General features: G+C 46.8%; 1 protein-coding gene across 1 annotated transcript; it reads right to left on the reverse strand.

Moving 5' to 3' along the window:
* Positions 1-639: 639 nt before the first annotated feature.
* Positions 640-41601, reverse strand: LOC148524855 (vitamin D3 hydroxylase-associated protein-like). The gene is made up of 16 exons (XM_088471589.1): positions 41587-41601; positions 38720-38863; positions 35768-35901; positions 34216-34422; positions 29971-30011; positions 25782-25906; positions 25413-25538; positions 23631-23725; positions 16115-16214; positions 13016-13059; positions 11166-11324; positions 9079-9434; positions 8717-8724; positions 4312-4420; positions 1796-1941; positions 640-768 (listed from the first exon to the last, which is right to left on the reverse strand). The coding sequence occupies exons 1-16, from the start codon at positions 41599-41601 to the stop codon at positions 640-642; spliced, it is 1938 nt and encodes a 645-aa protein (XP_088327715.1).
* Positions 41602-72089: the final 30488 nt, after the last annotated feature.

Raw genomic sequence — 72089 nt, forward strand, 5'->3', positions numbered from 1 at the left:
TTATTTATTATTATTATTATTATTATTATTAGTATTATTATGTTAGTATATTCTACAGAGAGTAAACAAGAATCGGATTGTTTCCAGCATCCAGGATCCAAATACAGACTCTGTGCTGGATTATTTCCACACAAAGAACGTTGCAATGTCAGAAAGATTTCAAATACAATGGAGTGAATATGTGTTTAACAAACGTAAATATGTTTATTATAGCTGAACATTCATAGTTATATTACACACGATACAGATGAAAATAACTGCTTTCCTATAAGAATCCTCATTGCTCAGTCTACCTATGGCTGTCACTTGCTGCTGTCCCTGAAGAGGATCAGTCAACGACTAGTAACCCTCTACAGATAACAGAGTAATAAAGAGTAGCGATATAGGTTTCTCTAATGAAATAACAACTAATAATATATGTTTATAGTAGGGATGTGCAGGCTCGGATAGGTTTGAGTTTGGACAAAAGTCCAGGAATGATGATGTTCGTCCATGTAAGATGATGTTTTGCCTCTTCCTGAGTTCCGTTTTTTTGGAGGGAAAAATCCGAACTCCACGTGCAAACTCGAACCTATCCGAGCCTGCACATCCCTAGTTTATAGTCATCTCTAATGAGTTGCCCAAGAGCCAAGCAGGGGCTTATCGCCTCTTTTGGTGATGGCCGCTAAGGGTCTCGACTTCTTTCATGAGACGCAGGCAGAGCTCATCCTGGTGGGTAAGCGCCACACACCGAACAGACAGCGGGAGACCCACCCCTCCTTCCACAGCCTGCAGAGATAGTGATAGAGAAGCAGTTACACAGAGTAAACAGTAGGGGGAGGAAGAGAGACATGGCACATAACCACTGAGCCCCAGCAATGTTTAGACACCTGTCCAGGCTTTGGGCCTGATTCAGAGCCGGACGCAATTAGCGCTCGCTCATTCAGAAAAAGGGGGTGGCTATTCAAATGAACCGTTCGCTCCTTGCGGTCTGTTGACGCCTCCATGTCTGAACAAGCGAACAAAACATGCGTACGTTTATTTGAAAAATACGCCCCCTGGCCGCTCGCATCATACGTCATGTCCGCTATTTATTAGATTAATCGAGTACATCGAACAGCGTATAAACTGCTCGCTATTCTTGTGGTTGGTTTTTCCTACCACAATTTTGCGAGCAGTTCTGGCTATAAAATAACCCAGTGACGTGGTCAATGACGCTGCAGTTTAAATTATGCACACCCATAAAACGCCCACTTTGACCTTTAAGCACGCCTGCGTTCTGATCTCCACTCCCCGTTTTCAAGCACCTTCCCCTGTTACCACCCACATACGCCTCATTCTGTCAATCAAAATAGCAGGCCTTCGATATAGAGCGAACAAACGATTTTCGGCCGCACTGACTGGTTCGCGCATGCGTATTAAAAACCGTACGCATGCGCAGATGGGCGAACATCGCTCGGAACGAGCGTACTGCCGCTTACGAGCTGCTCTGAATCAGGCCCTTTGTACTCATATATATAAATAAACACAATCCTGGAGATTAGACACTTTATAACAATAGTATTATGGGCTCTATTTAATACAATCCGCATTTTGAATGCAGATTGTAGTGTGATATTACCGACTGAATTCGTATTGCGAATTCAGGAAATATCACAGGGAATTTTACTAATTCTACTCCAATTGCCCTTTAGTAACTTTGGGTGAAACTAAAATAATGTGAAAAGGGTGTGAAAATAATGATAATAAATAGAGCCCTATGAGAGATAGCACAAATAAACCTCACCTATATCTTAAAAACCACTATAATAATTACCTTCTTATACAGTTTGTCCCAGGGATCATTACAGTAACCTTTGTAATTTTTTAGCTCTTCCTCGTCCTCCGCAGTGACGGAACCAACAGGAACGACTCCAGCCGGATAATTTAATATATTGTACAGCATTGTGCAGGCAATGGAAGCTGAGAGACATAAGAGAGATTGGTGACTTATGTAAGCTTCTAAGTGGTGCCCTCTTATCGCTTTGTCTAATACCCAAACCCAAACTTATAGCTGTATTGCTTCATAATTGAACAGCGCTGTGGACTATGCTGGTGCTATTTACATACATGTTAATAATAATAATAAATCATTTAGGAAGGCTTTTGTGACATCATGTGCCTAACCCTAATCCTCCCCCAAGTGCCTAACCTTAACCCCTAACCCTCCCCCTAACCCCGCTACTCACCTTCAGAATGCCGGTGGTCGGGATTCCAGCGCCAGGACCTTGACCGGTGTCGGCATGCCGGCACTGGTATTTTAAGCACCGGCATCCCCTTCGCTAGGATATTAACTATATCCCCTGTGAGCTTCACATCATACGTCTTATTTTGTCACTGTTGCACACTAATTGCCATTGTGTACAAAATGAGGTTACAGTATTACTGAGCACTTCTCCTTTGTATAAGACCAATGCTCTGTATATGTACTGTCCCCAAACACCTGCTCATTACAGACCAATCACTCAGTGCCAGAGCCGTAACTAGACTTTTTGGTGCCCTGTGCCAGAAAGAGCATTGGCGCCCCCTCATTTTTCAAATAGGGACATAATGAACCCAAAAAAGGGCCATGGCTTCATGGGGAAGGGCCAGGGAAGTGATAGAAGAGGCCAGGAGATGCTGGGGATGAAATAAGAGGAAGCTACAAGCAAGAATGATAATAAACAGAAATTTGACAGGCCCAAACAGTGCCCTCTGACCTGTGGTGCCCTGTGCCATGGCACAAGCCACACTACCTTAGTTACAGCCCTGCTCAGTGTATTTTGATGTGTGCTTCTATACGTAACGTTTTGTAGTATAAATCATAAATGAGGATGGATCTTTGATCAGTGTCTGTCGCTTGTGGTATACTGTATTTGTGTCTTTGATTTGATCCCCATAATTATGGTGCTTAAAACTATTCCATATACCAAAGTTTCACAAACTCCACCATTTACAGTCCAGGTTTTATGGATAGCCATACCGAAATCCAGATGGTTAAATCGAATTGACTGAGGTACTAATTAAGTCATCTGTGCTCAAGTATGGATATTCTTTAAAACCTGGACTGTAATGGCAGAGTTTGGGAACCACTGCCATATACTTCTGGTATATGAAGCTCTGTGAGTATGACTATATGGGGCATATTTGGCTGGTTGCCTATGGGTATACTGACCATACGGGGCACATTAGATTGATGGAATACAATGCTCTATGGGTATACTGGCCATTAGAGGCACATTAGGTTGGTGGCATACAAAGCTCTATGGGTATACTGGCCATACGGGACACATTAGGTTGGTGGCATACAAAGATATATATCGGTATAGTGGCCATACAGGGCACATTAGGTTGCTGGAATACAAAGCTCTATGGGTATACTGGCCATTAGAGGCACATTAGGTTGGTAACATACAAAGATCTATATCGGTATAGTGGCTATACAGGGCACATTAGGTTGATGGAATAGAAAGCTCTATGGGTATACTGGCCATAAGGGGCACATTAGGTTGTTGGCATACAAAGCTCTATGGGTATACTGGCCATATGGGGCACATTAGGTTGGTGACATACAAAGCTCTATGAGTATACTGGCCACAAGGGGCACATTAGGTTGGTGGCATACAAAGCTCTATGGGTATACTGGCCATAAGAGGCACATTAGGTTGGTGACATACAAAGCTCTATGGGTATACTGGCCATATGGGGCACATTAGATTGGTGGCATACAAAGCTCTATGGGTATACTGGCCATATGGGGCACATTAGATTGGTGGCATACAAAGCTCTATGGGTATACTGGCCATATGGAAGTAAGTTAGACAATTGAGTCTGATAATTCTTTTGTCATGAGCATTGAATATATATTTTTTCTCTGTACTGAAATAAATATATCCTTATGTACCATAGCGCACATGCTGAGATCTCCCTTTTATTCTGCAATAAGAACTTCTTATATCTTACATGAAGTACACCAGTTATATCATTATCATTACATTATGCACATTCTATATCTCATGTTGTTGTATTGGCTGCTAATAATTAGTGAGTGTTGCATGTGCCACTGTCATTATACACTGCAGGACCCCATCGGGGGACCTAAGGTGGTCCTACTGTAGTGAGAGGGGGTGCAGCTACAAGGACCCGACAGCTGAGAATGGTTTTCTATTAAACCTAAGCCACACCATTTCCAGCGGACAAAATGTACAAAAGGGCTCGTAATAAATGTTGCTGTGGGGCCCATAAATCTCCAGTTACACCCTGTATAATAATATATATAAATTAGTGACGAAACACTGTGACTTATAGAAATACCGTAAAGTCTCCCCGGATAACCGATGTTGAAGGCCGGGCCCAACATGGGACATAGGACCACATCTAGATTCAGCTTTCTCCACTCAGTGAGGAATTCTGTCTGGTATTCCTAAAAGAAAAGACTTATCATAAGAGCTGACAATCACAGACAGACCTCCGAGAACAGACTGGGGTACATGAATTATAGGTATTTAATATGTGAATAAAATTTAACAGTGTCATTAAAGAGACATTACTGAGAAATTATTTGAAATTAGAATTACATATATTAATTAAATATGAACACACTTGCCACATATACCATGTTTACCAGATATATATCCAATCCTCTCCTATTTACATCTCTGACCTTATCTCCGTGCACACTCCTGCCCGGGTTGGGTACGGGATGCCGGTGGTCAGAGTCCCGACACTTTCCTCCCGACAGGGTTAGGATACCGACACCTGTCAGTCGGTATCCTAACGCTTCCCCTAACCCTCCCTCCCCTATGCCTAAACTTAACCTCCCTCCTAGTGCCTAAACCTAACCTCCCTCTCCCTGCACCCTAAACCTCCCCCTAGTGTCTATCCCTAACCCCTAACTCTCCTCCTAACAGGATTCTGACAGGTGTCTGGATTACGGCGCCGGTATTCTAATTGCCGGGATATTGACTGTATCCCCTCCCGCCCATCCACTTCGCTCCACAAATTAATGCTCACCAACTAATTACTTCATCCCACTCCCTCCTGCAAGATTTTGCCCGTGCTGCTCCCTACCACTGGAACTCTCTTGCTCTCCCTTTCCCTATCAGACTCCACATCTCTACAAAGTTTAAAACAGGCTCTCAAGACCCACTCCTTTATCAAAGCTTTCCAGCTCTTATCCTAACCTACCTTCCATGCTCCTTACTCACTGTCTCTCCCCTCTGTGTCACCCCCATCTGTCTCCCACTCCCCTTTAGATTGTAAGCTCTAACGAGCAGGACCCTCTTCCCTCATGTGCTTCTCCTTTTCTCACTTATACAATCATCTCTTCCCCATGCCCAACAATGGCACCAAATGTTCTGTACTGTAATTATTTTTTTCTTGTTTTGTTCATACTGTTTCTGTTTGCGTACTCTGTAAGGCCCTAATGAACCCTTGTGGGCGTCCTGTGGATCCTAAGGACTTTGAAGAAATAGGTATACTTCTGAAGAAGCTGGATATCGATTTACCAACGAAACGCGTTAAGCCTCTCCACCATCTATATCCATTCATCTTGGACACTTTGACACATTTTCCTGCTTTTGGGACATTTGCATCAACTCCACAGGATAACAGCTACAAGTGGATCCCACCCAGTCTATACTCTGTGATAATACCAACAGGATTTGGACACATGATAATTTCTTTGGACTGAGATTAAGGATACGCCACCTGGTAAATATTTGCTGTACCTAATTACACGGAACCAACAATTGTCCCACAGCTAGTGTCTTTATCGAATATGGATTAACCAGCCTCCCCTAATAGCGATTACATATGACTACAACTATTTTTAATACAGCACTTATTTTGTGCATTTTATTATTTTCCATATAACAAATTTTATTATATTGTAATGTATTAAATGCGATATTAATTGACTACACATCCGTATCTGAGTTTTTATATACAACAACTATATATAGCGCTGGTATCAACTATTTGTATATTTGAAGAAATATAGTTAACAAAGATAAGTCTACCATAACTAAATTTCTTCTTCAGGGTCCATAGGTGATCCACAGGGATACCATGGGGATGTCCCATAGCAGTTTCCCCTAAGGCCAGGGACGCTCTTGAGCAGAAAGGAGAAGGTGTAGAACCTGAGAAAGGTGTGGACGGAAGACCACGTGGCTGCCTTGCACAATTGTTCAGCAGAAGCGCTTATGATGGCCATACAAATTTGCCATACAATACAGAATCTGATTTCCTAAAGGAAATAGTACGATCCACATAGATCCGAAAAGCACGAACCACATCCAAGGAGGCTTCACCTGCAGAAATATCCGAGGACTGGAAGGCCTGAACCACAATCTATTAATTCAAATGGAATCGGGATACCACTTTAGGGAGGTTACCAGCCCTGGTACAGAAGACAGCTCTGTCTGGATGAAAGATCAAGAATGGGGAGTGACAGGAGAGCGTTGTCAAATTATATACCCTGCTCACAGAGGAGATAGCGAAGAGAAAGAGCGTCTTCACTGTCAGCCATTTGAGGTCTACTGAGTCCAGAGGTTCAAACGGAGGAGCCTGTACAGCCCGGAGAACCAAGGACAAATCCCACGGAGCCACCGGATGGACAAAAAGGAGGTTGAAGGCGGAGAGCACCTTGAAAGACTGTTCTAACATTAGACAGGGGAGTGATCCTTCACTGGAACCAGATTGACAGAGCAGAAACTTGAACTCTAAGGAAGGCCAGATGGAGGTCGAGGTCTAACCCCGCCTGGAGAAAGGCAAGCCCCCGGGAGACCCTAAAAAGTATATGGTCCCCCTGGGCTCTTAAAGGGATCTCTCAAGAGTCATGCCGTGAAAGACAGATGAGGTAGGTATGGGTACAGGCAAGGACTCTGCTAGTAGATCCTGCCATAGAGGCAGTGGGAATGGAGTGTCTATGGAGAGACTTCGTAGGTCGATGAACCAATGTCGCCTGGGCAAGGCTGGGGCTATTAGTATCACCATCCCGACTTCTTGCTTGAACTTTCGGAGAACTCTCAGGAGGAGAGAGATTGGAGGAAAGAGGTATGCAAGATTTAAGTCCCACCTCACTGCCAGAGCGTCCACGAAGGCAGCTGAGGGATCTCTGGTCCTGGACCCATACCTGAGGACCTTGTGGTTGTGACGTGAAGCCATCAGGTCTATGTCTGGCAGGCCCCATTGTCCACCAGGAGTTGAAAGCCATCCAGATTTAGAGCCCACTCTCTGGCGTGTATGTCCTGATGGCAGTCCGCTTCCCAGTTGAGCACTCTGGGGATGAACACTGTTGAGATTGCCGGGAGATGACATTCGGCCCAGACCAGAATGTGTGCTTCTTCCCGCATGGCTGCCCGACTTCGCGTGCTTTCCTGATGGTTGAGGTAGGCTACCACAGTCAAGTTTTATACTGAATTTAGACCGGCCTGTCCCGAAGCAGATCTTGTGCCAGAGAGAGCGCTCTGTACACTGTTTGCCCCTCCAGAATGTTTATGGGCAGGCGACTTTCCTCGGTTGTCCACCATCCCTGAAAGGTATGATGACCGATTACCACATCCCATCCGCGAAGGCTGGCATCTGTAGTGAGAAGTCCCCAATTTGGAATCTAGAAGGGGCGACTCTTGTCCGGATTGGACGTCTGTAGCCACCATGAGAGGGAAAACCGAACCTCCGGAGAGATGAGGATCATCTGGGAGCAGATCAGATGATACTGTCCGTTCCACCGGGAGAGAATCAATTGTTGAAGGGGCCTGGAACTGGGCATATTCTACCATATCAAAGGAGATACCATGGACCCCAGGACCTGCATTGCTAAGTAAATGGATACCCCCTGATTGTAGAGCAAGTTGCGCAAGTGTAGTATAAAAAGTTTGTCCGCTGGCAGAACAATCCTCTGTATTCGAGAATCCAGGAGTGCCCAAAGATGTACAATCCGCTATGTCGGAGATAGGTAGGACTTTATCCAATTGATGAGCCAGCCGTGTGTTTGCAGGCAGTCAACGGTCAGGTGGAGATGTCGTTGTAACACAACTGGTGAATGTGCCAAGATTAAGTGGTCATCTAGGTATGGCAGGATTCTGATTCCATGGCACCTGAGGTGGGCCACCATAACTTCCATTATTATGGTAAATAACTGAGGGGCTGTTGACAGACCAAAGGGCAGCACCCGAAACTGGTAATGTTGCTGCAGAACATCAAACTGTAGGAACTGCTGGTGGGTTGGAGTAAATCCCCAGGCTCCAATGCCAGGACAATTTATCACACATTTTCCATGTGGAACTTGGGTACTCGGATAAATCTGTTGAGGGGATGGAGATTCAGAATAGGCTGGTGAGACGCATTCGGCTTCTGAATCAAAAAGAGAGTGGAATAAAAACCTAGTTCCTCGTTGAGCCGAAGGAACCGGTATTTTCACACATGAACGCAGCAGGGAGTGAATAGCTTCCTGGAGGGCCAGGGCCTTGATAGGGTCTGATGGGGGACATGTGCAAAAAAAATAGCTGTGGAGGACACCTGAGGAAGGTGAGGGCGTACTCCTGAGAGATCACTTCTCGGACCCAAGCATCTGTTGTTGCTTAATGCCAAGATCAGACGGAGAGTTTGTCGTCAAACTTGGAACCTGGACGTCTGGCCAACCAAGACTGCTTGGATCGCGGCTTAGTAGTCTTGTGAGAACTAGACTGCCTGGGAAAGGACTGCTCACTTGCCTTACCATGAGGGCTAAAGAACAGAGAAGAGGACAGCCTAGGCTTAGGGACAGCTTCTTCCTAAATATGGGAGATGTAGGTCAGTTTTACCCTGGTAGGGTCTTATGGCAGGCTCTCTTCCAGTGCCTCTGCCCATCCTTCGATAGCCTTAGCCACACAGGCCACGGCCATACTGTAGCTGGCCTGCTGATAGCGCCAGAAAGCAAGCAGACTGACTTGAGACAAGTAAAAGCAGAGTAGAACTTCTGACAAAGCTGCCACATGCGAATCAACAGTAGGAGGGATTTCTGACTTAGCACACTCACTATTAGGGAGAGGGTAAAAAGACACTAGTCTTTTTGGGACCTGGAACCGTTGCCAGGAGTACCCCAAGCTTCCCCCATGAGCTCAGTTTGCTGTTCTGATAGAGGGAATTCAGCCTTAACCACCTTTTGACGTTTAAACATCTGGGTTTTTGGCTTAGGGGCCGGCTCATCATCCTCTACATTCAGGATCGATATAACCGCCCTCACTAAAGGAGGGACATCCACTGTTGAATGACAGTTCTCCTTGCCCGAGGGAGACCCAGAGAGAGAACCCTGTGCATCATTTGCCTCCACAGATGATGCATTAGAATCCGAAAGCGGGGTGGACTGAGAGGATGATACAGTCCGCCTAAGTGTTTTAGTGGCTGTCTGTCCGCCTTTTGCTGATAGGCGGCAGACGATTGAGCCATATTCTGCACTGAGTGGACATAAACATCCATCCAAGGAGGATGCATAGGGGTTACTGACATAGTAGGCTGTAATAGCTGTGGGTACCCCATGGTGGAAGGCAGCATGAGGGCTGATAAGAGGTCCACTAGCTGCGTCATAACCTATGATAAGGAGGACGCCAAAGGTGGCTCCTGGACAGGGGCTGGTACGGTGGACTGAGGAGGTGGTACATAACAAATAACACACAGACCATTCTGCATGAAATCCTAAGGGGACAAGCCCGCTGAATAGGATCTGCAAGTAACCAGCACAGGGGCCTCAGGCTCCTGTTTACCCTTAGAAGACATAGTAATAACCAGCTAGCAGCACACAATCAGTGTATGACTAGTAATGCAGAGTGACACATTTCACAAATACAAGTAAATGTGAAGTAATAATGAACCCCTACACGCCTGGTAGTTGAGGGTTTAAATAAGAGCAGCAGGGATAGATATAACTGACGGAACGTTTTAAGACAGTATAATGCACATAAATAAATCTACTTATAATGGGCACTAAATCAACTACTCAAGCCTCAAAGGGCTGGCAGAGTTATAAAGGAAGACTGGACCCAAATCTCCTGAGACCTGTAGCTTCAGAATTAATGGCTGCTGAGTGTCTCCTATAGGCAGGGCCGGATTAAAGGGGGGGCGACAGGGACGATTGTCCCTGGGCCCCCACACCTGAAGGGCCCCCACACCCAGCCATCGGGGTTAAAGTGAACCAGAGGAGACGGAACCAGTTCCGCCTCCTCCGGACACCTAACCCCGGTGCCGCACGGAGACACCAAACGCCCGCTGAGATTGTAACCAGCAGGCGCCCGGCTCCCTCCCCGCAGCGGCAGCCAGAGCCGGTGACTAGAGCTCACACGTGAGTTCCGGCTCAGGCAGTGAACTATGGGAGAGACGTCATGCGTCTCTCTCATAGTGCAGAGGAGCAGTGCCAGCCGAGCGGATCAGAAGGCAGCGGGAGCGGGGCTTAAGGTAAGTATGATTTTATTTTTTTCTCTTTTTAGCGCAAGCGGCTTTTCCACTGCTGTGGGGGACATTACTGGGGGGGGGGACTACTGGGGGCATTACTACAGGGGACATTACTCGGGGGGGGACATTACTACTGTGGGCATTACTCGGGGGGGATTGCTACTGGGGGCAATACTCTGGGGGCATTACTACTGGGGGCAATACTCGAGGGGGACATTACTACAGGGGACATTACTCGGGGGGGACATTACTACAGGGGACATTACTACTGGTGCCACTACCACAGGGGGCATTACTACTGGTGCTACTACCACAGGGGGCACAACTACAGGGGTATTACTACTGAGGGCATTACTATTGGTCACACACAGGAGGCATGACTACTGGGGGCACAAATACAGGGGTATTACTACTGGGGGTATAACTACAGGGGGCATTACTATTGGGAACACTACTACTGTGGGTATAACTACAGGGGGCATTGCATAGGGGGCACTGCATAAGGGGCAACACTCCTGGGGGCACTACTACTGGGTGCACTGCATAAAGGGCACGTAATGGGGGCCCCCACATGTTTGTTGCCCAGGGGCCCCCACAGACCTTAATCCGGCCCTGCCTATAGGGAAGAGGGTGAGGAGGAGGAACAGCTCAGAAGCGGGAAATCTCAAAGTGAGGGATCGTGCTCTGGGCTGGGGGAGAGGATGCCGGGGGAGAGCCTACCTCCCCGCTGCTACACCAACCGCCAGGTGCCGCTGGCCTCTTCATGGTCCCCGATGCCAGCTTTTAACTGCACCTTTGGTCTAGAGGGGGAGCGGATGAAGCAGTCACCCCACTGCAGCGTCCTCTGGCAGATCTCCACCGCCGGAGGTAAGGACGTGATATCACCATCACTCTTTTTTCTTCAGAAACACAAAAGGACTATTTCATTTTGTTGTGGTTTTACGTTTTGATATTACTTCACATATGGTCTTTTATGTTTGTGTTTAAATTTCATATTGTATTCCACAGAGTGGATCATCTCTAGAAAAGGAAAAACCTCCATATCAACGACCTCCACGATTTAAGTATAATTTTATCTGTATCGCCTTAGATCTTTTTTCCCATTGCTTTTTAATTCTCCCCCTGTAAGTGCCTAAACCTACCCCCCCTCCCCGCTCCCTAAACCTAACCCTCCCGGGGGGGTGACTAGCCCTAACCTACCCCTGGGGTTGCCTAACCCTAAACCAACCTTCCCCTAGCCTGACCCTAACCCTCCCAGGGGGGTGTCTAATCCTAAATCCCCCCCAGGAGTCCCTAACATAACCCCCTCCCTGCGGCTGTCCGCACCCTGCGCCCGGCTTACCTTCGTTCGGTGTGCCAGGCGTCAGGATCCCAACGTAGGGATAATGATAGGCGGCAGGATTTTGACGCCTATCATTAGTCCCTTGGCGGGATATGACAGTCGGGAAGCCGGCGGTCGGCATTTCGCCCGCCGGCTTCCTGACTACATGCATTTTAGACTGGTCTTAAAAATATCCGCATGTTTACACCATGTATTCTCCAATTCTTTTACTGTGTAAGCCCCAACCACAATGGTCAGTAGACAATTCCTCATACCACCCAACATTTGCAAGGGTCGCACGTAAATTTGGGGGCCTTGTCATACGTCACGCCCCCAATCTTAATCATGCTGGGGGCCTCCTTCCACCGCTGCTCTGCTATTTCTTCCATAGCTGTATCCATAGATTTATCACTCCCTCTGTATCATACATGCCTACTCTCCCGGAAGTCGTGGGAGGCTCACGATTTTTCGGGTAACTCCCCGCACACCCCGTAGAGTAGGCACTTCTCCTGCATTCCTGCCCACTTCCTAGTGAAGTAGGCAGAATGGGGGAGAATTTCTAGAGCAAACGTGGATTCCCGTGTAGGGGGCGAGGCTTAATGACGCTATTCTGCAATAATCAAGTAATTTGGTCCCGCCCCTATTTAAATTTGCACCAAGGACACAGAGTGTGAGCGGGTGGGAATTTATGTGGAATAATCCACCAGGGTAATATATCTATGTAGAGAAAAGTGATTGGACACTGACAGGACATAGATAAACAATATTTTATTGACGTCAGTACTTTGTAGGTCCACCACGTGCAGTGATTACTGCAGACACCCTTCTTGGCAAACTGTCTGTCCACAAGTTACTGGATAACAGCAGGGGGTATGTTTTGCCATTCCGCCTTATGTACACTGACCAACTGTGACACTGAAGAAGGTCGAGTCAGCCTAGAACGCACCCATCGTTCTAATTCGTCCCAGAGGTTCTCACTGGGGTTAAGATCTGGAGTCAGAGGTGGCCAGTACATCCAGGTTACCACATTTTCTGTATACTAGTCCAGCGTCACCCTGGAAACATGGCAGGTGGCATTGTCATCCTGATAAAAACATTCATTGCTTCTGTAGAACTGCCACAATGAACATCTTTATACTTCTCAGAGTTAATGTGACCATGCACGGACCCATGCTAAACCAGCTGCAATGCAGAGGTGTCCAATCACTTTTGTCTACATAGTGTACATTGTATATGAGAGATAATCTGGAAGAGCACACAGGGTCTTACCTTGCACCAACACTGGAATTTAGAAACCTGGAAATCCTCGGATACTGGAAATATTTAAAATAAGATTTACGTACAGGGAAAAAATATCAGCATCACTATAAATTTTAAAATATTTTATCTTCAAGTTAATATTAGATGCCGCATTGCAACACTGAGTTCTATGTACTATACAGATGGTTCAGGATCTGCTCTGAATGCTGAAGTTTTATAATCAGTGGCTATGTAGCTAACCAACAGCGGCCAAATATCTGGAGACGGAACCAGTTACGCCTCCTCCGGCCCACCTCAGCCCAGCGCCGCAGGTAGGCTCCATTTGCTGGGCGCCCACTGATATTCTGTTACCAGCGGGCGCCCAGATCTTTCCCCACAACAACACTGGCAGGTGGAGGCTGGAGCTCACTCCAGAGCTCCGGCTTCCAGCTCCTGAAGTGTGCACTATGGGTGAGATGTCATGAGGTCTCTCCCATAGTTCCGAGGAGCAGCCTGTTGAACGGCCGGGGATTCAGGTGCGGTTCTTATGGTAAGTATTGTGTTGGGGGTTTTTTGTGTGTAAGCAGCATTACTACTGGGGGCATTACTATTGGTATCACTACTACAGGGAGCATTACTATTGTGGGAACTACTACAGGGGGCATTATTATTGATGGCATTACTATTGGGTGCATTACTATTGCAGGCATTAATATTGGGGGCACTACTACAGGGGGCATTACAGCTAGGGGCATTATTATTTGGGAATTACTATTGGGGGTACTACTACAGAGAACATTACTACTGGGAGGCATTACTACTGGGGGCATTACTACTGGGGGCACTACTACATGGGGCACTGCATAGGGGGCACTGCATAGGGGGCACTGTATAAGGGGCACTACCACTATGGACACTGCATAAGGGCCACTGCCACTACTGGGGGCACTGCATAAGGGGCACCACTACTGCAGGAACTGCATAAGGGGCACTACTACTGTCGGCATTATGTGTATTAGGGGCACTACTACTGTGGGTATTGTGTATACGGGACATTACTTTGGGTTAAAAAGTTAAAATGCCCATTGGTCACAACTTAATGTACCTGCTGCTTACACACCGCTAATTTCTTCTCATGGACTCAAGGTCTAAGGATTACTATTGGGGCTAGGAAACCCATGTCAGGGGCATTATCAAAGTGTCACTTAGGATTTTAGCGAGTATTAAGTGAAGCAATAAAACATAACATATTCACTTATGTAACCATTGTGTAAACCATTGTGTCTGCCGGAGCAATGACAGATTTTCGGAATTATGCTGTAGAGTGAGAAAGTTACTAATCAGTGTTAGGGCACCTGGGCGCACTTACCAAACACAGGGACAGGGGTTGGGGGACAGGAGCAGTCTGTTTCTTTACAGTAGTATTCAGGTTATGGGCTTTTGCTAGATATGTTATATATTCTCATATAGAAAAATCATTTATTAATTAGTGGGATAAAAGTATAGCTACAATATGGGGCCTGTTTATTTATTATCAGGTTTTAGACCCAATAATTAGAAAATGATTATTGCCAATAAGGAATGATGTACCGCATGCATGTATTTAAATGCACTCGCAGGAATCTGTCCTTGCTGATTGTAAAAGTAAAGTGATCACTAATGTGACCACTTTGCTTTCAGTTTTCGGGACGTTAGCTACCAGGGCCAAGCTCTGGAATGAATTGCTCGTTTCCGCATTATTTAAGGAGAAATTTGATTGATGAATAGAGTTCTAAGGAACCTATTCATCATCACTTAATTTTTACAAAAGTTGTAAAAATTAAGTTATTGGGCCATTCATTAAGGAGGTAAAGTAGGAGATATCACAGATATCTCCTACTTACCTTCCTCTGGCGGAATGGCCCGCTGTCCCCATACACTAGTAACACAGATATCTCCTACTTACCTTCCTCTGGCGGAATGGCCCGCTGTCCCCATACACTAGTATCACAGATATCTCCTACTTACCTTCCTTTGGCGGAATGGCCCGCTGTCCCCATATACTAGTATCACATATATCTCCTGCTTGCCGTCCTCTGCCGGAATGGCCCACTGTCCCCATATACTAGTATCACAGATATATCCTGCTTACCTTCCTCTGGCAGAATGGCCCGCTGTCCCCATACACTAGTAACACAGATATCTCCTACTTACCTTCCTCTGGCGGAATGGCCCGCTGTCCCCATACACTAGTATAACAGATATCTCCTGCTTACCTTCCTTTGGCGGAATGGCCCGCTGTCCCCATATACTAGTATCACATATATCTCCTGCTTGCCGTCCTCTGCCGGAATGGCCCGCTGTCCCCATACACTAGTATCACAGATATCTCCTGCTTACCTTCCTTTGGCGGAATGGCCCGCTGTCCCCATACACTAGTATCACAGATATCTCCTGCTTACCTTCCTTTGGCGGAATGGCCCGCTGTCCCCATACACTAGTATCACAGATATCTCCTGCTTAAATTCCTTTGGCGGAATGACCCGCTGTCCCCATACACTAGTATCACAGATATCTCCTGCTTATCTTCCTCTCGCGGAGTGGCCCGCTGTCCCATACACTAGTATCACAGATATCTCCTGCTTAAATTCCTTTGGCGGAATGGCCCGCTATCCCCATACACTAGTATCACAGATATCTCCTGCGCGGAATGGCCCGCTGTCCCCATACACTAGTATGGGGACAGAATTCATCAAGCACCATAAATACAATATTTTCAGAGCTTGATTGCTGGAGCATTCGCCATCTTCCGTATGGGAAGGAGTCCTGGGTCGTGAAAAGGGATCCTTTCGGATGTCGGAGCTCTTGTGTGCATGCGTGACCTGCTCCGAGAGGAGCAATGAAAGTGTTCGGGAAGACAGCTGATTTGATGAATTCCTCCGGCGCTCTCGTCGAGAAGAAACGTTAACTGTCGAAGTCCGTTCGGACAATGATAATTAACATATTGAATAGACCAATTAGTGTTTATAATTATGTTGTGTTTTTTTCATTTTTGTTTATATTGAAATTGTCCGTGTTAAATTTAATTAAGTTCACAAATTTACTTACAGTAAGAATTGTTTTTTTTTTTTGTTTTTCGTATCTACATACTATCGGCCGGAAAATGAAGCCCAGGATCCTCTTCACCACGTCGGGCATCTTACAGAGTTGTGCGCATTCCCCCAGGTTGGGGTCTATGAAGTTGTTCTTACTAATAGAAATAAAATACAAGGTGGTTATTTAAAGTGGTCCCATTTATTCACTACCCCTGAAATGCATGAGTTTTCCGAACATTCCAGGAGAGTGGGCAACTTACGGACAAAGGTTTTTAGTTTCCCCTGCCTATACATACTATGCCAGGTTATCAGCCCCCGCCATCTTTATTAGCCCCCCTGCATTTCCTGATCACAGAGGTCATGGCATCAGAGACTGCCCCACAAACGCTGGCCAGGATTTTATTATGGATCCGTTAGAGTGCTGCCTCATGTGCACAGCACTCTAGAGCTTCAGCAGTCCCACAGCTGAACATTTAGTTCCCTGCTGACTATAGGCCGCATAGGGGAGCAAGGCCAGAAAGCATCACAGGTGGCCACATGGTGCCTGCAGACAGTTGAGGCCCCCCGTTGATAGTTACACCGATTGTCATAAGATATTCTTTAAGAGCTCTGCTAGGGGGGAGATGCTGAGCAAAGATCCTTATGCACATCAACTCATCGTAACATAAAGGGATTCTCTCCCGCTTTCCTAAGTGCCCTCCAGTCTGCTTACTGCAATGTTATCTATATATAACTAGAGAATTATCCTCATCCCTGTGCTCTGATCCATTGGAGATTCCATTCCACAGCTGGCAATATTCTCATATTATTGGCTCTGTCTGAGGTAAAAAAAACACCAAATAAATAAAAAATACTTAATTTCTATATATACTGTATATTGTTAGAGGTGTCCAGCATGGAATCTGGTATCCAGAACATTAGGTAAATCCAGAAAAAGTTCCTGTGACTGAGGACAAATTATGTGATAATTAGGGATGCAATCGGGAAGCCAGCTGACATTAAACTGACAGCTGGCTCCCGACTGTCATATCCCGGCGAGGGTGAAATTCCCGGCGTCTAGATGTATACGCTGCTCATTTCCCCGATGCCGGGAGACCGGCGTCCGGCATCCCGATCGAAGGGATGCTGGGCGCCGCGAGCGGACAGCCGTGGGGGGGAAGGGTTAGGTTTAGTGCACCCGGGCGGGACTTAGGGTTAGGCACCCCCCCGTGAGGGTTAGGGTCAGGCTAGGGGGAGGGAGGGTTAGGCACCCCCCCGGGTGACTTAAGTTTAGGCAGTGGGGAAGGGCTGGTTAGGGTTAGGCACTTACGGGAGGATTAGGGTTAGGCACTTGGGGGGAGGTTAGGGTTAGGCACCCCTAAGGAGAGATCCTGTCAAGGTGTATGACTTCCCCTTATTCCCTTGTAGAGCAGTGCTCCTCACAGTGACTGTAGGAAGATGTGATAATTAATCCTGTCAAGGTGTATAACTTCCCCTTATTCCCTTGTGTAGCAGTGCTCCTCACAGTGACTGTAGGTGGATGTGATCATTAGTCATATCTGGGTGTACAACTTCCTCTCATTCCCTTGTATAGCAGTGCTCCTCACAGTGACTGTAGGAAGATGTGATCATTAGTCCTGTCTGGGTGTACAACTTCCCCTCATTCCCTTGTAGAGCAGTGCTCCTCACAGTGACTGTAAGAAGATGTGATAATTGATCCTGTCAAGGTGTATGACTTCCCCTTATTCCCTTGTAGAGCAGTGCTCCTCACAGTGATTGTAGGAAGATGTGATCATTGGTCATGGCTGTGTTTATGACTTTCCTCTCATATTTTTATGTTTTCTCTTGGTTTTTCCATACTTTTGTCATATTATAATTATAAATATGACAAAACCCTTTTTATTTTTTCTGTTCTTTTTCACTTCAATATGAAAAGGGGGTCTATTTACTAAGCTTTGTTAGGAGATAAAGTGAACGGTACCTTACCACCGTTCACTTTGGCCCGTAATCAATTTGAGCCGAGCTACGGCCCGGACTTAACGCTGCCTTCGCCTGTTTTGTAGGCGTTAAAGTATCGCGCGCGTGCCCGCGTATCCCCGTATTCAATTTGAAAGTAGGCGAAAACGGGACCTGGCGATACTTGGATCGGCGTTAAAAAAACTGGAATTTTCGGGAAATAATCCTAGGACCCCCCCAAAAGATGTCCAGACATGGGGGATCACTATGGGTACCCCCGTTTTTGACTGCAAAAGAAAAATCGGGTTTTAAATAGCCGCTGCAGGTGTTTTTTTTCTTGACTTTGAAGAAGTGATGCAGAAGAGCACTTAGCTAATTTTTTTCGTTTTTAAAAATGGTCCCATCAAATTTGGGGTACATGAAAATGGGTACTAGCATATTTTTAAGTCCCAAAACGCATTTTTATAAATTCTGCAAAAATGCACCTGCCACGGCTATTTGAAACCCCGACTTCCTTCAGGAGTTAAAAATGGGGGTACCCATAGTGATCCCCCATGTCTACACATGTTTGGGCGATTCACACCACGTAGGAACTGTCAGTAGCCGGAGCCAATCAGCGGCCGCTCTACAGTCAGTGCAGCCGCTGATTGGCTCTCGGGAAGTGCCAGCTCCATGCATGTTCCGTCAGCTGGCATTCGGGAGCTATCAGTATGTGTGGCAACACACATACTGATAGCTGTTGTGTGGGTCGTGTAAACTCGTTTTTTTGTTTTGCTAAGTTCCTGGATTACTGCGGAGACCGGCGCCAGAATATAGGTGAGTATGAATTTTTGCAGACCCATTCATTGAGGACAATCTACTGGACAAGGGGACAGACACATCTGGTATAGGTAAGTATGTGTGAATGGGTAGGTGTGTGTAATAAAGTTATACTGTCACGGTGTGTGTGTTTTGTCTTTTTTTAACTATTTATTTTACAGTGAAGTTACAGGTGCCGCATGTCTGCTGGCACTTGTTGTTCCTCAAGTGCAAAATGGCAGGCATGCTGTCACTTGTAGTTCCACTGTAAAACACAATAGTTTTACATTATTTGCCCCCCCCATTACATCCATACCCACCAAACCAGAGGTATGGGGAAGAGCCCCAGGCTTCAGCGTAAGCCTGTGGTGCTCGGGAAGGGGGGACCCAGAGATCACCGGCTTGCGCTGACCGATTTGGGATGCTAATGCTTTGGACCTGGAGCCCCGGTGATTGGGTCTCCTGGCTGTGGCATTACACCCCAGTCGGTTGGGTCTGGTGCAGGTCTTAACTATAGGGGGATCCCCACGTTTTTTTTCCAACTATATTTAAAACCAGAACTGGTCCCTGCAGCCTTGGGTTGGTTTCTAAAATACGGTGGAACCATACACAATTTGTTCCCCATATTTTTAGAAACCAGCACTGCCTGGCAAGCCTGGGGCTGGTTTGGCTTTTGGGGGGGAACCTTATGTAATTTTTTTTGTAAATTTTTACCCCGTTTTTTTACAGGTTAAACAAAAGGGGAATTTTCAGGAAATATTCTAGGGAACCCCCTAAAGATGTGCAGATATGGGGGATCACTATGGGTACCCCCATTTTTAACTCCTGAAGGAAGTCGGGGTTTCTAATAGCCGCAGCAGGTGCATAAATGCGGCTTTGAATAAGGTGATGCAGAAGAGCATTTAGAAGTTTTTTTAGGGCAAAACAACTATGCCCATCAAATTTGGGGTACTTGAAAATGGGGTTCAGCATATTTTAAACTTGCTAAAGTGACTTAAACAAATCGTGAAAAATCCACCTGGCGCAAACACCTGCAATCAAAAAACACATGGGGCATACTTGGGGACCCCCCAGAGTCAAGTTCTCTAGTTTTTAAGTTTGTGCCCCAACTTTTTTTTTTTCGCCCCCTTTTTCAAAGTAAATTTTTGGGGTGTCCTTAAGTTTTGTTTTTTTTACACAGATTACCTTTGGGGGACTGACTGAAGGCTGCACGGCGTTTCTCGAAACGTTGCACCCCAAAACCCCAATTCTGCACTTTTTACCGCCTGTCATTCATAGGCGATACTTTACCGCCTAGGCGGAAAGTCTTTGAAGTTGAATACGGGGTAAAACCAAAACAGGCGATAATGACGTCATCATCAGTAAATTACTGCGGATCCGGACTTAACGCCTCAAATTGAATACGGCCCTTTATCTCCTAACAAAGCTTAGTAAATAAACCCCTATATAACACAGAGCAGCATTTTCATGTACCATACCCTGACAGTGATTGTTACCAGCCAATTGTGCAGACATCACATAAATGTACTTCATACACAGTCTAATTAATGTTCGCATTTCACTTTTTCAGATAATTGCTGACTACAATACTTAAATACCTGGACATGGCTTAACTGTGTATAGTGTGCATGTTCTCTTCATGTTTGCATGGTTATCTCCCACAGGCCACAAACATACTGAAAGGTTAATTGGATTCCTTCTAAATTAACACTAGTCTCCATGTGTGTATGTTAGGGAATTTAGGGGGAGATGTTTCAAGCCGCAGAGTGGGATAAAGTTACGCAACGCAACCGGTCAGCTCCTGTCATTTATCTAGTGCAGCATTTGAAATGTTAGATGCTGATTGGTTGCATTGGGCAATTACACCACTTTATCTACAGTGGTGCTTGGAAGTTTGTGAACCCTTCAATATTTTCTATATTTCTACTGAAATTTGGCCTAAAGCTACCTCAGATTTTCACACAAGTCCTAAAACTAGATAAAGACTAAAGCAAATGAGGCAAATAAATTAAACATGCTAATTTTTAAATTTTTTTGAGGACAATGATCCAATATCACAGTTGCAAAAGTATGTGAACCTTTAAGCTTAGCAGACAGGGCCGCCTTCAGATATCATGGGGCCTGGGACGGGCCAAATAGGCAGAGCCCCCCCAGCCCCCATTATACAGAGCCTCACCCTTCCCCGAGTAATCTCCCTCCCTCCTCACAACGAGGGCCCCGGGGCCTTCCCACCCACTACTTTTTCCCTGTTAAATTTACATTTACTGACAGGCGCCACCTGCGCCCAGTACTATATCCTCTCCCTACCTCTCCAACCGCCCGCTGCTGTTGCAGTGTTTATGGATGCTCCCGTCTGCTCGATTGTGTTATTGGTTAGCAGCACAGAGCAGGCTGGGAGCATCCACTCTGCCTGCCTCCAACAGCCAGCCACATACATAGCAGCAGCGACGGGCGTTTGGAAAGATAGTGAGAGGGTATATTGTAGTAGTGGGCACGGGCGGCCGCGGACCACCAGCCGAGCCTGTCAGTGAACGTAAGTTTAGCAGGGTGGAAATAGTGGACAGGCGGTAGGAGGAGCGGTCGGGCCCCCAGAGTATCCGGGCCCGGGACTCCAGGCCCGGCCGTCCCCCTTGATGGCGGCCCTGTTAGCAGATACTGTATTTTGAAGGTGAAATTAGAGTCAGGTATTTTCAATCTATTGGATGGCAATCAGGTGTGAGTGGACAACTTATCTTTTTAAAAGAACAGGGATCTATCAAAATCTGATGATCACAACACATGTTTGTGGAAGTGTATCAGGCCATGAACATAGGAGATTTCTAAGGACCTCAGAAGAAGAGTTGTTGATGTTCATCAGGCTGGAAAATGTTACAAAACTATCTCTAAAGATTTTGGACTCCATCAATCAACAGTCAGACAGATTGTGTACAAATGGAGAAAATTCCAGATCATTATTACCCTCCCCAGGAGTGGTCGGCCAAAAAAGATCACACCAAGAGCAAAGCCTCAAATAGTTTGCAAGGTCACAAAGGAACCCATTGTAACCTCTAAACAACTGAAGGCCTTTCTCACGATGGGCTAATGTCAATGTTCATGAGTCCACCATCAGGAGGACACTGAACAACAATGGTATGCATGGCTGAAAAAGCAAAAAAAATGAACATTGCTGCCCATCTGCAATTTGCTAAAGATCACCTGGACAAGCCTGAAAACTATAGGAACAATGGCCCTCATTCAGAGCCACTCGCTATTTGCGGTCGTTCGTTCTAAAACAAGGGGTGGCTATTCAAATGATCCGTTCGCAAATTGCAGTCTGTTCACACCTCTAAGTCTGAACGAACGAGCAAAACATACGCTCGTTTATTTGTTAAAAACGCCCCCTGGCCGCTCGCACCATACGTCATGTCTGCTATTTATTAGACTAATTGAGTACATCGTACAGCGTATGAACTGCTCGCTATTCTTGTGGTTGGTTTTTTCAACCACTATTTTGCGAGCAGTTCTGAGTTAAAAAAAACCAAGTGACGTGGTCAATGACGCTGCTGTATTAATTATGCACACCGTTAAAACGCCCGTTTTGACCTTTAAGCACGTCTGCGTTCTGATCTCCACTCCCCGTTTACAAGCACCTTCCCCTGTTACCACCCACATATGCCTCATTCTGTCACTCAAAATAGCAGGCACTCGCTATATAGCGTACAAACGATTTTCAGCCGCACTGACTGGTTCGCGCATGCGTACTAAAAACCGTACGCATGCTCAGATGTGCGAACATCGCTCGGAACGAGCGTACGGCCGCTAGCGAGCGGCTCTGAATGAGGGCCAATGTTTTGTGGACAGATGAGTCCAAAATAGAGCTTTTTGGTTTAAATGAGAAGCATTATGTTTGGAGAAAGGAGAACACTGCATTCCAGCATAAAAACCTCATACCATCTGTGAAACACGGTGGTGGTGGTGTTATCATGGTTCGGGCCTGTTTTGCTGCATCTGGCCCAGGACGACTTGTCATCATTGATGAGACAATGTATTCTGAATTATACCAGAATATTCTAAGGAAAATGTCAGGACATCTGTCCATGAGCTGCGTCTCAATAGAACGTGGGTCATGCAGCAAGACAACGACCCAAAGAACACAAGTCATTCACCAAAAAATGGTTAAAGAAGAATACATTTTAAGTTTTGGAATGGTCAAGTCAAAATCCTGACCTTAATCCAATCGAAACGTTGTGGAAAGACCTGAAGCGAACAGTTCATGGGAGGAAACCCACCAACATAACAGAGTTGAAGCTGTTTTGTACGGGGAAATGGGGTAAAATTCCTCCAAACCGATGTTCAGGACTAATCAACAAGTATTGGAAACATTTAGAAGCAGTTATTGCTGCACAAGGGGGGTCACACCAGATACTGAAAGCAAAGGTTCACATACTGTTGGCACTCACAGATATGTGATATTGGATAATGTTCCTCAATAAACAAATGAGCACGTCTGTTTTTTTTCTCATTTGTTTGATTTGCTTCTCTTTCTCTACTTTTAGGACTAGTGTGAAAATCTGAGGTAGTTTTAGGCCAAATTTCAGCATAAATATAGAAAATTCTGAAGGGTTCACAAACTTTCAAACACCACTGTATCTCCAAGGCTTGGTACATCCCCCTTTAGACTGTAAGCTACAACAGGGCAGGGACTGATATGAAACCCAAATATTCTCTGAACAGTGCTGAGTAAATTGGTGGTGTTATATAAATAAATGATTATTCTTCCAGGGTGCTATGTTTAAATGTATTTACCCCTCACCCTAATATCCAGCTTTCACTACTTGTACTCAGCACATGCCACTTACAACTTATCTGCTACGGTTTTCCCTTTGTCTCCAAGAAACGCCTTCCAGAGCAGCTCATATGCATAACCCACTCGTGGAGGCCTGAACAAGATGAGCTGAAAAGAAAAATTTTATTTTAATAATTTTATATAATCTAAAATTGGTGAAATATAAGTAATGTAAGCAGTAAATGTAGAAGTGAAGAGGAAATTGTTGTTGGAATACTACAACAATTCTAGTCTTAACATTGCTTAAGTAGTTACACTGGAGGTACTACAGGTGGTGCTGTTACCAACATGTTACTAGATGGTCTTTCAGTCTAGTGCAAATCGACTCCATGTTAGTTACTAGTTATGCTGTGTCTGTATGGTGAGAAACCGGCACTGTTCATACTACAGTTTTGCTTCATAAACCTTCTATGTTTGTTTGATGACTGATCAAAGAAGCAAGGTTATAGGACCAGGCACCATGCATCCCAGTCACCATACCTGGCACGAGAATACTGCAAAGGGCATGTGGGATGCACTACAGAAGCTGCATGAATGATCCAGTTTAAACAGAAAATTATTCCTAAGAAAACTTTACCAAATGAGACTTTGCAAAGCAAAGGACACTCAGAAGCATGTAAATGCAATACAGGAGACAGTCTATAGGTGAGGATAGAAAGTGCAATAATGTAGTACAGGTTGAGTCTCCCATATCCAAATATTCTGAAATACGGAATATTACGAAATATTGAATTTGTTTCACATGACTGAGATATTGAAACCTATACTTTTTGATGGTTCAATGTACACAAAGTATGTTTAAGGCACAACATTATTACAATTATTGTATAAAATTACCTTCAGGCTTTGTGTATAAGGTATATATAAAACATAAATTAATTTTACATATGTTCACAAACTTTGTTTGAGCCACAAAATTATTGAAAATATTGTATAAAACTACCTGCAGGCTGTGTGTATAAGGTGTATATAAAACATAAATGAGGTCTGTTTAGATTTGGGTCTCATTCCCAAGATATTTCATTATGGTATGCAATTATTCCAAAATACGGAATATTCTAGTAAGGACATTTATGTGCTTACCTGTTAAATCCTTTTCTTCAATTCCATAGGACACAGGCTTTACGCTTGGTATAGGTTGGTGAGTAGTTGTCTAGGCACCAAATAGTTAAAACTCTTTACCCATGAGCCCCTGCTCCCTCACCCCCATGACCCTCTCCCAGCCACAGGCAACTCAGTTAAGTTAACATGCCTAAAGCAAGAAGGAGGAGAAGGAAGAACGAGTCACATACAGGTCCAAAAAATCTCCTTTTCTTCTTTCTCCATAGGGGACACAGGCTTTACCCTGGGATATCCCAAAGGTAATCTCCTAAGGGAGGGAATGCTCCTGAGCTGCACTGAGAACTCTTCTCACAAAAGTCCCAACAGAAGAGGCGAAGGTATCAAAGGAATAGAACTTCACAAAGGTATGGGCAGAGGACCACTTGACAGTTTACAAAGTTGCTTCGCAGAGGCACCATGTCGAACTGCCCAAAAATATATATATATAGTAAATACTGCTAGTGCATGCATGATAATGTACCAGATTAAGAACAGCTATGCATTATAGAAAATACATCATAGTCCTGTGAATTATAACATATGTATAATGTATAATTCAAGTTCACAGCTTGGAACCTGATCCCTAGAGGAGAGATTGGCCCCCAGGCAGTAGGGCCTACCAGGGGTTTGCTCTGTGGGCCAGTCTTAACCTTGACATGTACCAGAAAGGGCCCCATCTGCGTGCTCCTCTCACCTTGTGTCCAGCATCCTCTAGAAGATGTTTGGTTTCTAGAAGAACTCGTCTCATACCGGGGTTCGCCTGGAAATATCCGTCCTCTTCATAATATCCAATTCGGAGAGGTTTGGTAGAGGAGTAAATCTATAGAACAAAGATCAGCGAGATGAGGGTGTGTCGTAGTGTTGGTCACTAAGTGAATTATAAATTCTGTACTAAGCTCCCGAAAGATATACCCCGTTTTCTGCTGTAAACATGATATTATTATGGTTTTCTGTGGAAATCGGTATAAATCTCACTCCTCCCATGGGAACATCAGAGTTAGGGAGCCCTTCCCCTATCCCCATACACTCCTCACCTATTATATATGTGTGTGTGTCTCATTACCTCCTCATTGAAATGAAGGGGTAGCAAATTTGGGTCCAGGCGAAAAAACTCATCACACCATAGAGCCCTCATGGAAAGTACCAGATCGTCCACATCTCTCGCCATAGGTCCTGTGCATAGTGACACTGAAATAACAGATACATAATAAATGTTCACCCTTTTTACACTCCATCGCAGTCTGGGCAATAGGAGATACCAAAAAAACGTCCAACCCCAATATAATGTATTACTATCTGTGCAACAGACATGCAACAAATGCGTACCTCTTATATCCTATTACTATCATAGAAATAACACACATGCAACACATGTACACAGTACCTGTTACATCCTATTACTGTCATAGATATAACACACACATTGTACAAATATGCACCCTCTCTTACACGTTTTTAATGTCACCATTGACTCCCATTAAAAGTGTACCTCTCTTGTACCCCATTACCCTCACTGAAGTAACAGACATATAATACTCTGTGCTGTGTACCGGTATCTCAGATTACAGCACAAAGGAGCATCTGACTGGGGTCACAGAGCATGAGCCCAGCGATCAGCTGACAGGAGTCCCGAAGGAGCTCACTGATCACCAGCCCCTGGTGCAGGTGAGTGTTATTTATTTATTTTATTCTGATTATTTTTCTATGTAATCAGCCTGTGGTCTATCAGACACACATGGCTGATTACAGAAGCCTGCTCCAGGCCCTGCTTTTCCTGTCAGCAGGCAGGGAAGGCTGAGCTGGAGATGGGAAAATGGGGGAAAAGCCTGCATAACGCCATCTCTAAATAGCGTTATTATAGCAGGACTCCATCCCCTGCATCTTTTCACAATTTCTTTTAGTAATCTGAAACAGATCACATTTTCCCTTCCAGGTATGGGTAAGGCGATATGCCTACTAAAACAGTGCAAATTTAAGGGCCGTGGAGTAGTTTTTATGAAAACTGCTCCAAAAGCTCTTTAATACATTTAAGTTATACTAAAATCAGTGCTCGAAGTGGGAATTTAGAGGTGGGGGTATGGAAATTTGAATAGCCCCCCAGCAGCACACTACACACCCCTTCTTCCCCACTGAGCTGTGGAGTGATCTCCAGGGTTCCCTTAATTGGGAGCTTGTCTAGGCTGTATTATGGCTGATGCTCCTGAACAGGAGAGTCATAGCAGCTGAGCTGCGTCTTCTTGTTTCTGCATCCAAGAGTACCGACAGCAGAGCAGCAGTTGTCCCACCCCTGAACCAGCTCATCAGGTGAACAACTGCCTGTCAAGGATCCGCGACGCTGGTAACTTTGGATGACAGGGGTACAGGGGCGGATCCAGGAAAAAATTACAGGGGGGGGGCACCATGATTGACATGTGTGGTGTGGGGGGGGTGCCAACTGTGTGAGGGAGTGTGGCCCATGTGCTCACTGTGAATATAGGGTCCGTATATATAGATAATTGTATCATATACAACAATATATATGGTATATAGTTCTACTTTTACTTTGAGCAGCTCAGTGGATTAATGGGCATATTCAATTAGCGGCGAAAAGTCAGTTTCTGCGGAAAAGTATTGCGAGTGACGTCATTTCGCCATGTGAAAAGTTTCCTCCGTATTCAGGGCCTGATTCAGAGCCGGACGCTCTTTGAGAGCGCTCGCTCTGAATCAGGGCGTCCCTTTTTTTTTTTTAAAGACAGCCTCCTGGCCGCTCGCATAGCTGTGGAAGACCACCCACAGCTTATGCGAGCGGCCAGGTGATGGTCGCGATGGTCAAGACCATCGTGCTTGCGACGAGACCCTTGTGGTAGGGTCTCGTGGCCGCAAGCCCCAGTGGACTTCCTACTCTAATAGAGCAGGAAGTACACCTACTGACATCACGAGTGATGTCAGTAGGGCCGCCCACAAACGGCAGGCATTCCTGCAGGAACGCCTCCGTTTGCCCAGCCAACCCCCCCTGCCCGCCTCCAAAACAGGGCAAGCTGCCCCGCTTTGGTGCGAGACCCGTAACGACGGAGCGCCCGTCGCTGGCCGGGTCTCACGCATGCGCACGCCGGAGCCGGCTCCAGCGTGCACAGGGGGGGACCATTGACCTGCTTGCGAGTGCTGTGCACTCACGAGCAGGTCTGAATCAGGCCCAGAATTCCATAGACTTTTCGCCGCTGCGGAAAGTCAATGTATTGGAATAGGCGAAAAAGTTCCGCCTATTAATAGGTGTTTTGGGGTGCAAAGTAGCGAGAACCCCCCTGCAAGCTTGGGACAGATCCGCAAAGGTAAACTGCATCAAAAAAAGTTTAAAAAAATACTTTAGATCACCCCAAAAATTTACTTTAATTTTGGGGGCGAAAAATTCGAAATTTGGGGGACAAACTTAAAAACTAGCGAAATAGACTCCAAGGGGGTCCCCAAGTATGTCCCAGGTGTTTTTAAGATTGCGGCAGGTGGATATTTTACGTTTTTTAAAACTTCACTTTAGCAACTTTAAAATATGCTAGCACCCATTTTCATGTACCCCAAATTGCTGGGACTAGTTATTTTCACCAAAAAAAACCTGTTAACTTGTACCCGCTCCACCCCCCTCTTGATGCCCCTGTGTACGGCGCACGTGATGTATTGTTACATCGCTTGACACATCGTTTGGTCACACCGTCGTATGGTGTGTACCCAGCTTTAGAGGCCATTTTCTGCTCCTGTTAAAATATATCATTGATTACAATCTGTCACATGACCTCAATAACAGCACTAATATAGATATGTTTTATTAATACAGAATACTAACAATTTATTAATATATTGTTTTAAGAAACAAGTGGCCCTGTGTGCAATACCCGCTAGTACCCTCCCCCTTTTTGTTGTGTCTCCATTTCCCCTCGCCTCCCCAAAAAAACAATCAATCAATCAGTAGTTTATAATAAAATAAAAATCTGAATTTACTTAAAAGTTCACGTTAGCATTAGCAGCACAAACCTTTATCAGTGAGGGTCCGAGGGACAGGAGCCAGGAGATGCAAGAATAAACTATATTAATAAGTAGGCTATGAGCTGTCAATCACTGACAGTCAATGCACATCATTTCTGCACTGATTGTCAACAAGTGACAGCTCTGTATCAGTATATGTATACAGTAGTTTCTTCTTGCTGCAGTGGCTGTCATCTCTGTCAGGCTGACCTTGGACCCCAGCCCTGCTGTGCTGTGTTGTGTGTGGGTGCGGAGCCGTGGTGCTGTGTGAGGGGGCGGAGCCGTGGTGCTGTGTGTTCTACAACAGAAGCAGCACTTGCCGGGGCTTCTCCTGAGTGTTTGCTGCTCTCTGTGCCTGTCGCAGACAGCAGTTCCAGTGGCTGCGCCGTGGCTCCTCCTCTACTCATGACAGGCGGCTCCTAATCTCATCAAGGGTGCGCGGCATAATGTCACATAAAAGTCAGGAAGGCAGCTGTTGCCAAGCCGACAGACTCAGTACTATGCTGTAGTCCTGTAAAGTAATTTTTAAAAAAAGTGCCCAAGAATGACAGGGGAGGTGCCTCAGTGCCACCCTCCTGAGTCCGCCACTGCAGGGGTATGACTCACTCGGTATCACTCACTCAAATCCGGCGCCGGGCGTGAGCCAATGAGAAGCTGACACTTGGTAGCTTCTCATTGGCTGGAAAGCAGCGTCTGGCTCGCAGCCGAGCCAGTCTTAAGAAGCTTCCCATTCTTGATTGGCAGCTGGTCTACGAGCCAGGATTGGCTGGCGACCAGTGCCAACTTTGAACTGCAGTGCGGGACCCGATGCTAGTCCCAGCTCAGTCCCAGCACTGACTGCCGCTTGTTGAGATGTGTCCCCAGCGGGACACATCTTACACAATGCTGCTGCTGTTCCTGCGCTATGGGATCCCATACTCGATCCCAGCGCTGGGGTGCGATCGCTGGGCCGGCGGGTCCCCACAGCAGTCGCACCCTCCGTAGTTAGGGCGGACTCAGAAGCGCCCTCCAGTGGCCGGCGCCCCTAGGCAGCTGCCTAAGCTTGCCTAGTGGAAGAGCCGGCCCTGGCCGCAGCAGTGCATGTTGGAAGATTTATTGGTCACAATACTCTATGCAATTATCGGCCTATTCCACCGATAATCTACATATTGGGCTCATAATTGCATAATTTATGCCCGCCATAACATACAATATTAAATTAAACCAACCAGATACAATTTCCAACATCTATTCATCCACAAATAATATGCAAATTTTACCTGCAGTCATTCCATCAATGCACGCACGGACTCCACGAAGGCTGCAAAATGAAATATTATATATTATATAGGGCTAACAATTATTATTTAACTTTAAATCCTGACTACATGTCTTTAGTGCATATTGATGTTATTTCATCTACCATGATTGAATATTGTGCTAGAAATTAATATAATCCCATCCATCTTGACCAAATATTGTTCTAGAAACTGATATTACCGTACCTACAATTCTCTGACCATGCATTCTGCTAGAAATTCATATTCTCATATACTGTACGAATCGGTCCAGTTGTAAATAGTTTATGCACCATTATTTGTGCTGGGTTACCTGGGGAATTGGGTCTAACGGGAACCTTGGAATTCACTAGGAATCCCCTGCAAAAGAAGTGATGGACATTAGCCCAGGGAACTCTGCTCATGGCTGCTACTGATGAAGAGGAGGAGGATCAGAAACTGGTGAGGGGCTGGCAGCACTTTGTCATAGTCCATATAGATTGGCCCATTTCTACCCACTGTACATTCTTGGGAATTGCTCCAGGATCTGCTCAACGATTTCAGTTTGTGGATTGTGTACTTAAAAAAAAAAAGTTGCTACCTACAGCATAAAATTAAATGTTTTGTTTTGGAATATATTGGTCAAGAATGATTCACTACAGTTTGTGGGCCGCACCATAAGACCATTGCACACCCGTTTTATGCTACATAGAAGAATTTTAAATAAATATCCAGACAAATTACATTATATCAGAATGGTTCTCTAAAAAATGCTTCCATCAAAGGAATTGAGGGCATGATTCACTACCTTAAGCAATTACATATGCAATAGCAATTACGCACGCAGTTCAACTACGATAGTATGCTAATACATTGCGATCACCATGCCCTCGCAGCACTTCCCAAGGAGGCCCACTATACTCAGCACACATCCGTAATGTTTAGCAAGCCTTCAAAACCATCGGTACAATCGAGTACCATCGCAGCCTCACGCACATCAGAAATTGCTAACAATGCACACTATGAGATCTCAGACTGCGTAGGCCATCGCAGTGGATAATTTATGCACGCCCCAGCAACGGCGTTCAAATGCACTGGCACACCACCGTTCGCCTCCCCACAGTCCCGATAATAATTGGCCGATTGGGTGCATAATCGCAGTTGCGTAAGGTAGTGAATCAGCCCCCGGGAACATTAAAGTGACCAATAGGGGAGGAGATCGCTGTAGCCTTTTCTGTAAGAGAGAAGCCTATTGGATTTTTTGGCTACAGATCCTCACCCGTTTGGGACTGAATGACACTATAGAATTAAACAATCTCTAGGAATTTTAATTACTAGGATATTGCTTGATGTCTGGAATTAATTTTATGTTTTTGTTGAATTTTCTTCTCTCGACTACTAATTATATATATATATCGCTGAACATCAAAACAAATTATATTTTCATTGAACACTGAAACATATCTTCTCCACTATTTTATTAATGACCAGCCCCATGGAATGGGCAGGTTCTCCATCTGAATATGAGTATGCGAGCAGTCAGGGGCGTTTCTAGAGAGGAGGGGGCCCGTGTGCAGTCTCCGACACGGGCCCTCTCCTCTCTCTCCGGTGAGTTGTGCGCGGCCAGCGCCGAAGTTATAGACTCTGGGCACTAGGGTGTGCCCAGAGTCTATAGAGTTTGCACAGGTCACCAGGAAAATGGGTGTGCAGTGCGGGGCCCCCCTGGACCCAGGGGCCCGTGTACCCCGCACACCCTGCACCCATTGTAGATACGCCCCTGCGAGCGGTTCAGCGTCTTTGCACTTAACCCCATGCAACGACACTCCCAGACAGGCCCGGCATGGATGGTGGACTCGAGTTCATTCCTGAGTGGGTGGTGAGCAGTATTGCAGATGGAAATTTTGCATGGAATCATGTGGTAACCAGCCTACACTGTCCTATACTTGGTACTACACCTGTAACTGAGGGTCCTTTTAATGTTTTTATGCAATTAAAACATTTATGCACTATGGAGCGCCCCCTATCTTTCTTTTTAATTTAGTGATATATATTTATTATATTAACAAGTATATTGGCCCCGGCATATGCTATCACCTCCCCAGCTTTGCTCCACCCTGCCCCAGCAGTGTTGCAGCTGCTCGTACTGTTCTCACCCGCCTCCCTCTGATACTAGGCAGGGGAATAGCGAGGGTGGTTCCAGTGGAGCATGAGCTCTGGGCGCCAAAATGGACAGAGGGCGCCATTCAGGTTTCCCGGGAATTCTTGGGGCGCTGCACAGTATGACGGCCGCCTGTTAGTTTTATCTCGGTTTCTTTGCTCTATATCCTAAATAAGTTACAGATTGGAGATCCGTTTCTAGATTTCATGCTCCCTCAAGCTGCCCAGATTGTCTCCCCTCCGGCCCCCCCTCCTCTGTGATCATCTTCTGTCACCTCTCCTTTACTGTCAGATTAATTACATTCACTTCTCACCTCTTTAATTCCCTCCCCTATCTACCATGGGATCGGCTCTTTGCCCCTCCCCTCTCCGTTCTTATTGGCTTCTGTCACCACCCCTCTCCTTTTCTTATTGGCAGGTATGAGTTTTAAAAAAAACTCACTGCTTTGCTATGTAAAGTAATGAGGTGTTCCTAGGCATGACCACAAAATGTTATTTAAAAGATCTTTTAAAAGATACTGGGCTCTATTTATTAACATTATTTTTACTAAAATAAAGTGAAAAAGGGTGTTTTCACACCCTTTTCACATTATTTTAGTTTCACCTGAATTTATTACAGGGCAATTGGAGTAGAATTAGTAAAATTCTACTCCAACCCCCAGTATCACTTATTTTTAGTAAAGCAGATCGCATTTCCCATAATTGTAATGGGAAATGTGATCTGTGTGAAAGTTACTAAAAATAAATTGTAAAAAAATACCGGGGGAAGCCCTGTGATAATAACGCCACCTGGAGGTGGCGTTATCCAGGGTCTCCCCCGGTTACCGGGCTCCCACTCTGCTCTAACAGGGAGAGTAGAGGCGGGAGCCGGTACCAGTATTCAGCTATGTGGTCTAAATAGACCGCAAGCTGATTGCTGTAAAAAAAAGAAAAAAAAAATTAAACATTTTTTTTTTTACTTACCTGAATCCAGGGACCGGTGATCGGGCCTCCGGTGATGGCTCCTCTCCGGTCAGCTGGTCTCCCACAGTGCACTGGGGCCCGGTCATCAGGTGATCGGGCCCCAGTGCAGTATGGGAGATCACTTGATCGGGAAGCCCGGAGAAGACCACTGGAGGCCAGGAGGATGCAGGTAAGTGTAATGAAGGGAGGGGGGGTCGCGGGGGGGGGGGGGAGGGGGGGTCGCGGGGGATGGGTCTTAGCGCCGGGGGGCGGGGCTTAGCGTCGGTGGGGGGTAGTAGCGGTGGTCGGTCGGCGCATGCGCGGGCTCTTAGTTGCGGTATTTTTTCCGAAAATACCGCGACTAGAGTGCGGATGGGATCCGCAGGGACAGAGCTTTATCGCAAGCTCTGTCCCTGCAAGGGATTTATAGTAAATCCCTGTGATATTGCCTGAATTCGCAATGCGAATTCACTCGGTAATATCACACTACAATCCGCATTCAATATGCGGATTGTAGTAAATAGAGCCCACTGTATTAGGAGACCTGGAATGATAGTGGTAGACAGAACATGGTTAGTTGTACTCACATTAATATAGGTGCAATGTATATTAGTGAAGTAGGAGCATAGCTGAGAATGGAGCTTCCCATAGGTGATCAGAATATATAATACTATCTCCTCTATTGACTAATAACAATGATGCAAATGAGATAAAAGCTAGATTCTAGGTGCTATACATAAAGAAAGCAGTGCCAAAGCAGCTACCCCTTAATGTCAGACAGTGCATTACCGAAGCATTCTATTCCCCCAATGGGACCTCAACACCCAATGTGATACTGCCACTGTTTGCTGTTTTTATATTCACTTCAGTATTCCCCCGCAGGCTGGCCATACCCCACTGGCACAGTTGAGTACAGGGAGGGGGCGCTACGACATGCACTTTCTCCGGGCGTCATGGTTCCACACTGCTCCTCTGATACTAGGTACCCCGTTCCCGGCGTCTAGTCCTCCTTTGCTAGGTCTGTTCCTTCGCCCTAGCAATGGGAGCGGTCAGGGCTCACACATCGGCATACACTCCGTGTGCATTGAGGAGACGGGACAGACCGTAGGAAATTATTATAACAATATATACAGGAGGAATAGGGCTCACCTCTGTCTGCTTGAAGTTGGCTTAAATCCAGCAATTCCACAAACACTGGACAGGAGGCGAATGCTGCCAGCAAGGTCACTTCCAATACCAAGAATTGAACCTCCACCACCAATCAATGCCCCCTCCCCACCGGAAGATCCTGATACCCCCTTGGCTCTGTTATGGGGGTTTAGTGTGTGTCCGTATATTGGGTTACTGGTTTCACAGCTACAGTAGGAGAAAGCGGTAGAGAGTATTATGTAATAGTACATAGCATTGGAATAAATTCCTAATACAGAAAATGTAGATAATGGATGCGTGATTAGAATATTCAGCAAAGGATGGAAATTATATATTATGTACATATAAGAGTTTCACATAACAAGAGTAGATTTTACAGTCCAGTGTTCTCCATGTGCAGACTGTTGGTAAAGAGTTGTGTATGCATTACCTTACCCATGATCCTCTGCCAGTAGTGGATGGACATGTGTAAATCCTGTTCAAATCCCCTTTAACCGGGTATACACTAGATGATATTGTGGATCGGACTATATATCGTCCACATCGGGCAGTGTGCATCCACTATGTCACTGACGATGCTGGCTCCTGGGCATCGGCAGCGTAGTCACCCATCGGACCTGCATGCAGGTCCAACAGGCAATATCGTCAACTGGGGGCCATGCTGCTGAATGGCCCCCGAAGTCACTCCCGGCATACTCACTTGCCGATGTCAGAACTGCCACCTGGATCCGCCTTACTTGACATCGGCTGGGTACTCATCGTTAAGTGTGTAGCCAGCATAAGACTGAGCACTGCTTAGTGGACTGTGCCCCATAGTAAGGGTGACTGTTAGCTGCACTCCAGGGCAAGAAACAATAAATGATCTTTCCAATCCCATGGGATCTATGTGTGAAGAGTGTGAGATAATAGAAGTGCAATGAATTGAGTTTAAGTAGTTTAAAATCCAACCCCAACCAAACTACTAAGAAGTCTATATCAGTATGATCAGTGCCTCAATGGAGTTCAAGCCCAACAGGATAGTTCTGACCTTGTCTGACTGGATGGACGAGGAGATGAGGACTAATAGTACAGATACAGGACCCGAATATAAGTCACACTCAGGTCCAAATGCGACCACATTCAGAATATTGACTGTGTATGGGCAGTCAGCTACATATCACGAGAATCAGGCTTACAGAGAGAGAGCAGCAGATACGAGATACAATAAGCAGAGTTTCAAGTGGGAGATGAGCTGAACTAGACACATGTGGAACTACAGCAGTGTTTCCCATCCTCAGTCCTCAGAGTTCCCTAACAGTACGTTGTACAGACTAGAAGATCTGGAAAACATGCACTGTTGATGGTCCCCGAAGACTGAAGTTGGGAAACTTGAACTATAGAGATACTGGGGCTGATGTAGATTTGGACACATTTTGTGCAGTTTGCATGGGATGAGTCTGAGCCACGTGGAACACTGACTAGGCAGCTAGGTACACTGCCATCGAGCACCCAGATCACATAGACCTGGGGATAGGAACTACCAGCAGAAACAGCAGAGACTTCTTGAATTTACCATAAAAGAGTCTGAGGAACATTTGTCTTGGCAAACACAATGGCTCCTTGTTTCTTAAAAACCTTTACCAGGACGCTGTCCTCTTCCTCCACATCATCGAGGTACTGCACAAGGCCGCAAGTGGAAGGATGGCCCTGAAAATCCAACAAAGGTGCTGTTAAAAGGGCGTCCGTGATTCACAGGTGAATCAGTTTGAGCCTTTTATTAAAGGTTCTATTCATTATCACTTATTTCTACAAAAGCAGGTGAAAATTGACATTTTCACCTGCTTTTGTAGAAAATAAGTTTTCAGGCCATCCATCAAAAAGGTAATGCAGGAGACATCACAGATATGTCCTGCTTACCCTCCTCTCGGGGAATGGCCCGCTGTCCCCATACACTAGTATCACATCTATCTGCTACTTACCTTCCTTCCTCTCGCGGAATGGCCCACTGTCCCCATATATTAGTATCACAGATATGTCCTGCTTACCCTCCTCTCGGGGAATGGCCCGCTGTCCCCATACACTAGTATCACATCTATCTGCTACTTACCTTCCTTCCTCTCGCGGAATGGCCCACTGTCCCCATATATTAGTATCACAGATATCTCCTGCTTACCCTCCTCTTGGGGAATGGCCCTCTGTCCCCATACACTAGTATCACATCTATCTCCTACTTACCTTCCTTCCTCTCGCAGAATGGCCCTCTGTCCCCATATACTAGTATCACAGATATCTCCTGCTTACCCTCCTCGCGGGGAATGGCCCGCTGTCCCCATACACTAGTATCACATCCTCCCGGGGAATGGTCCGCTGTCCTCATACACTAGTATCACATCTATCTCCTACTTACCTTCCTTCCTTCCTCTCATGGAATGGGCCGCTTTCCCCATATACTAGTATCACAGATATCTCCTGCTTAACCTCCTCTCAGGGAATGGCCCGCTGTCCCTATATACTAGTATCACAGATATCTCCTGCTTACCTTCCTCTCAGGGAATGGCCCGCTGTCCCCTTACACTAGTATGAGGAGACAAATTCATTGAGCGCCGGAAATACTATATTTTTGGAGCTTGCCTGCGGGAGCATTCACCATCTTCAGATGATATTTGCTCCTGCTCGCAGCGCACACCTCGCTCCTCCATATTGGAAGGAGTTCCGGGTTGCAAAGAGGGATCCGAAACCCCTGTTTGGCTGCTTCCGCCAGACGCCAGGGCTTTTGTGCGCAAGTGTGAACTCTAGTTCACGTAGGCGCACTAGTTTCACTGCTCCTAAAGACTCGGAGAGACAGGAGATTTTTGGATCAGCTGTCTCCTCATCGGAGCAATGATGATTTGCTCCGGCACTTGCTGCAAGTTGGATTGTTATATATTGGGTTATCTGATGGTATCATAGTGAGTGTGTACCAAATTATAATTTACAATTTTTACATTATTTAAGCACTAAGATCCTGATTCAGAATTTCCCTCAAGGCTGCCGAAGCCGCTGTCACATTGCGTGGTCTAAAATAAATGCAAATATTCTCCTGTATTCAAACCAAACCACCCCTATCCGTCTGTTGGTGACAGCAGTCGTCATCACTATCAACACGCATTAACACCAGCCCGATACCTGCACGTTCATTTGTGAATAGCCCACAATACAGCCTACATGCCCCCAGCCCCCTCCTCCCCCTGGGACACTCAGATGAGTGGTAGTGCAGTGCAGATGAGAATAGTCAGTAGCATGGGAGGGGGAGGAGGTGACAAAGTGGGAGGAGCACAGAAGCAGGGTTCCAGTCAATAGATAGATATCATTCTAACCTGCTACATGCTCCTTCCTCCCCATCTACCCCATCTGTGTCACCCCTGTTTGTCTTCTCCTCCCTTTTAGAGTGTAAGCTCTAACGAGCAGGGCCCTCTACCCTCTTGTGCTTCTCCTTACTTTAGTTTCATCTACTTCTTACTCACCACAAGGGCACCTAACACTTGGTTGCTTATGCTCTGTTGCTGAGCTGTAACTAGACTTTTTGGTGCCCTGTGCCAAAAAGAGCATTGGCGCCCCCCTCATTTTTCAAATAATGCACCCAAAAAAGGGCCATGGCTTCATGGGGAAGGGCCAGGGATGAGATAGGAGAGGCCAGGAGATGCTGGGGATGAAATAAGAGGAAGAATGATAATAAACAGAAATTTGACAGGCCCAAACAGCGCCCCCTGACCTGTGGTGCCCTGTGCGATGGCACCGGCCACACTACCCTAGCTACGGCCCTGCTCTGTTGCTTATCTGGGTGTTATGGTCGCTAATGTAGCAATATATATATTATCCATGTCCTGGTCCTGTATTGTATTGTTCTGTAAGTCGCTGGTCTACAATTTGTTTATGTACTTGGTAAGGCGCTGCGGAACATTTGTGGCACCATATAAATAAATTATAATAATAATAATAATAGCTATGAAAAAGGTTGACAATGTTAGACAGGCAATAGGTTGACAAGGACAAAAGGTCGACACAGAAAAGGTCGACATTGATAAAGGTTGACAAGGTCAAGATGTTGACACTAATATGGTCTGCACTTTTTTTTTGTTTAAGGTTAGACACTTTCCAGATGGTTAGGGATAGGCACTTGAAGGGACCGTTCGGGTTACGCACTTACCTCGACGGTTACGGTTAGGCACCATGAGGGAGAGTTAGGTACCAAGAGGAGGGTTACGGATAGGGTTTAGAAAATAAATGTCTACTATTTTTGTGTTAACCATTTGACCCTGTTGACATTTTGTACCTGTCGACCTGTGTTGACCTTTTGTCCCTGTCAACCTATTGTCTGTCTAACATCTGTTGTCTATCTTATTCTTGACTATCTTTTATACCAAGCCCAGGTGGCAGTCAGAGGAAGAGCAGAGAAGGTGAGAGGGAGTGTGTTCTGAGATGGGGTCGGAGATGTAGCAGCGGGAGGAGTGATGCCCTGTGACATAATATATAATATAATAGTTACCTGATAACCGACATGTTCCTTTATAGAGATGGGGATTCCGTACAGTGGACCCTTTTCCTCTTTCTTTAGAAGTCCTTTGAGCTGGGCCTCTATGTCCGGCATAAAAAAGGTCACGCAGTTCAGATTGTCATTTACTTCCAGCGCCTGTGTGAGAAGACATTAATCAGAGTCTAATGCGATCACTTTACTTATACATATCGCAGGGACGGGATCCTATCGGAGCCCCCTGTCCCTGTCTGTGAAGATTGATACTTCTGGATGATACTTAATTGTTATTGGCGCGAATAGCGGAGATAAGAAGTTATAATTATTGGGTCATAAGCCCAATAATGAATAAATGGGCCCCTTAATGAAGCAAAGAATGCTCATGTATCTTTGCTTCCCTTGTCTGCATAGTTACAGGTATTAGGCAGGCTTATGCTGTGTCCATGCAATAGATCAGTGCTGAATCCAATGCAACAAATGTATCTATAACTGTATTAGTGTATCATACGGATCCCAAAAATGGAGACTAAAAGCAATTGAAGGGATCTCCTCTCTGGTCCATATAGTCACTTGGAGGTGGTGGTGAGGGGGGAGGGGCAGTCCTTCATAGACGATTCCATTCCTATTAGGTGAGTTCTGGGGAATGGATGAACAGAGATGTAGTTACCTTGCCTGCTGTTTAAATCTCGGCGGAATATCGACAGCCGGCGCCCCAAACATAAGTATAGAGGGGCCTGGTTAGGTGTTAGCCGTGGGGGGAGGGTTAGGTTTAGGCACCACGGGGGGATAGGGTTAGGCTCTGGGACACACACACACACACAAAATCTCAGCTAGCTTAATATAGTTGTAGGATACAGACAGCGGCATCCCGACAGACTCCTGACACGTGCAGCCAGAGCCGGCCCTAACCAGTTTGATGCCCTAGGCAAGATTTTGGGTGATGCCCCTAGCACCATCGCTAGTTCCGCCTCTGACCCAGCACCCCTCTCCAAGCACAGCACCTATCAACCAGCAGCACACATGACAGCAGCAGTCAGCAACATCCATCACCCCATACCCATTGCAATCCTCATCCACAGACATTTTAGTGCCCTGTGCCAGCAAGAGCATTGGCGCCCCCACTCCCTTGTTTGTCTCAGGTTACAGGACTCCGCAAAGGTCCATTGTAGGAGGAGCTGCATCAACATCGACAGCCGCCCCGTTTGTAGCGAGCCCCAGAATGCAGTGCGCAGTGCCCCACCATCGACCCACTTGCGAGCGCACAGCAACTATTTGTAAGAGAACATAAGCTAATAGCTTTGCATTAAGTGCTATAGAATACAATTATACTTAACTTGCTGAGATGATGCTCCTTTATAGGCAAAAGTTTGACTGCATACCATCTACCAGTGTAAAGGCTCGGTGAATAATTCATAAAAGGATTTCGGTACTATAGAAGTAGAACATTGGTGCACAAACCACAGACCATGGAAAGCGTACAGCCTGTGGCCTATGGCCACCGCTGGAAGCCCGCCATCCTCTGTTCAGATCTACCCTGATTATATTAATAAGAGTAGGTCTGTCAGGCAGTCACTAGTTGGGCGCATCCCATCAGTAACTTGTCTGTAACAGGCAGCCTTTGCAGCAAATTAGATCAGTTGCCAGGTTGCAGAACTCAGTCTCACATTTGGCGATCTCACCAGACTGAGGGGTCTATTTACTAAGCAGTGTTAGGAGACAGAGTGAAAAGTGATAAGAAAGGGATAAGGTACCAGCCAATCAGCTCCCAACTGTCATTTTTCAAACACAGCCTGTGAGATGACAGTTGGGAGCTGATTGGCTGGTACCTTATCCCTTTCTTATCACTTTTCACTCTGTCTACTAACACTGCTTAGTAAATAGACCCCTAAGGCTCTGTTCCTGCACACGTGTGCATGGCATGCAGGATCATGGTAAAGAGCAGAGTCCAACCCGCGACAGACACATCCCGATGGACAGTGCCAGGCTGCACCAACCTTTCTGGACAAACGTATATATTAGCTTTTCTAATACCGGTATAAAAGACAGTCTAGGACGCACATGTAACATAACATATAAAAGTAGTTTATATAAAGCTGTTTAATTGTTTTTAGGCTTAAGATCATAGTGATCTGTGCAGTGATTCTCCCAAACTCACCTGCCTCAAGCAGGTCTATTGTCTGGTCGATATTTGGATGCTTCTCGGTCAAATTCAGAACCGACCGTTAGTAAATCTCCATCATCTATGTAAAGTTTTGATGGTCATTCCGATGTTCTAAACTGCTCTATAGTTACATTTTTGGCCGATTTGGCATCGATTTTGACTTCAATAAATCTCTGATTTTCAAACTAGCTACCAAATTGCACAAAAATGCTAAATTGCCCTTTAGAAAATTTACCCCACACAGTAATTTGCTGACAAAAGCCATAAACAGTAACCACAAGCCACCCTCAAACTTTAATCTCAGTTATCTGAAAGACAACAATATAAACACCTCTGATAGACTTTGATAGTATGTACCACCTTGAATCATTACACACTAAAAAAACAAAGAAGAACTCCCAATCTCACCAAAACAAAGGTACAGTAGAAGCACTTAAAGAATTTCAGAACAATAGAGAAATAACCATCAAACAAATGGAGCAGGGAGTTGTGATTGTGGATACACAGAGACAGTGGTGGGCTGGGCCGGGGGGCAGGGTGCCAGCTGCCCCCCGGGCCGGTACATATTGTGTGGCACTAGGGCCGCTGGCCGTAAGCTCCTTCCCGGAGTCAGCTGCTTCACTCACTCACCCTCCCCGTCACCGCACCACCTGATGAGGAAGCAGCTGAGACAGGAGCCAGCAGCATCCAATACATGCCCTGTGAGCCGAGAAGGTCTCACCCAGACGCGATCCATCTCCGCACTGCACCGACACTATGAGAGCCGCAAACCCCGGCCAATTAGCAGAGAAGATGGAGGCCAGGCTGTTTTTCTACAAACAACAGCCCAGGTGGAGATCCTGGAGACCTGGACCCCCGCTGCATCTCCTCCTGGACCGCAAGGTACAGTTAATAACTGGCTGCATGCAGTGACCCCTGGCTCCTCAGCTCTCATACTCCAAAGAGACCTGCTGCATAAGATCTTGCAATAAAGCTGTCAATCATTCACCTTGAACATGCAGCAGAGTGACTGTAATGCATACAGATGAGCAAGCATCTAGTGGTTATGCAAATTTTGGTACCATAAAGAGCCCCAGAATCATGTATTTGGTGACTGGCAGGGCTTTCTGGGACTTGTAGTTCTCCCGCAGTATGGGAAATGTAGTTAGCTGAAGCTTTGTCTTATTTCTAATCCTTCTTGAAAATAGACTTCTTGCACTCTACCAGACTGCCCTGAAGTGTGTTTGGTGTATCTGATGTTAAATGGCTGCACAGAGAGTGATTGGTGTTGCATTAAGTGAATTGTTTCCTTGGTCTGTGAGGAAATGGTTTCGATGACATGTCTCGGTAGTGCCATCATTTGAAGAGTAGCATGTGTTTTATAGTTGTCTGGCACCCATACACAAACCACCTCTGGCAGAATGCTGAATTTAGGGCCTAATTCAGCATGGATCGCAACTGCAACAGCATATGCAGATGGCTGATTGTTGCGTACTGCGCATACACGATAGCAGCATTGCACTCGCATTGTGATCACACAGACTACAGAAAGCCATCCTAGAGTGAGTGATGTCAGGTCAGCATTTGGGGGTGGTGACGGGGGAGGTGGTCAGAGAAACGCAGGCGTGCCTGCCCGTTTGAACACTTACATAGGCGTGCATAAATGAGCCATTGCGACAGCATACGCAGCTTGAATACTTACTGTATGTGACAAGACTTGCAATATCTGAGTAAGGTCAGACCTACTATAATTGTGCGTGAGGGGCCGATGTTAGCAGTGACAGCCGGGAAGGTTCCTCGACCTGCCTCCTGGCTGTCAGTGTCAGGCTGTGGCACAGTGCAGCTAGCATGAGAAGGGCCCCGGCATACTAACACAGCTTCCCCCCTCAAGCTCCCCCACCAGAACAGCTTCCCTTCCTTGGCTCTGCAATAGCCCCACCCCCAGTTCTCTTCACTTCATCACTTCTCTTTCCTCCCTGCTTCGACTGGCACCACACAAAAGAAGGCTGACCCTACTGTAACTGCAGTGCACACCACAGAAGTCTCTCCCACTGTCACCTTCTCCCCTGCAGTCTCTCCCACTGTCCCCTTCTCCCCTGGAGTCTCTCCCAAGGACCCCTTTCTCTGCAATCCCTCTGGCTGTCCCCTTAACCCCTGTAGTATCTCTCACTGTCCATTGTGCCCTGCAGTCTCTCCCACTGACCCCTTTCCCCTGCAGTCTCTCCCACTATCCCCTTTCCCCTGCAGTCTCTCCCACGGTCCCCTTATCCCCTACACTGTAGTCTCCCTCACTTTCCATCTCTCCCACTATTTCCTTTTCTCCTGCAGTCTCTCCCACTATTTCCTTTTCTCCTGCAGTCTCTCCCACTATTTCCTTTTCTCCTGCAGTCTCTCCCACTATTTCCTTTTCTCCTGCAGTCTCCTCCACTGTCACTTTTCCACGGCAGTCTTTTTTACTGTCTGAAAAGTTTGAGCTTCATCCCCCTCTCCATATAAGGTATGCCCGTACTCCCTCCCCATCTGCACCTCTTCCCCCTTTCCATCTGCACCTCTTCCCCCTCCCCATCTGTGCCTATGTCCCCTCCCAGCATGTTTGCCTCTGCCCTATTACCGCATGGCTGGTGGCTGCAATGAGGTGGCTAGACAGAGGACCAATTGCATTTGTGCCATAAAACTGAACCTAAGGATGACAGGTAATCACAACTGTCTGTTACTAACGGGCTTATTTATCACAATCTGCAATTTAAATGTGGATGTGATAAATATTTTACGCCCAAATTTGCAATGTGTAAATTAATAATTTGATGCAAATTTACTAAAATCCTCTTGCCAGGAGACGGGCTCCGATAAGAGCCTGCCCTGGGGAAGAGCTACGCTATCACAGCTATCACACTGCTTTCTGGTTCGGGTCCTCGGTGTACACTGCTCTCAGGGGCCAACAGAGAAGAATTCGGAGCACCCCTCTCCGGAAGAATTTTCAAAATACTAGCCCATAGGCTACTATTGGGTAACGCCATCTGGAGATGGCGTAACCCTATTGGGGCCAAGCTCCACAATGTGCTGGTAGAAAAGCCAGGGCCACTTACTTGTGTTTGCCCCCCAGGCTAAAAGTTGCCAGCCAGCCCTTGCACTAGAGGAGCCCTAACGTCAGATTCTCTCGCGAGAATCTGACATCAGGGAGCTGCGGCTCGGCCTCGAACGGGGATCCGAGTCAGGCGGGGAACACCCGAACATCGTTCGGGTGGACTCGGATCCCCAATGTTCGGAGTGGTTCGGATTCCACAGAATCCAAACCGCTCATCTCTAAGCCAAAGTATGCAAATCCCGCGATCACACACCAAGGCATTAGCACGCCCACTATGTCTTGGTGTGCGATCGCGGTGTGCATTTAGACGCCCACCAGCCTGACTCTCCAGGAAGTGTATGCAACAATCGGTAACATCGAGTAACATCGGACCCATACGTAGCACTTGTGGCAGACCATACCCAACCGCCAACACTGCGAGTGCTTCGTGTGTAATTCAGCCATGTGACGTGTACTATAACACTGCGTCTTAATTATGCACGCCTCTGAAATGGCGTTAAGACGCTCAGACACGCCTGCGTTCACACCACCACTCCCCCATTTCCATCGACCAATCCCTGTCACCACCCACAAACGGCTCGTCCTGTCACTCAAGCTAGCGAGGCATCTGTATACAAGAGGCGATTGCTTTGCGATCGCATGGACTGGTTCACACATTGCAATGCATACAAATGTGCACATTGCAAACATCGTCAGGCTATGTGCGAACACAGCCTAGTGAACAGGTCTCAATCGGGCCCTCAGTATCATAGCAAGGCACTATTGCACCCTTTGACCAGCCCAGTTATGATGTCACAGAGGAGGAGGATGAGACCAGGAAGCTGAGTGATGGTGCATATGAGGTGGCTCTCCAGGCTGCAGGTTACTATTCCAGCCAATCAGCTGCAGCTATTCCACATTACACACTCAAGGCACTGAAATTGCATTGGAATTCTTGAGAGAACCTCACACTGTAGAATAAGGCACAAGGCTCAGGAAGAGTTACCAGCAGTGTATGGTCTCATTCCCTCATCACACAAAATAATTTTCCTTATACACTCTAGGACAGTGATTCCTAACTTTGGTCATCAAGGCACACTAATACCCCTTTTACACCGGAGCTAAAACCCGGGTTTTTGAAGGGTTAACCCGGGCAGCTCCCTGGTGTAAAAGGGGAGAAAGTTGGATCGCCGGGTCGAGTGACCCGGCAGTCCAACCCAGGTTACTAGCAGGGTTTAACACGGACGTAGCCCGTGAAACCCTGCTATGAGAACAGCGCACTCCGGGTCACGTTGATCTGGAGTGCGCTGCTAGCCGGCCGATTGGTCCGGCTTCAGTGGCGCTTGGAGATGACGTCTGCAGTGTGAGCGGCGCTGACTCGGGAATATCCTGAGTCGGCGCCGGCAAAATTCCGGGTCTGATCCGAATAGGAACTTTGTTCCAACTCCGGGTCAGACCCGGAATTTAGGTGGAAAAGGGGTATTACAGTCATGGTTTTACTGATATCCATTCTTAAGCACAGATGGTTAAATCAAAATAACTAAGGTACTAATTAAGTTACCTGTGAACAACTATGGCTATCCTTAAAACCTGGACTGTTAGTGTGCCTTGAGGATCATGGTTGGGAACCCCTGCTCTAGGACAACAAGATTTGCTAAACCTATTTACTGAAAGGAACAGTATAAGAACCAAATGTACGGTATCAGTGTTATATCATTCCTTAATATCTATTTCCCATTCTAAATGACAAATGGGCATGTCAGCTTTTCCTATGTTTTAGGAAACCTGCGTAAAACCAGATGAGCAATAATCACACACTGGGTGGGATGCATGAAGCATCGCAGACGGGATGCATCCTGCCGCCCTTCGCATGCATGCCGGCATTCATAACCCCGGTATACATGATGACCACCACAAAAGACCGCTCTTTTGGTAAGAGCGGCTCTTTGTGATGGAGAGACTTTCGGGTCTATGATCCCTCACACCCCTGTGAAACATAACCACGCCCCTTTTGCGAGCGCTCACGTGCCTACAGTGTGCGCACAGGGGGAACTGCCGGGGCTGATCTACAACCCCAGTTCGTCCCTGTAGAAGACTCTTACCCTCGCCGGTCACCACAAAGCAGGCATGGAGACTGGGCGGAGTTTAAAGATCCTGCAGGGACTTATGGGAAAATTTCCCTCTGTCCCTGCAGTTTTCGGGAAATGTAAGGATTTTCTTTGTATGATGCCATTCTGAGATGACGTTATATAAAGTAAATATTTTTCAAGCAATTTAACGCTTTTTGTTTTGCTGAATAGCAAAAAGCATTGAAGCACTGTAGAGATCAATGGCTGATCCCTACAGTGCGGTACTCTGCGAGATGGGAATTAATGGAGAAGATAATTGTGTTATCTTCTCCATTATCCCATTGCTGAATAGTGGATTTAGATAAAAAATGCGGAAATGATAGTTTCTGAATTTTTTCTGAAAAAAAATCATTGCTGAATAGACCCCTTATTAAAAAAAGAAAGATTAATGCCCTATCGACAATTGACACTAGTACATTAACTTAAATGCATATATTAAACTGGTCAGCCTTTTTATTAATTATCAATCAATCAATAACTTAACTATGGTGATGGCCGAAAGAAACAGCAGCCATCAGAGGTCAGCAACTACCAAATCAGATGACTAGAAAAACTTGCAGGGCCACTTGCCCACTCAGAAAGTCCATAGGTCACATGAGACTCCCCCATACCTTCCAACGCACGGTTAGCCAACCAAGGCTGCTGACCCCAACAGCGACAATCAGCCAAAAGGTATATCAAAGGGGAGTGACCTATTAATCAGCCCACTGACCTCCCGGCTGCAGTTCTTTCCCGCCCAACGCCAAAGAAAAAAAGCGACATCAAAAATAGGCAAAGAAAAATTAAAATAAAGAATTGGGAGAGAGGGGAAAAAGCTGAAAAGAGGTTGTCTCATATCTGCAGCTGCCCTAAGTAAACTGTAGCTCCTCCCACACCACGCCTTAATAACTCTACCATTGGCTACACACTGAGAAAGATTAACCCTCTACTATCTATACAGCTATGATGTACCACTGTCCTACAGCTTAGGGGTTTCAAACAGTGGCGTAAGTTCATCCCAGACGCCCGGAGCCAAGTTACAATTTGGCCACCCCTCCTAAAAAAGGGAAAATAAATATGGTATCTATCTATTTATCTATCTATCTATCATATAGTATATACAGCCACGCACCACAGTACGCTATGGCACATCCGGGATCGCGTGTCCATTAAGTTCTATGGAGACGCACTTGCACGTCCGCGGGAGTACGTCTCCATAGGATTGAATGGGGATGCTATTGCACGTCCCGGATTGCGTGAGGGTGTCTCCCACCATGCATGGCGTAAGATGCTGCAATACGAACACCAAACCAGCTGGACAGATAAGATAGTGACCTGTATAGTGCAATTAGTATGAGGCTCAGAGTCCTCCTGATGGAGGTGAAAGCCACCTGATACCACTGATGGAGGGGAAAACCACGGACTGAGTTTGAGTCAAGATATTGTAAGACCGCCACTGTGGTGGGACTACAAATCACAAAATTCCCAGTCTACTGCCGCCTAGTTCACATTCCGGGAAGATTGCTTTACCAAAGATCTGCCCCCATATTCAGTCGCTGGTGCCCCAGGCCCCCGCCTCCCATGCCCAGGCTTGGACTGGCCCAGCGGGGAGCCGGGTAATTCCCCGGTGGGCCCGACTGCTCCGAGGCCACGTCCCTTTCAGCGAGGAGGCGGGGCTTAGCGGGCCGCGATCGCGGCAGCGGGGAAGGAGGGGGAGGCCGGGTGATGCTGCACAGCATGTGTCCTGGACACTGTGTCAGAAGCGCAGCGGAGGTAAAATAATAGGCTGTATACATTGCTGCTTGTGTGTTTTAGTCCAATCAGCAGCAGAGATTAAAAACAGGCATGCCTGTCAACCATTTAGCACAGTAGGGGGAGTGGCCTCAGCACAGGATGTTGTGGGACAGTTCTCTTCTGAGATCTGGCAGACCTGGCAGGCGGAGACAGACACAGTTCATGTTGAGAAAGAAAGTATTTGTATGCAGAGTCCTAGCAACAGTGAAATTGCCCAATAACCTATTGGCAATAGGTGAATCACACACAGTGGCCACATTAGAGGTTACCGCGTTAGACACATACTGAGGGCACTACAGGGGAGATTCCTGCTGCTCTCACAGACAGCCCGTCCTGTCAGCATCAGTCCTAGTAGCCAGCAACATTGTCCTATAACCCTCAGTGACCTGACTCCCTCTCACTGTGAGCACTACACTCACAGTGTCTTGTCTGTCTTGTCTCATGGCTGCTCCTCCTCCTCACAGCTGCGGGACCTGTTACCTCCTTCTGCCTGCTCAGTGACTGCAGATGAAAGATCCTTCTGCAAGAGGTGAGTGGGGGAAGGGGTGGGGGTTGAATTGAGGCATTAGGTACACTGTATATAGTGAGGCCTATGTATTGATGTAGGTGGTTATGTACACTGTGTTGTGACCTGTATGTTGTTATACATGTAAAATGCATTTTATACAATAGTATGATAGATGCTTTGCTTTGTTATATATGTGTATGTGTGCTGGGTGATAAATATGCATTGCTATAGGTGTTTGTGTTCTGTATTGTCTAGTGTGATCTGTATATTGTTATATATGTTTATATGTATTGTACACTAGGACCTTTGCATTGTTATGTGATTGTGTAGTGTGACCTATACCTTGTTATACAGTATACTGTATGTGTATGTGTGCTGTACACTCTAGTGCAGGCTTGCTGACAATCTGGCTGCCTTTTCCGGGAGAGAGAGGCAGCTCGGCATAGTAAGCGGGGGAGTGACGCAGTTTTGTGGGTGGGACCGCGGGATCACATCATCGTGGCCCCCCCCCTGCTTCACAATGCTGAGAATACCGGCAATGTGTAGGCGGGAGCGGGGCCACGATGACGCGATTCTACACGAATCTCATCATCAGTTCCCACCGGACCGGTCACCTATGCAAGGTGAGAACGGTCGCCGGCAGGGGTTGCGGCCGGGAGACTTGCGCACTCTTCCGGGGGGCCGTGAGTGACACCCGATTTTCGGGAGGCTCCCGACAATTTCTGGAGAGTAGTCAAGTACGCTCTAGTGATGCCTATGCATTGCTATAGGTGTTTATGTTGTGTACTGTCTCTAGTGTGACCTGTTTATTTGTATTGTACACTAGGACCTTTGCATTGTTATATATGTGATTGTGTAGTGTGACCTGCCTATTGCTATAGATGTGTGTTGCTGTACACTGTGTAGTGTGTCCTGTACAATTTATATATATATATATATATATATAAAATATATACCTTTGTATTGTCTGTTGTGCACAGTCTATTGTGGCCTGTGCATTGTCAGGCAGTATGTGCTATTTAGAGTGTAGTAGGGATGGACATCAAAATGCGGTGGTTGCAGACCATCAGTTATACCTGCTGTGCTCTGGCAGAGGGGAGGAGACTGGAGATGCTTGCAATGGACTGTACTATTATAGAACTGCTCTCCAATTGGCTGACTTGGTGATGCCATTCTGCCATTACACAGACGCAAGGCATGCTGGGAATTGTACTGTTTCCGTATTCTGCCCACGGTTCTAGGAAGTAGTGTTGTCTGGGCGTAAAGCTCGCAAAGCTATGTGCATACACAGACAGCGACACAGTGCTTCAGTCACACATGCTACTGCTGTCTGCCCAGAAATAACTGTGCTGTGGGAGTCTGACTGGGACCTGCGGGCAGCAACAGGCTCACAGTCACTGCTTTGGGCTGTGTGTGTGCGCGTGGTGGTGGGGATTGTATTCATATTATCTGTGTTATATTATGGGTCACTGTTGGCATTTAACTGCATGCTCCCTGTATTATATGGCAATAACTGCTCTCTGGATAATATGATGGTCACTGCGTTGTCTCTGTATTATATACCGGCCACTGCAATGCACTCTGTATAATACTGGCACTGTAACACTTTCTGCCACAACCCTCAGTTTGCTAGCCACACCTTAAGCTTTATGCCGTCGCACCCCAGTGGGCCCTACCATTGCATTCTCCCTGTGGGCCCTTCATGACCCAGTCCGACACTGCCCATGCCCTCTTACTCGCAGCTCTATCTGGTGCATCCTTCTTGACATCCAGGTCAGGAAGATCTGCAGCCGCGTTTATGCTCAGGCCCTCAGCACAGGTCTGCGGCTAGAGCTGCCACCAGGGAGGAGTGGGACAAGGAGTTGTGGATGAGGGGGGGGGGCACAGGGACTACTGCACAGGTCCATGGCTAGGGCTGCTGCCAGGGGAAAGTGGGACAGGCAGTTGTGGGTGAGTGGGGGGGCACCGTATGTGTCACACTGGCATAAGAAGTTGCTGAGGGGCAGCGATACCAATGAGCGGAGACAGGCTTTATATAGACGGAAGCGGCAGGTAGTGGTCTGAAACTGAGCTCTCCATTAGTATATGGTTATGGCAGCTTCTCAGGTGCCGGGAAGAGGTGCCATTTATTGGGCGGCCGTGACGGTACACTCTATGGGCAACATCTCCACTTCTAAAAACCTGCACTTTAGTAAATATACCTCTTAGGGCGCATTCCGGTGCTTAGCATTTGGGGAATGCAGTAAAACCCGCTAAAAATGCACTTTCAGGGGTTTTACAGCATTTTCGCCTTTAGTACATCCCGGCCTATGGACCTCATTCAGAGTCGGTCGTAAGCGGCCGCTCGGTCGTACGCATATGATGTTTCCAAACCACACATGCATACGGTCAGTTGTGCGCATGTGCGTACGATGCTTTGCGTTCCAAAATGCTGTCGATCGTACGGCTTACGAGCAGGAAGTGGCTTCCGAGAGTTGATTGACATGAAAGGCCGTTTGTGGGTGTTGACGGGGGTGGTGGTCTGAAAACGCAGGCGTTCCTCACCGTTTTCAGGGCATTTTAGGGGCGTACATAAATTACCTGCTACGACCGACATAGAAGGCCGGAAGTAGTAAAACGTCACTCTGCGAGCAGGTTAGAGGCCTGGCTGATCGTACAGCTTAAGGTAGGGTAGGAGCTCCCGCAAGCCCCAGCGTACAATCGACACTATTGAATGTTATTGATGTTAGGATTGATGTATCTATTTTGTGCCACACAATGCAAGCAGCTAATAATCGTTTGTTGTAGCTAATAACACTGTTAATTGGCTCGTAATTGATTCAGCTGAGTTTGCATTAGCAAATAATAAGAATAAATACATTTCATGGGGATGGTTTATTCTATATGGTTTTTGTTAATTTTTGTGGGCGTCACAACGACTGACTCGATCGCTAGCTACTATCAGAGGAGGTGTATTGTTCACGTATGGGCGTCACTTTGGTTGCGACCGACCAGCTGTGCGATTGCTTCCTTTTTCAGTTTCTCGGTCGTTAGGCGTACGACTGAGCGGCCGCTTATGACCGCCTCTGAATGAGGTCCAATGTCTCTTCTACCCATTACATATGTGATTTCAGTCACATTTGCATGCATGTACTGTATGTTTTCTTAGAGATGTAAGCGATCAGGGTTGCATGCAGAAACTCCTTGCATCTACTGTCCTTTTGTGTTTTTAACCATTACAGAAAATGTAAGGCACATCAACTTCTATAAAAAAAAATTCTTTAAAAGTTACGTTTTGCTTTTCTTTTCTCTAAGAATGCAGACTCGACTCCACCCCCAACCCCTTTTTTATATTATAGAACTATCACATTACATTTAAAGCCTTAAACCTTTTAACCACATAAGGCTTTTTTTTCTGGTTAAGTGTTACATTACCGTCCTGTTGCACCACCTAGTGGTCGTTTTAGAGACCACATTGCAAAGACCTGTTCTGTGCGTTGCATTGGCTAAAATCATTTTCTCCTTGTTATTCCAAATATGTGAATCTGTCCTTCTAACCATATGTGCTTTGATGAAATTCACTCTCTGCTGTGTTGACCCTCCCACCTTTGTCCATATTCTCTAACTAGCAAAATCCTCCTAATCAACTGAGTGTCTCTGAGAGTTCCAACTGATCACAAGGGATCAACACCAGCACAGCTATTAGTATCCTCGGTACTTCCCCTTTCAAGCCCTTAAAGACAAGTCAATACTCAGTCTGAAAGCAGTGGAACGGGACCAAGTACTCTTCGCAAAGCTTGAAATCTCACTGGATCCCATGACACTTCCACCAAACAGTTCTTCTAAACACAGCATCCAAAGCCACCAAATCCCAAATGGTCTAGAGTGTGATGTCATCATGATCCAGCTGCCCCATGGGCATCAATTCTTTAACTCCAAGAAATCGTGGGTCAGTTGATGCAATGATATTTAACCCACCGACTGTCATGACTTATGTTGAGTTGATTTACAGAGGATATTTTTGTATTGTCTCATTTTTGGTCTTCTCACAGTACACCAGTCCCAGTTCCATTGCCCCACCCTGTCATTCCGTGTGTGGGATACTGTCACGTGTAGAACCGGACCAACCCAAACATAATGATTCCAAGTAGGATCCAAGTCAGGCTCAGGTTCCGAGTCTCCATGCAGAGAGGGCTGGCTGGTTGAGTGTGCTGTACTGTCCCAGGGCCGGATTAACAATTGGGCGGGTGGAGCTACAGCTCCAGACCTCCCATTGAAAATAGGCCCACAGGATACACTGACTGCAGTGCAGACAGGAAAAAAGATTTTTTTCCTGTCACCACCGACAGCCGAACTTACTGCCCAGCTCACTCACCTCCCGGCCACACAAAGCTGAGCCCATCGTAACCTCCACAACCCCCCTCTCGGCTGGTCGACCTAAGCCCCACCCACCACTGGCAGTCGAAGCTCTGCCTCTATGTGCCTTAAGCTCAAGCTTAAGGTCAGTGTAAGGTTTGGCCTCTGGGCCTGATTCAGAGCCGGACTCTCTGAAAGAGCGCTCGCTCTGAATCAGGGCGTTTTTTAATAATGTTTGTGCGGCCTCCTGGCCGCTCGCATGGCTGTGGGTGACCATCCACAACTATTGCGAGCGGCCAGGTGATGGTCACGATGGTCTCAACCATCGGGGGTTGCGACGAGACCCTTGTGGTAGGGGCTCGATCCCGCAAGCCCCAGTGAGCTTCTGGCTTTTAATAGAGCCGGAAGCTCACCACTGACATCACTCGTGATGTCAGTGGGGCCGCCTCCAAATGGCAGGCGTTCCTTGGGAACGCCTCCATTTGGCCAACCGCCCCCCTGCCCGTCTCCAAAACGGGGCAAGCTGTCGATCAACATCGACAGCTGCCCCCTTTTGGTGCGAGACCCGGCGCGACGGAGCGCCCGTCGCTAGCCGGGTCTCACACATGCGCAGTGGCCAAACATCAACCCGCTTGTGAGCGCATAGCGCTTGCGAGCGGGTCTGAATCAGACCCTCTGTGTATTATTTATGTATGTTTTGTGTGTGTGTATATATATATATATATATATATATATATATATATATATATATACATATATATATGTGTGTGTGTTAAATTAGGTGGGTACAGGAGCATATATATATATATATATATATAGCGTTCCCGCTAGGCTGTTTTAGCGGGGCGTGGCGCCCTGCCCTCCTTCTGGAGGTCAAAAAGCGCCCTGCCCTCACAGCCTGCGGGTGCCGCTCTCACCCGCGGGACGCAGTGTCCCACGGGTGGAGAAACATGCGGTGTCCCGGTCACCGCCGGAGAATAGACGCCGGGCGCATGCGCCCGACATCTATTCTCCCTTTCTGCAGCGCTTGGGGGCTGCCCGGCATGTCCGTAAGCGCCGGGCACGCCCCCAAGTATGACGAAAAGGGGACGCATTTTATAGACACGCCCCCTTTTCATGACCACGCCCCCTTTTTGGGGTTGCCCTCTCTAGCTCCGGCGCCCTGTCTGCCGCCGGAGCTAGACTGAACACTATATATATATATATATATATACAGTAAGGTGCATAAATATTGGGACATTGACAGAATTTTTAGATTTTGGCCTCTATTCACCACCACAATGGTTTTGAAATGAAGCAAACAAGATGTGCTTTAACTGCAGACTTTCAGATTTAATTTGAGGGTAATTACATCCAAATCGGGTGAACGTTGTAGGAATTACAACAGTTTCTATATGTGCCTCCCACTTTTTAAGGGGCCAAAGGTAATGGGACTATCAACTCAAAAGCTATTTCATGGACAGGTGTGGGCTATTCCCTTGTTATTTCATTATCAATTAAGCAGGTAAAAGGTCTGGAGTTGATTCTAGGTGTGACATTTGCATTTGGAATCAGTTGCTGTCAACTCTCAATATGAGATCCAAAGAGCTGTCACTATCAGTGAAGCAAGCCATCATTAGGCTGAAAAATGAAAACAAACCCATCAGAGAGATTGCAAAAACATTAGGTGTGGCCAAATCAACTGTCTGGAACATTCTTAAAAAGAAAGAACGCACCGGAGAGCTCAGCAACACCAAAAGACCCTGAAGACCACGGAAAACAACTGTGGTGGATGACAAAAGAATTATTTCCCTTGTGAAGAAAAAACCCTTCACAACAGTTGGCCAAATCAAGAACACTCTCCAGGAGGTAGATGTATATGTGTCAAAGTCAGCAATCAAGAGAAAACTTCACAAGAGTGAATATAGAGGGTTCACCACAAGATGCAAACCATCGGTGAGCCACAAAAATAGGAAGACAAGATTAGAGTATGCCAAACAACATCTAAAAAAGCCATTACAGTTCTGGAACAACATCCTATTGACAGATGAGACAAAGATCAACTTGTACTAGAGTGATGCGAAGAGAAGAGAAGGAAAGGAACTGCTCATAATCCAAAACATACCACCTCATCAGTGAAGCATGGTGGTGGTAGTGTCATGGCGTGGGCATGTATGACTGCCAGTGGAACTGGTTCCCTTGTATTTATTGATGATGTGACTGCTGACAAAAGCAGCAGAATGAATTCTGAAGTGTTTCGGGCAATATTATATGCTCATATTCAGTCAAATGCTTCAGAACTCATTGGACGGCGCTTCACAGTGCAGATGGACAATGACCCAAAGCATACTGCAAAAGCAACCAAAGAGTTTTTTAAGGCTAAAAAGTGAAATGTTATGCAATGGCCAAGTCAATCCCATGACCTGAATCCGACTGAGCATGCATTTCACTTGATGAAGACATAACTGAAGGGAAAATGCCCCAAGAACAAGCAGGAACTGAAGACATTTGCAGTAGAGGCCTGGCAGAGCATCACCAGGGATGAAACCCAGCATCTGGTGATGTCTATGCGTTCCAGACTTCAGGCTGTAATTGCCTGCAAAGGATTTGCAACAAAGTATTAAAAAGTGAAAGTTATATTTAGGATTGTTTAGTTTGTCCCATTACTTTTGGCCCCTTAAAAAGTGGGAGGCACATATTGAAACCGTTGTAATTCCTACACCGTTCACCTGATTTGGATGTAATTACCCTCAAATTAAATCTGAAAGTCTGCAGTTAAAGCACATCTTGTGTGTTTCATTGCAAAGCCATTGTGGTGGTGAATAGAGGCCAAAATATGAAAATTCTGTCAATGTCCCAATATTTATGGACCTGACTGTATATACACATATATATATATATATATATATATATATATATATATATATATATATATATATATATATATACATACAGTACCAGTCAAAAGTTTGGAGACACCTTCTCATTCAATGGTTTTTGTTTATTTAAATTATTTAGTAGATTACTACTAAAGACATCAAAACTATGAAAGTACACATATGGAATTATGTTGTAAACAAAAAAAATTGTTCAACAAATCAAAATATGTTTTATATTTTAGATTCCTCAAAGTAGCCCCCTTTTGCTTGGATGACCGCTTTGCACACTCTTGGCATTCTCTCAGTCAGCTTTACTGTCTGCTTGTATAAAACACACTAAAATCCAGTTAAGTAATCAACGTCTCAGAACTTGTATTCATTCCTTTGTTAGGATTACCAAAAGGACAAATACAAGTTCTGAAACATTGATTACATAAACGGGTCAGTGTGTTTTATACAGGCCATCCAGAGTGTCACACCCATACACACACACCCATACACACACACGCAATCAGCTTACTCCAGACCGCCCTGTGTCTGGCACTGCCCCCCAAGTGCATGACGTCATGCTGTCCCGTAGAGGGGCCTGGAATTGCAACACTGCCCGGAGCATCCTGAAGATGCTGTAAAGACTGCAGGGTGTCTGACTGGGCAGCACTGCAGGAGTGATACTGACTGCAGGGTGCAAGCACCCTGCTAGCCAGTAACAAGGGCCATGGGGTAGCGACAGTGCTGCAAACAGAGCAGTGCAGCATCACCAGTTGCATACCTGTAGTTATGGCACTGTATACAGTCAAAACACACCCACAACACAGGCTTCACCCCTAGTGGCGGAACTCGTGACTGGTGGGCCCATGTGCAGAAATATGTTTTGGGCCCCCCTCCTCGGTATGCAATCGGGAAGCCGATTGCCTAAATACCGGCAGCCGGCTTCCCGACTGTCATATCCTGGCAAGGGTGAAATGCCGGGCGTCTAGATGTAGACGCCCGGCATTTCCCCGACGCCGGGAGACCGGCGCCCGGCATCCCGATCGTAGTGATGCCGGGCGCTGCGAGCGGACAGCCGCGGGGGGGGGGAGAGGGGACTTAGATTTAGGGCTCCCGGGGAGTTAGGGTTAGGCACCCCCCGGGAGGGTTAGGGTTAGGCTAGGGGGAGGGAGGGTTAGGGTTAGGCACCCCATGGGGGAATTAGGTGTAGGCAGCGGGGAAGGGGGTGGTTAGGGATAGGCACTTAGAGGGGGGATTAGGGTTAGGCACGGCGGTATTTTTTCATACCAATTCCCCCCTCCTTGCCCCACCCCAAGTTCATAGTGCCGTGGGTTACAGGGAAAGGTAGAGGGTGACAGGGAGATATTGACAGGCAGTGGCTGATAAGGAGAGGGTGACAGGGAGAGGGTGACATGGACTGGGTGACAGGGACTGGGTGACAGGGAGAGGGAGTGGGTGACAAGGAGAGGGTGACAGGCAGTGTGTAACAGGAAGAGGGTGACAGGGAGAGAGGCAGTGTGTGACAGGCAGAGGTGACAGGCAGTGTGTGACAGGCACTGGGTGACAGGGAGAGGGTGACAGGCAGTGGATGACAAATATATTACTTATATTACTATTTACTTACGTGATCCCAGATCTGCAGCTCGTGGATCCTCCTCTCCTCCTTGGATTTTTTTAACAACGGGGACAGTCACAAAATTGTGACATCAGATCCCAGGCACCAGTAGCAAGGACTACCTCAGAGAGGAAGAGCCAGGCCAGTTGGGGAAAAGCAGGGCGGGACCGGGAGGAGCAAGTAGGAGAGAGGATATAAGGGGAGGAGAGGGGGGCCCAGCCAACTCCGGCCGGATCATATCCACGACCATAGGTAGCGCATCATTCCATAATGTTACCACTGGGACGGGTTGGAGTCACGTGGTGGTGTATAATCAGTCAATCTGACTCATTATAATGCAGCCAGCTGCAGGACCCTTTATTGCAGTGGGCCCCAGTGGAATGCACCAGCTACACTGCCGGTAGTTCCGCCACCTGCACACCCCTATGTAAATCACACCTATACCACACTGGTCATGACCCCACATCACCAGTAACACTGCTGCAGCGCTGGTCACACCCCCTGCAGCGGCACACAATAGGCCCTTCATAAATTTCAGCTCCAGGCCCATGTGGACATTAATCTGGCACTGTACTGTCCATCTAGGGATGTGCTGCGCTGTCCATTCAGAGGTCTATTGCATACACGCATAGCAGAGCAGCGTGTATGCTTCCCCCAAATTCCCCCCCACCGCGGCACCATGCGGCCCGCGGGCGGGACAGTGGGACAGTCCCAGAAAAACGGGACTGTCCCGCTAAATGCGGGACAGTTGGGAGGTATGATATAAGCACTGTGCGTTTGTACTGCTGCTCTGACTCTTACTTTCAAAATGTATTTATTTCAATTAAAATCACAAATAGGTATACTTGCAAAATACTCCTATGCCATTTTTCAGCCTAGATTTGTAGATACCAACCTGGTAGGCTTGGCTTTCCTTGATCCAGGGCCGGACTGGGACTAAAGAGAGGCCCTGGCATTTCAAGAGCAGACAGACCCACCTCGCGTCAGCATCTGGCTCCAGGCAAAGCCTCCTCCCCTTACTATTCATGACCCCTCCTTCTTCTTAGTCTATGCTCATACAAATATAATTAATCTTAGAACAACATACAAGCAGTGGCGTAACAAGGGTATTTAGAGCCCAGGGTAAATTTAAAAATGGAGACCCCCCTATGTGCGCGTCAAAAAAATGGATGTGGTCACTTAAAAATAGGGCGTGTCAACATGACACACACCCCTTTCTTGTCGCTCTGAACATTCCTTTCCATATGCACCTTAACTAGTGTTCACTCTAGCTCCGGTGGCAGGCAGGGCGCTGGAGCTAGAGAGGGCACTTCTCTGCGCGCACCTTGGGTGTGCGCGCCCGAAAAGGGGGCGTGGCCATTGAAAAGGGGACATGTTTATAAGACACGTCCCCTTTTCATCACTCTTGGGGGCGTGCCCGGCACTTACGGACACGCCAGACAGCCCCCTTATATAGTGCCCCACATGCGCCAAGCGTCTATTCTCCGGCGGTGACTGGGTCACCGCACATTTCCCCACCCGCGAGACACTGCGACTCGCGGGTGAAGACGGGATCCACAGGCTGTGAGGGCAGGGTGCTTTTTGCCCTCCAGAACGAGGGCAGGGCATCACGCCCTGCTAAAACAGCCTAGTGGGAACACTACTTAACCCCAGTAGTGCCCCTTATACAGTACCCCCAGTATGCAATGTCCCCAGTTGTGGTCCTTCTTATGCAGGCCCCTAGTAGTGCCCCTTATACAGTACCACCAGTAGTGGTCCCCCTTATGCAGCCCCCATTAGTTCCCCTTATACTGTACCCCCAGCATGCAATGCCCCCAGGAGTGGTCCCACAAATGCAGCCCCCCATTAGTTTCCCTTATACAGTGCCTCCAGTAGTGGTCCCCCTTATGCAGTGCCCCTTATATAGTGCCCCCAGTAGTAGTCCCCCCCAATGCAGTGCCCCCAGTAGTGGTACCCGCTATGCAGTACCCTTTATATAGTGCCCCCAGTAGTAGTCCCCCCCATGCAGTGCCCCCAATAGTGGTCCCCCTTATGCAGGCCCCCAGTAGTGATCCCCCCTATTCAGTGCCCCTTATACATTGCCCCCAGGTGTGGTCTCCCCTATGCAGTACCCCCAGTAGTGGTCCCCCGTATGCATGCCCCCAGTGGTGATCCCCCTATTCAGTGCCCCCCAGTAGTAGTCCCCAGTAGAGGTCCCCCCGCCTGATACAGTGCCCCCAGCAGTAGTTCCCCCCCAGTAGTAGTACCCCCCCAGTAGAGGTCCCCCGATTCAGTGCCCCCAGCAGTAGCCCCTCCAATAGTAGTCCCCAGTAGAATCCCCAACCCCAATAGTGATGCCCTCAGAAGTGCCCCCCCCCCCGATGCAGTGCAGATACAAACGTAAAAAAAAATAAAAAAATACACTTAGCTGAATCCACGCTCCAGCCACAGCTTCCGCCGCCCAGGGATCAAATGCAGGATTTTTAGGGGGGGAGGGGGGTTTATATATATATATATATATATATATATATATATATATATACATACACACACATTAAATATATATGTATAAACATGGCTGTGAGGTTCTGAATTTGTTGTGGACCCGGGGTGGTGATAGGAGCAGACACAGAAGCAGACTTAAATGAAAAAGTGAAGTTTTTAATAAGTGACTTAGAAGACATGGGAATGGCAAATGAAAAAGTCCAGGTATAGCACTAAAGTGCACTTGGTTACTGTAGTGGGGGTTAATGAGAAAATGTCCAGATAGTGACAGGCAGGAATAGTCCAGTATACAAGTATGGTGAGATTAAAACAGAATACAGGTATAATGAGCTGTAACTAAATGCAGAAAATTAAATATAAAAAGCAGCGCTAAATCTTTGAATCATTTATTGGTTAATACCAAAAGCACATTAAATCAAATAAAATAACACTAAATAGCATTCAACCTATAAATATTACTTGCAAGTAGTAAAAAATATATAGAGAAAATTAAAAATAAAAATAATATAAAAAGGCACTATTTAAGATAAAAAATAGACATGCATGTCAAAAAATGAATGTAGACTTGATATCCTCAATATACACCTATATCAGGCAATACAAAATATACCGCACCAAATGTTTAGCACTGGAATGGGTTCCGTATTTGGATCTGGGTGGAACAATCAGCCGAAAAAGGAAATCCAATAAGTGACTGAGCACATAATTTGTCCTCACCGCATGGACCCTCCTACATGGACAAATATTACCTCTGTAAGTCTCTGAAGGGTGGTCCAATAATTCGTAGTAGCGGTGGTCTGAGAAGAAAAATGCTCAAAGTCACAGTTCAATGTCCACAGTTCCTGGTACCAGGCTGAAGATCATGAATTCTTCAAATAAGGACTGAGTCCCAACGATAATAGGTTTCCAAATGAAGTGCAAATGCAGGTGCAGATGATGCCTGAATCCTGGTGTAACACCAACGCGTTTCACTGCCGCTCTGGCAGCTTTTTCAAGGTGTCTGTGGTCTCTCAAATGTGCCTCTTAAATAGTGCCTCCCATTAGAATTGATTAATTTCCGCTGAGTGTAATTGCATCACTCATACCCTTAAAATCTACAAAACATTGACATATTTTATCCTTAATACAAAATTAAGTTTTATATAAAACACAAATGGAGGCAAACCGATCTCTTATATAATATAATAAGGATATTAACCCACTTACTTATATTCTAATTGTATGGACATATCTTCCGTCCTATAGAGGATTATATGCTTATCTCCCATTGGTGTATATAAACCACATGTTTTTTGGCAGGGAGAAATAGCCATGGGGAGGGGCGCGGCATTAAGTATCCCTGCGTCCCAAACCTCGTTTTGATCCTCTGACAGCTAACAGACGACAGAGCTAAAAGATGTAGATCATAAGGATCAGCCCGCTGGGAAGCGAGCGGCCTGTGGAACGCAACGCCGTACAACGTTGCGTTCCACTGGGACTCCTCCTCCACAGCGGTATACGATCCAATAATATGTTATTCCGCACTAGGAAGTGTATAACCCGTGGAGCCCAGCGTGATTAACGCCGCGGTCCACAGTACGTCCCTCCATCAGTGACAATGAGGTATCATATCTTATAGGTGGGAAATAACACTTGTACCCATTCTAGATCCCGGGTCTCATTGGTAACCGCTTTATTTACATATGGACCCTTGTAATCCTAGCTATATTTAGAACCTTCCAACCTGGAAAAAATTTTTACAGCTCAGTAATACACTTGTTAGATAAAAAAAACATCAAACAGAGTGGATCTAATGGAAGTGAAATATAATCAATTCCATTAGTACCTCTAACTATATACTAATTCTAGTTGAATACATATGAAGATTCTGACCTAAACAAGCTGTAGAATATTCCTATTGTGAATCATTCATATAAACCCAAAATGAATAAATTTCTTAAAAAGAGGATATACCAAAGGTATTAAAGATAGTAATAAATCCCATGTCAAACTATAACTTCCCTCCATGGATGTACAAAGGAATTCATTACCCCATAGTGCAACAGGCTGAAAATAACTATCAGCTGACATGGTGATGAGCTGTAACTAAATGCAGGCTTGATGAGCTGTAACTAAATGCAGGTATGATGAGCTGTAACTGATGCAGGCAGAGGTAGTGAAGTCCAGCTGGGAGTGAAATGAAGCAAGGTGCAGGGAAACAGTAGGTTCAGGTACTCAGGCAGGTAAGAAGGTATATGGAGGGTGCAAGGTAAGTCCAGCAGGTTGGAGCAGGCAAGGTTCAGGCTAGTAGCGTAACCGACAGGCAGGCAGATAAGGCACAGGTACTCTCTCTCAGCCGCAGCTGAGAAACATGTTGCACTGGCAAAGGAAGGAAGGCTCTGGACCTTCCTAAATATTCAGTGCCGTGCTGTGACTGGCTGGAATGAGCACAAGACCTACCAGATTGGACAGCTGGAATCACATGGCCGCAGGCAAGATGGCGGCGCCCATGCCCACGGAACGGAAACACCGCCAGACCTCACCAGGCCTAGTAACAATGTGCCTGCACAGAACCACGCGCAGCCAATGCCCCTCGCCAAACACCAGCACCGCTTCCAGAGACCCCCCGCCATAACAACCTCACAGGTAATACCCGGCGGGTACCATGCCAAGAAACCCTGGCCGTGACACTGCCATTGTATTGTGTGAGCCAGACTCCCTGTGATCACCTTGTTGTGCTCCACTTCCGGGTCTCAAGTTGCGTGGCTGCGTGAGGATGTCGCTCCGAGTCCAGTCTGGGAGCGGGGGAAGACTGTGTGCGTCCCTCGCTGCTGCTGCTCCTGGCAGTGGGTGGGGCCTGGCAATCCCGGGAGGAGGGAGTGGGCCAGCCAGTGTCTGTGTGGCTGGATGGTGCTACCTGCTGGCTGAGGAGACAGCGGTGGGGACTGGTTGAGATCTCACCGGTGATTGGCTGTTGCGGCGCTCTGCATGTAGCACAGCCATACACTACATAACCCGCTCAAATTTTGCGATCACTGGGTTCGTCAGGAGGGGTTTCTGGGTACACAGAAACCCCCCTGCATGCGCTAATGCTGCCGCACATCAGTCCTCCCGGGCTGGCGTGCTCTGCATTGTGGGAGAGACGTCATCTTTCCCATTACCCACTGCAAGAGCCAGAAGGCGGAGCTCATGAGTGTGTGCAGCAGCCATCCTCAAACCCGGCCGCCGCGTCATGACATCATCATGCAATGATCTGGACGCAGCTGAATACAACCTGGACAGGTCACGGTTCAACCAAATCCCCAAGTATTTAAGCTTTGGGGGATGCCAGGAGAAGGGAAAAGAGGCCTTTAAACCTTCCGCCACTGTGGGGGGAGTGAAAGGTTAACTGCTATAGATTTAGAGTAGTTTATTTTGAAATTAGAGAGAGCACCAAAGTCCCGGTGCTTAGTAAACTAAGTTAGGTACAGAAACAGAGGGGTTGGTAAGGACGGCCAGAAGGTCGTTGTCAAACAAGGCCAGCTTATATTCACGCCCATCTACAAACAACCCAGACATGCCAAGGTTTAATCTAATAGTCCTAGCCGATGCCTCCATACACAAAACAAAAATAATGGGGGATAGGGGGTATCCCTGTCTAGTGCCATTAAAAATCCACACTGGGTTAGAAAGGGCACCATTTATCTTAATACGTGCCATAGGTGTGGAATATAAAGCCAGGATCCTATGCAAGGAGGCAGGACCAAACCCCATGTGTGCCAATAAACCCCTCATGAAATGCCAATGTATTCTGTCGAAGGCCTTCTCTGCATCAGTGGATAACAGAAGAGCTGGGGACTTTTCCGTTACAGCAAGATGCATCAAGTCAGTTACCTTGGTAGTGTTGTCTCGTGCCTCCCGGCCCGGGACAAAACCAACCTGGTCTGAAAGAACTAAAGCAGGAAGAAGAATCTTCAGTCTGTTCGCAATAAGCTTGGCAAATAGTTTAATATCTGTATTCAGTAGGGAGATAGGCCTATAGCTGGAGCCAGCGTCGTAGCTAGACGGCAGTGCGCCCTGTGCAGCACTGCCGTCCCTCTCCGCTCCCTCCTCCCCCCCCCCCTGAGCTCTTACCCTAACTTCCATGAGGAGGAGGGAGGGCGGGATCTTCCGCCGATTTTCAGTGACCACTGTCCTGCGCGCACCACTGCCGGAGGTCTCTATCTGCAGACCTCCGGCACAGAGAAGTATGTGGCCGGTGCCGCTGGAGGATGGCGCCCGGTGCACATGACCCCTCAGCCCCCCCCTAGTTACGGCCCTGGCTGGAGCACAGGGCTGGGTCCTTACCGTCCTTATGGATAACCGCAACATGGGCTTCAAGAGACTGGGATAAAAAAAACTATCTTATCAGATACAGGGGCCTATTCATCAACACTAAAATAAAGTTTTTAAAGACATTTTCCTTAAATAACGTTATTTTAGTATTCATGAAGATACTTAGCACAGGAGATAAATTATGTATTTTCGGAATTTGATGGAGTTACTATTCGCCACTGTGAGGTGGCGAAAAGCAGGTAACACTTACCTGTGTCAGCGTGTGCAGGTCCCCCGGCATCTCCCTACGGCGCTCTGGTCTCTCCTTTAGCTCCGTCTGCTATGCTGTCATGTGTTCTCCCCAGCAGAGCACAATAAAGTTTAGAAATAAAAAAAACTTTTTTTTTTTTTTTCTAAACAGTACTGTGTGCTGCTGGGAGACCACATGACAGCATAGCAGATGGAGCCGGAGGCTGCTGCGCGGGCAGGTAAGTGCTGAACGGGGGGGAGGTGAGCGGAGGGGGGGACACAAACTTACCGCATCTGTAGGCAGTGCTGCGCATGCGCTGGTTTTACAGATGTAACAGCGCATGTGCAGCACTGCTTCCAGCTGCGGTAAGTTAGAGCAGGCAGGGATAACTGTCTATTTTCCGAAAAGCTGTCATCGCAAAAATGACAGCTTTTCGGAATAGATAGTTATAGGGAGGAGGAATTATGAATTCCTCCGGTAATTAGGTAGAACTCCATGCGAGTTCTAAACCTAATTACCTCCTGGGAAACTTTAGTTATGATGAATAGGCCCCACAGAGTTAAAAGCCGACAACATCTTGGGTAAAAGAGTGGTCTTAAAAATGTTATAATACGAAACCGTATAGCCATCAAGGCCTGGGCTTTTACCAGTAGTGGTGTTTTTTAGAGCTTCTTCCAATTCCTCCAATGTGAATGGGCTGTCTAACCAGTCTCTATCCCCGTCGGAGACAGAGGGGAAACTAACCTTCCGGAGATAATTAGATACAGTCTCCTGAAAAGCGCCAACCTCTGCGGAAGAGCCCAAGGACGAAAGGTTATACAGCTGCGAATAGTAAGATTGAAATGCTGAGGCAATAGCGGGGGTCAATCTACAATCTCTACCAGTCCCATCCTTGACCACCTCTATAAAAGATACCGCTCTCTGAGCCCGCAAGGCCCGTGCCAACAATTTACCTGGTTTATTGCCCCATTGAAAATAATGATTTTAGTTTATTGAGTTCAGATTATTACCAGGTATTTATATATTTATATATATTTATTCAGATCGGGCCAAGGATAAAGTTTTCTGATCTGCAGCTGTCAAAAAGGCTTTTAGGGGTATTCAATATGGAGCGAAAACTCAGTTTTTGCGATGTTTTCGCACCGATGATGTCATTTTTGCTGGTTTTGGTTTTACACCGTATTCAATTTCAAAGACTTTTCGCAGGTTCGAAAAGTCTTTGAATAAAAACGGGGATAACTTTTCACCATTGAATAGGTGGCGAAAAAAAGTGCAGAATTGGGGTTTAGGGGTGCAGGCTTAAAAAAATTAGCCTGCACCCCTGGGATTGACATTTTAAAAATAACTGTAAAAAAAAGTTTTTTAAAAAAATAGGGATACCCCAAAAAATTAATTTAAAAATTGGGGTAAAAAAAAAAAAGGAAAAAAGTGTTTAACAATAGGGAAATAGGTTCAGGGCTATTCTGCAAGTATGCAGCAGGTGTTTTCTACAATAGGCTATTAGCGGCAGGTGCATAATTGCAGAATTTTTTAAAACTTACTTTAGGGACATAAAAATATGCTAGTACCCATTTTCATGTACCCCAAATTTGATGAGACCACTTAAACAAATGAAAAAAATAACCTAAGTGCTCTTCTGCAACACTTCTTCAATGTCGGGAAAAAAACACCTGCTGCGGCTATTTAAATCGCCGACTTTCATTTGCAGGCTAAAACGGGGGTACCCATAGTGATCCCCCATGTTTTTACAGCTTTAGGGGGGTCCTACAATTTATTCCAGGTAAATTTCATATTTTTTCGCAGATCCCACTTCGCAGGTTCCCGTTTTCGTAGGTTTTATATTGAATACGGGGATAAAGCGGGCGCGTGCCCGATACTTTATCCCAGGAAAATCTCCGATGTGGAGCGAAAAGTCCAGCACGGACTTTTCGCTCCCATATTGAATACCCCTTTTTGTGTTTCAATTCAAACAATCTAATTTGCTGGAGCAATTGTGGCTTACGACCAATCAATTTACCCTTCAATACACATTTGAGAGGGTATACGTTCAGGAAGCCAGCCTTTGCAATGCCGACAGCCGGCTTCCCAACTACTTAATCCCGGCGAGGATTAAATGACAGGTGTCCAAATCTAGACGCCTGTCATTTTACCGACGCTGGGAGACCGGCGCCCGGGATCCTGATCAAAGTGATGCCGGGCGCTGGGTGTGGACAGCCGCTCGGGGGGAGGGGGGGTAAGTTAGGGGCTCCCAGGGGGTACTTAGGGTTAGGCACCCCCTCCGGGAGGTTAGGGTTGGGCTAGGGGGAGGGTTAGGGGGAGGGTTAGGGTTCGGCACCCCCGGGGGGTGGTTAGGGTTAGGCACCCCCCGAGGGACTTAGGTTTAGGTGGCGGGGGAGGGGGAGTTAGGTTTAGGCACTTAGGGGATTAGGGTTAGGCAGAGGGGGGGTTAGGGTTAGGCACCCTAAAGGAGGGTTAGGGGGTAGAATTAGATTAGTTTATACTTACCTTTATGACGATCGGGATTTCCTCCTCTGTCGGGCTGCCGTTGCGGCCAGCGGTATATCATACTGAATGCACTTGTGAGCCTCCCAAACAGTGAGGCTGGAAACCTCAGGAGTGTGATTTAGTTCAAAATAGTCAGTGAGAGTCTGGTCCAACTGAAGTCTACAATAAGCATCCGAAAGAAGACTTTCATTTAAGCGCCAAGTGCAAGGTTTAGGGGAAAGAAGACTGGTAGAGATTGTAAGAGTGACCGGGGCATGGTCAGACCAAGTCAATGGTTCAATAGAGGTATGTTGTAAGAGATGTAAGAACCTATGGGGGGAAAAAAAATTGTCCAAAAATGAAAAATGTATAGACTCGGTCAGTAGGGTTATTGTGCGCTTTTTTAAAATGATGTGAGACACTATGTTCATCGAATTCTTGCAGTATATTTTTTTGATGCTCATGTATCCTTTGTTTTAAAGATCTTGTTGTTTTACCTACAAATTGTTTCATACATGGGCATGTTAGCAGATACATTACTCCGCTGGTATCACAGGTGATTTGATCTTCAATTTTATACTTGTCCTTTGTTGTATTGGATTCGAATTAAGTCACAGGTTTGCTAGTTCTGTATTTGGAGGTTGTGCAAGTTTTTGCATCTTCCACAATAGAAAAATCCTTTGTAAAAGACAAAGATATCATAATAAAAACTGATGATACTCTAGGCAGGCCTGTGACTCTCCAGCTATTGTGAAAATATAAGTGCCAGCATACCCTACCACTGATCAGCTGATAAAGCATGCTAGGACTTGTAGTTTCCCAACAGCTGAAGAGCCACAGGTTGGCCAGAACTGCTTTAGGGCACCATGATTCAAAAAAGTTTGGGAACCACTGACAAACTGTATATCGTTTGGGCTTGGATCTGCACCTGGGTCTACTGTGGGGTGTAGGTGGTGGATATGGACCGGACACCAAACAGCTAAGACTTCAACTGCCAGGAAGCAATGGTTCCTCCCCCGTAAACCCCGTCCCTGAGTCTGAGGCAAATCAGTTTGTTAACAAGCCGAAGGCAGGAGGAGGAGAGGAGAGAAGGAAGACTGGTACACAGAAGAATCACACTCTTACATCAAAGAGACTGGAAACCTGGTGACCAGGAAACCCAACCCAGAGAAGCCAGGGGCATCAGTGCGGGTGCCCTGTGGACCCTATGGACTTCAAAGAAAGAGAGTTAACAAAGGTAAGTTTTACCATAACTCTCATTTTCTTCTTCAGGGTCCATAAGGATCCACAGTGGATGTTCCATAGCAGTATTCAAGGGTGGGGATGCTCCTGAACTGAGAGGAGTATCCTGTGTCCAAATGAAGCATCCTGAGAGGCAAAGGTATCGAAGGCATAAAACATAAGAAAGGTGTGGACAGAAGAACACGTGGCCACCTTACAAAGCTATTCAGCTGAGGTGCCACAGCGAGCTGCCCACGAGAGTCCCACGGAGCGAGTGGAATGAGCAGAGATGGTAGCCGGCACAGGAAGGCTCATCTGTGTGTAAGCCTGTGAGATAGTCATGCGAAGCCATCTGGCCAGAGTCTGTTTGTTAGCTGGCTAGCCCTTCTTGTGGAATCCATAGAGGACAAATAGGGAATCTGTTTTCCGAAGAGAACTTGTACAGTCCACGTAGATCCTGAGAGCACGGACCACATTCAACGAGGCCTCACCTGCCGAGAGGTCTGGTGATTGGAAGCCCAGGACTACGATTTCCTCATTCATATGGAAATGAGAAACAACCTTGGAAAGGAAGTCAGGACAAGTTCGAAGAACAGCCTTGTCCTGATGAAAGATCAGAAATGGGGAGTGACAGGAAAGTGCCCCTAAATCTGACACCCTATGGGAGGACGCAAGAGCCAGGAGAAAGTCTTCGCTGTGAGCCACTTGAGTTTCACAGATTCCAGGGGTTCAAATGGAGGGCTCTGAAGGGCCTGGAGAACCACTTACAAATCCCACATTGACACCGGAGGAACGAAAGGAGGTTGAATTCGGAGGACATCCTGAAGGAAGGTGTGAACATCCAGCAGTGGAGCAATTATGCGCTGGAACCAAATGGACAGAGCAGAAACATGTACTTTCAGCGAGGCCAGGCGGAGACCAAGGTCCAGTCCTGCTTGAAGGAGGGCCAGGACTCTAGAGACTATAAAAACTTGAGGGTCAAAACTTCTGGTAGCACACCACTGGAAGTATGTTTGTCTACTGTGACCTTCTACAACCTTTCACACTTTAATTGCATTTATTTCCAGGTCATAAAATTTTCTGCACCTTTTAGCTTGATAAACCCATTTATGGCTGTATGCATGTTCTTACAGACATAATGATACAGCTTGTGTGCTCTATGCTTCGCTGCTACTATGCTGCACTGGAAACACTCTGGGCCTGATTCTGACCCGGTCGCAAGTGCTGTGCGCTCGCAACTGGGTCGATGGTGGGCCAGTGTGCATGTGCACGATGGAGCCGGCTCCGTCGTGCGCATGCGCGAGACACGGATAGCGATGGGCAATCCGTCACTCCGGGTCTTTTACCAAAGGGGGCATGCTGTCGATGTTGAGTGACAGCACGCCCCCTTTGGTGGGCGGGCCGGGGGAGTGCCTGCCCAAATGGCGGCGTTCCCATGTGAACACCTCCGTTTGGGGCCGGCCCCACTGACATCAAGAGTGATGTCAGTGGGAGAGATTTCGGCTCTGTTAGAGCCGAAATCTCTCTGGGGCTTGCGGCAACGAGACCCTACCACAAGGGTCTCATCGCAAGCCCGATGGTCGCGACTATCGCGACCATCTTCCTGGCCGCTTGCTACAGCTGTGGGTGGTCACCCACAGCTAAAAAAAAAATAGCCCTGCCCTGATTCAGAGCGAGCGCTCTGTCAGAGCGTCCGGCTCTGAATCAGGGCCTCTGGGCCTAATTCAGACCCACTCGTGAGCACTGAGCGCTCGCAAGCGGGTTGATGTTGGGCCAGTGCGCATGCGCACGTCGGACCCGGCTCCGTCGTGCGCATGCGCGAGACCCGGATAGCAACAGGCAAGCCGTCGCTATGGGTCTCGCTACAAAGGGGGTGTGCTGTCGATGGTGAGTGACAGCATGCCCCCTTGCCGGGGGCATGCTGGTCAGACGGAGGCGTTGCCATGGGAATGCCTACTGTCTGGGGCCGGCCCCACTGACATCACAAGTGATGTCAGTGGGAGTGCTTTCGGCTCTGATAGAGCCAAAAGCACTCCAGGGCTTGCGGAAGACGAGACCCTACCATAAGGGTCACCCACAGCTATGCGAGCAGCCAGGAGGCCACTCTAAAATCAGGAAGGACGGCCCTGATTCAGAGCGAGCGCTCTGTCAGAGCGTCCGGCTCTGAATCAGGGCCTCTGTGCTGTCTTCACTATGTGTTCTATGGCAGTGTGCACTGTACATTTGCTGTGGCTAGTATAGTGGTTTATTGAAGAAGTGATGGATACACCAGTACTCAGATACACACTGGTTGGATGCAGTGGATCTTGAGCGGGAGTCACACAGCTCACCAGCCAGTGAGTATATGCAGGATGTGGATAGTGATGCAGGATCACTCTGGAAATGCTTCTGGAGTAGGTAAATCACAGATCTCACTGGAGCCGTGTACCACTGCGTCGCTCTTACATAGTGACAAGATGGCACAGTGCATGCACAGTGCTAGGTTCAGCAGCCATCTTGGTTAGGGAATGAAGCCTCCCCATAGGAACTATCATGGAGTCTGAGCAGTAGCGTGTACTCCATTTTCAACAGTGCTGACCAGCAGGGCCCATTAAATAAGTGATGTGCAGTAAGGAAATAATACATTCTGGCCCTACATTTTATCCCTGCTGTTCTGCCCGTTTCTGAAGAAGCCAGAGGAGTTCCTGAAAGCAGTTGTGCACAGGAACAGAATGCTTAAGCATAATGCAGAAATCTAATCCAACACTGGCACTATTTGTGGTGTCTAGGTAATGTGGATCAGGACTGCGCTCTCCCTATGGAGTCAGTAATTGGTCAGGAAAGTGCAGAACTTGGCATCTGCAGGATGTTTTTTGGTGGCCAGGGCAAAATGTGCAGCAAAGGGACTGAGCTAACAGTTTGTATCTTGACATAGGCATTACTTGGTATGAACTGGATTCCAGTAACATGATATCTTGCTTCTTTGTAAAGACCCTACTGTGGGCCTGATTCAGCTTGGATCGCAGTTGCTAATATGCACGCAATCGGCCAATTGTTGCATTCTGTGCATACGAATGCATCACAGTGTGCGTGCGCGAACCGGCCACTGCAATCCGGACTGCCATCGCAGTGACTACGCAGACCCATTGCATAGTAATTGACAGAAAGTACCGTTTGTGGGTGGTTACGGGGGGGGGGGAGAAACCCAGGCGCGCCAGGGCGTTTGAATGCCATTGCAGGGGCATGTTTTAAGTATCCACTGAGACGCCCTACGCAGCCTGAGGCCTCATAGTGTGCGATAAAGTTAGCAATTTCTGAGTAAGGTCAGACCATGTGCAAGTGTGCGTGAGGCTGCGATGGTACTTGATTATACCGATGGTTTCGCACTCTTTCTAACATTTCAGATGTGTGTAAGGTAAAGTGGGCGTCCTTATGTAGTGCTGCAGTGGCATGGCGATCACAATTAGCATACTATCGCAGTGGAACTGCGTGCGTATTAGCAATTTCATTAGCAGTTGCATTCCTTACTGAATCAGGCCCTGTGTTATTTAACTTGACATCCTGATAACCTTATTGTTACTCAGATGTCCAATGGTCATGCAGTTGATTCGATGCCGCGTCCTCAGACGCAGCAGCGGAGTACAGAAGCCGGCAGTGGGAATCTTATAACTGAAAGCACCTTCCTGTGGCTTTTGCATACTTTAGCAGAGCCTCGGAGAAAGAAAGAGACAGAGGCGGAGATATTTACATCTATCTCTGTATCAGGCCCATTGCTGTCAGCTCTCATATCCCAAAGCAGGTTTAGGCTGTTTTTCTTTTTGCAGATAATAGGAAACAGTTTTTGTTCAGGGCAGCTGCTTTCAGCTTTAATATCTTTAACCTTCAGTGTGCACGAAAATGTTCTCCAATTTATTCTAGGGCGGCCCACTTGTAGAACCTTACTGAGACATGGTGACGTCCGCAATAACAAACAAACACAAAAAGGTGTAATAACATGAAAATACAGGAAATGTGTCTTACTTTCCGAGGTGAAAGTTGTGTGTCCCTATGCCAGAAAGTAATGAATATCTGAGCCATGTAACTAAGTAGTAGCTCCCCAAGGTGCAATCAGGGTGCAAACACTCCAATTGGGAAAACAACAGAGACATAATAGCAATCATATGGCCTGATTCATTCGCAACTGCAAATACACATGCAATCGGCCCATTGTTCCATTCTGCATATGCATATGCATCACAGTGTGTGAACCAGCCACTGCTATGGGGACTGCGCAGACCAATCGAGG

Source organism: Taudactylus pleione, unplaced genomic scaffold (genome assembly GCF_031769625.1).
Source record: "Taudactylus pleione unplaced genomic scaffold, aTauple2 ptg000115l, whole genome shotgun sequence".
In the NCBI taxonomy this organism is placed as follows: Eukaryota; Metazoa; Chordata; class Amphibia; order Anura; family Myobatrachidae; genus Taudactylus; species Taudactylus pleione.

Excerpts from the sequence above, each read along its gene's own strand:
- LOC148524855 (XM_088471589.1), bottom strand. Across the intron at positions 30,012-34,215 it reads CCAACTTCAAGCAGACAGAG|CCTTCGTGGAGTCCGTGCGT; the intron begins GTGAGCCCTATT and ends TTCATTTTGCAG. Across the intron at positions 25,907-29,970 it reads CATTGATGGAATGACTGCAG|TGTCACTATGCACAGGACCT; the intron begins GTAAAATTTGCA and ends CTGTTATTTCAG.